General features: G+C 35.5%; 1 protein-coding gene across 5 annotated transcripts; it reads left to right on the forward strand.

Annotated features, from left to right (window-relative positions):
* Positions 1 to 5,596: 5,596 nt before the first annotated feature.
* LOC145662899 (uncharacterized) lies at positions 5,597 to 58,910 on the forward strand. 5 transcript variants are annotated; one of them, XM_081728895.1, is made up of 5 exons: positions 6,068 to 6,115; positions 15,371 to 15,545; positions 40,363 to 40,480; positions 45,974 to 46,082; positions 57,246 to 58,910. In XM_081728895.1, exons 4-5 carry the CDS (start codon positions 45,981 to 45,983, stop codon positions 58,767 to 58,769), a joined length of 1,626 nt encoding a protein of 541 aa, XP_081585021.1. In that variant the 5' UTR covers positions 6,068 to 6,115; positions 15,371 to 15,545; positions 40,363 to 40,480; positions 45,974 to 45,980; the 3' UTR covers positions 58,770 to 58,910. The 5 variants fall into 5 exon arrangements, with proteins under 5 accessions (XP_081585023.1, XP_081585024.1, XP_081585021.1 ...); XM_081728896.1 differs by having other exon boundaries at positions 6,101 to 6,381; XM_081728897.1 differs by lacking the exons at positions 6,068 to 6,115; positions 15,371 to 15,545 and adding an exon at positions 5,597 to 5,699.
* Positions 58,911 to 72,089: the final 13,179 nt, after the last annotated feature.

The raw sequence follows: 72,089 nt of genomic DNA on the forward strand, positions 1-72,089 counted from the left end.
AAGGAAAATACATATTAAAAAACAAGTTTATTTCTGTATAAGAACAAGGACGGTTGTATACAAATTTCAGTTACTTTAATATGGAGTCTGCAATTCTATTTTATAATTATCTATTTGAATAACACGTTAACACTTACATATTTTGTCTGTAGCTTCGCATGCTTGCTTTCACAGCAACATTTCAAAGAAAAATCAATTTAAAATGTACTTTAGAAACATTTATTCGTTCTCTAAATGTTTACAAAAAGAAAAGGAAGTAATGTAAACAATGTTATTAAATTTCCAAATTTTGAAGTGGATTAAGAAAGTAGTTTGTTTATTTATGCCCTGACTCGTTATATGAATTTACGTCCTTGCTCATTTTCTGAATTCTTTTGCTGTGTTTATATATATCGACAGTCGAATTATACATTACAATGGTATTGAAGGAAAAACAAGTTCTCTATATTGGAGAATGTTGAAGGTCATTAATTGGCTCTGGCTTTCTTACATCAGAAAAAAAAAGTGTTCTTATTTCTTGTCTTCTATGATAAGTAAATTTTAATTTCATTAATAGCTATCAAAACTATTGTGTAACAATTTATGAATAAATTGTCTGTCATTGACTGCAAACCTGCAGACAACCTATAGACTGTCATTGACTGTTCTGTAGGTTTTTAATTATGGCATATTTTAGCTAGCTAACAGATTTGAATAGTATCCAAATTATGGATGCAAATGTATTTCATGTGAGAAATTTAATTTGGATTACTTCAAGTTGCTGACATCGTTTATGACTTGACACATATTCTAATTTTATCCTGATATATGTAAAATATATTTTCAACGTACGAATTGTTTTGAAATCCTTTCCTATCCTATTAAAAAAAATCTAGTATTTTATAGGCTTCTTTTGTTATTTGATCAACATAGTAACCAAAATATGGTTGACAGTCAAAAACAACATCGAAATCTGGCACTGCTTCCGTTCTAAGTATAACTTTCCAATTTATGAAGGAAATATGATTTGTCTTCGATTTATCTCTGGTAAAGGTAATAAATTCACTTTTTTTTATGTTAATGTTAAGTTTATTTGCTTGACATCAGTTTGTACAGTATTTAAATCTTCCACAATAAATTGCAGTTTGTCAGTGAAGTTATCTCTCCATGTAGCTTGAGGTCACCTGCGTAAAGTAACTTGTGGGAATTAATTACATCTGGAAGATCACTGAAGAAGAGATTAAACAATAGATGTCCAAGATCATGTCATGAAATAGATATGGAAGTGGATATAGATGTGGAAGTCATGTCCACAAGTCATGAAATAGATATTTGAAATGGATTCTCGTATACAACTGACAGCTTGAGGTTATTTATATATGACTTAAATAACTTAACGATAACTGTAGAAAATTTGAATTACTTTAGTATGCGAATTAAACTATTGAGAATAACGGTGTCAAACGCTTTGATAATATCAGGATAAATAACATTCGTTTGGCTTCATTCGCTAAAAATTCAATTACTATTGAAAGATGAGTGGTAGTTGAACGGCTAGGTACAAATCTGTTGGAATTCTGATAAGACCTACTGAAAGTGATTAAATGTATGCGTATACAGGATATATTATCTGTTCACAAACTTTCAACAAAAGGTGACAGAATAGCAATGGTCTACGATTCTGGATATCATGTTTTTGTCCTTTCTTTCCGAATTGGACAAACTAAAGTTCCTTTACATTTATCAGGAAATGTACATGTAATAATGGAGTTTTTTTCTTGGTCAAACAAAGTTAATCCTTCGAAAATCTACCAAAGCGTTCTCTCGCTCTTTAAAAAGTAGAGCCAGTCTTTCATTCGATAAATTGAACAAATCCATGCCTTCCATTCTTTTTTTAGAGCACATAATCAGCGCAGAGCTTAGAAGCATCAACCTATTTCCTCTTCTTCCGCCACAAGGAGGTACAAAACGGATTTTTTTTTCAGTCACGAAGAACGATCAAACATTTAAATGAAGATACCGAATTGTTCTGTGTGATCTTACATTGAAGATGGCTGGAAAATACCATTAAGAGCAAAATGTCGAATAATAAAATTTCAAATTCAACAAGGATATACATAAAAATGAATTTAAAATGTTTTTACTAAGCTGAAGGTCAAAATACCTTAGATTTAAGTCAATTGGCAAGTCATGTAGAGCAAATTTAAGGCAGAGAACACATTAGTTTCGGTTTCCACTAAACTTTAACACATATTTTGGAGCTTTTCCGTAGATATATAGTTAGCGAACGCGTCTTCGACAAGCGTTACCAGGATTCAATTCCTGGCAGGTGTTCATATAATTTGGATTCTACGGCAAACAGTAAGTTTATTTCTTTGTAATGAAAATTTATTGGCGAATAAATTACTCATTTGGTTCAGAAATGATCGAAATCATTCTTGTTACTATTTTAGGTGTTGTTATGGTTTTATTACTGCATTAATGTTATTGCCACATTGATTTGTTAGATATTCTAGGATAAACTAGTGTTCAGATGTACCTGTTCGTAAATACATAATTAAAACAATACTTTGTTAACAGTTGTGCATGATTTTTACACAATCGATTATTGAGAAATTTAAATCGAAGAAATAGGCTGAGAATTGTTGGTAACTCCAATTGCTTACCACTAATCCGGCAATTTGACTTCTTGGATGACTTGAATACTTTGAGTTGAGTGAAATTTTAAATATAAGTTAATTATAGACACTTACTGGGAATACGATTATGCAATGACAAATTTGATGTTATTTTACTGTAATAGTTGTGTCTCAAATCAGAATTTGAAGAATGCCTTCATAGTAAGCGTAAAAAATCTCTGAAGGCATCAAAGCCGATGGGAACAGAGAGGGGGAATTCCCTTCTTAGAATTCTTAACCGCTACTGAATGTTAAAGAAAAGAGTGATATTTGGAACTGATAATTGAAATGACAAGATATAGAATTCGAGATATAAACAGTAGAAACAAACAATGAAAATATTGATGTAAACAGACAACTATGCATAGAGAAATTTACAAAGATAGCAATGAAATAGAATATCTACGATCTACATATGAACAAAGATAATTATGCTACTATATAGAAAGTCCATTAACAGAAAAAAGTGATAACATGAATAGTGATAGTGCAAGGAAAATATTGTAGTAAGAAGGAATAGAAAGGAAGGAAAATAAGTGTGTCTATATATAAGGTCGTTACAAAGGTTAATTGTATCTGGAATACAATAACCATACCGGTATAGGGAACTACTCGACATTAAGTTGTACATATATCCATAACAATTAATAATTTTCAATTCTTGCTATGAGGTCGAATATTCATTTTTGACCATTACGTACTTCAATATGTTTTGCTGTGGAATATTTTATATTTCATGGCGAACACTGTTGCTTCTCTATATTGCAGCTACGTCAAAAGAGTTCAACTTAGGTTCACATAGACAAATTACAAAGGTAATATGTAGAAATTGAAGATTTTAAAGAGTAGATCTACAATATATGAACGAATGTGCATATAAATTTATCATCGAATTTCCAAAAATTCTTAGTAGTATTTTTGGACCAAGATAAACCAAACTGAACACGGGAAATGAGAAACCGAAAAGCGGTAGTGCATTCAAGCAGCGATATGCAATAATATTTCGTATTCCACATGGTGAGCTGTGAACGAAGCAGATTCATCTTGTATGGAGAGAAGGGAAAAGCGAAGAAGGAAGAAACACGACCTGTAACTGTGAAGGAAAAACGGTTAAATTAAAGTCAACTGCCAGTTTAGACAAGAAAATACCGCTGACAAAGGACTCCGGGACATTCATCATAAAGATACTATACTCTGATTGTTATTTGTGAGGCAATCTGAAGGGTAAAGTGTACTACAAAAATCCACAAACCATTGAAGCACTGCAAAATGGCGATCATCATTTCTAGCAGTATCTCTAGAGATGGATAAATGCATGTAAGTACATATTTGTCTTTGATCTACTTGCATAATATCGTTTTGCAGTTCATATTCATCACTTGGTTTGGATTCGGTTTATTTTGCCCACCCTGTATATTAAAATGTATAAAAAGTCCCAGAAACCAGAAAAGATTACGACTTCCAAATATGCATAGCTTTGTTGTTCTCATGAGAATTGTTGTACATAAAACATTAACAGTCATTCATATCATATTCAATCATATATGACTGAACAAATATATTTTTATTCATATTTTTTGCCTGTTCATAGCTTACAATATGAGGATATTCCCCAATTAAGCTTTACAGTTATCAGATATAGTTACATTTTCTATATGTTATTAGAAAGATAAGTTTCAACAGAGTAATAACTTTTTTCTAATAATAATTGTAACAAAGTATTTCCGAATACTCTTTTTGCGTTAATGTCCTTATACTTTATCGGTAATTTGTTATACAATTTTATACAGTTCATATAGATAGTTTTACTAAAACTTGCGTAGTTCTGCTGAATGATATACATATATGGCAGCTTGCAACATGTTCGATTAGAAAATCAACAAAAAACTGTACTGCTGCGAGTTTGCAGGACACTTTTTTCACCTTTACGTGTATATTCCAGTTTCATTTTGTACATACAAAATATAAATTCTGAAATGAATATTGAAAAGTCTATATGAATACCGTTCATTCTAGCATTGGAGCTTCGTATAACTTCAATAACAATCAAATCTGATTAAAGTAAATACTGTTACTAATCTGTGTTACAGTTTCAGCAACGTATCGTCATCGAAACTGTACCCAGATTAGTAATTAATGTACTGTCCCAATTTAGATAAACATATTTACACTAATGATACATTTACCTCTTTTACCAGGAATTTCACTCTTACTATCTTACAAAGTGTTTCTTAAGTGAAGAGTTGCATTATTGGGTGCAGATTCACTTTAGAAGGGCTTACCCCTTTTGGTATAAATACAGTGAGGTAATTCAAGCCATAAAAACTAGTGCAAAACACAAACCAACTGAAGCTAGGTCACCACTAAAATACGAGAACTCCGTCCAATCGAGTCAGGGAAGAGCTCAGCAGGGGGACCCAAGCAGGAGACGTCAGTAGGGAGTAGGTGCGTGCGTTAGCGATAGTGAATAGACGTTTAAATAAGAATAATGGAGAAAAGCACTTCATAAAACACATGCCTTCCGTGTGAAATGGCTCTGCATCATCACTATGAACACTTTGTACACTGTTTTCACATAGCATTCCACTTCATCGTGGGTTCCTTATGAGGTATGACGTGTTAAAGAGCACATTTCGTATTTTTACCCTATTATACATGTGAGATATAAGATCACGATATATTTTGAGTATTTAAACATTGGTCTTTCAAAATAATATAACATATTTTGTCCGTAAATTTTGTAAATCTATGTTAACCTAAACTGGGACAGCATCATAATTAATAACAAGTGTTTGCCTTGGTCAGGTTTGATTTTTATTGAAGTGATAAAATTACTATATAACTTACGAAGAAATTTTAAAAATGCCGTTTTTAATTATTAAATTCGGATTTACACTTACTGTAGAGAAAAAGCCATTTTATCTCCTTATACAACAGCTCCCTGACAAAAATTGTTTTAAAAAAATGAGGAATAGTTTAGTTATGGTTGCTCCATTTATTAAAAGAATTTAGTGAAGTGCTGCGGTGTCTAAAGAAAATAAGGTACCATGTAATTACTGGAAACGTATTCAAGTAATATTTGTAGCTTTGAGAGAATGTTCACTTCTAAGAAATTGCCAACATTTTATTCTTTCTTTTTATGTTAGAAATTATTGATAAGTGCATTTCCGGAGATAGCTAATACGAATTACACGTAGTATGTTGATGGAGCCACACAAATCGTGCAAGAATATTGAGTCTAGTCAGTGTGTATATTCTATAGGGCACAGACTAAAATACATACAGACAAGATCAGTTTGGATCGTCTGCACAGCGAAAGAACCAATCAACGCTCTCGGTGGTTGGGATCAGTGTCGTCGTGTGTGGATGGCGCTGCCATCAGTCTTGGAACGTGACGTCATGGGTTGTCATAGGAACCGGCGGATTGTTGTTGTCTGTTTCACATCTCAATGTTAAATGTAGTGCAGAAAGATAAGCTAAGCTAATGTGCACTTTTTCTTGTACTGTCTCTGGACTGGACATTCCTTTCCAGCTCTTTTTTATATTAACAGATTTTTCTTTCTTTTAAAGAGTTTACTTTGAAAATATCTAAGTTCCGCGAAGTACGTCAACAGAAAAAGCTGTTCCCCAAATGCAACTAAAGAAGCAAAAGAGTTACTTTCGAAATTTTCAAGTGGGTGACGTCAGATCGACTGGTTAGCTCCGTCGTCGCGTGTTAGAGGCGGTACTGTCGCCAAGTTTCAAGTTTTTCGTTGAGTTTGCGGTCTATACATTCTAGTCTGCGCTATGGGGTTTATAAATGTCAATTCACTTACAAAAGGAGTTCCGCGGTGAATGTGATAGTGTCAACATCTCCTAGAGTGAGCTGCCGAAGAGCAAGTGGAAAAAGTGAACTATTTTCATCATACACTCCTCATACACATTTACGAATACTCCTGAAATCATGTACATTCATTGACAATTACCTTACACATTTACATCTCATCTATTTTTTCATTTTTTCCAAATCTTTCACCCTGACTATCTGGGTAACTGGTCCTCTTCTTTCCGTTGGAACTCCACCACGATATTGACTATTACTACACCTGATTGTGACTATACATTTCTTTACCTAATTGTGACAAATTATTTTCTTATTCCTAAACTTATACAATTAACATTTTTTTTTATTTTTCTATTTATTTCCTACTATATATGACAGGTAATGCGACTTGAAAGTCGACCAAAAAATGCAAATGACGTCATCCCCTATTTGTAAAATTCTTTACAATTTTTAACAAAATAGTTCAATTCTTGTACAAGCAATTCAATTTACACACATTTTTAGCATACTTGGCTTTAAAAGCTAATGCTCCTTTTAAAAAAACACCGTTAATGGCGATGAAGACAAGACATTTACAAAAGATTACGATAATATGTGTGTAGTATTGCCATTTCCTTCTGGTTCTGTTACCACCTTGCAATATCACACTGCATTTACATGAATAACTATATAGTCAATATCACTTTTACTTAGTTTAATTAATAATATAACGGGTGTTTTTGCCTGTTTCCCTTTGTAGTACCAATGAAAAATTCAACTTGGTCATACCATAACTATAATGCAAAGCAAATGTTGTTTGCTCTCACAAGACATCCCAGTCATTAGAAAAGAATAGTTTATGCTGTCTACATACCCTATTAGACAGCCTTGATATATACACATTCATAAAATAAAATTAGTCAAGTAACCATTCATTTTCAAAAAGTTTGAATAGGACATTAATGGTTTAAAATCAGCACATATGAAGACAGCTGTGATTTTACGATATCAAACGGTGGTGTTAACTATTCTTATAGAGGATTGTTCATAGAGTACCACGCGAAGGAAACCATTTTTTTTTCTTTACCTCCACTAACCATTACTAACAAGAGACCTGGCGAAAGATTATTTAGGGTAATTGTTGCTGAAGTAACATGAATAATCAAATCTTGTCTACAGTGAAAAGTAGGTTATACAAAATATGAAGTAGATCCTCTCTGATCGAGTAATGTCCAAATTGCATTTGTTAAAACCAATGATTTTTATACATAAGTGAAGTGAAACATTTTAAGAGGTATGACACATGTATAAAGAGTAACACCGTAGTTTCTTTGCTGAGTTGTGAGTTAGTGTGTGTAGTGACTTCTAATATTTCAATAACTCTTTGCCAATTTTAATATTTTATTTGGTGAAACGACTAAGTTGAATAAAATGTTAAAAAGAAAAAGAAAAAAGTGAACCCGAAGTTCTTTATTGCTGTCTAGCTGTTAAAGGTAATAGGATTGGTCGGCGAAATCATACATGGAATATAACAATCCTGTTAGGACTTCCAGGATATTGTAGGGTATGCCCATGGTAACTCACGTTACGTAATGACGTATATTTTGAAGGATACTAACCACAATAAACTTAAATGCTCCGTTTAAAAAAAAAAAAAAAAAAAAAAGAGGAAAGCTGTCATATTTATACAAATAATTACCAAATATCGTCATTTTATATGATACAGCAAACCTAGGAGAAAAGAAAATACTATAGTAACTCACGTTACAAATTTTTTCCCTACATTCAGAACCTGTGATTTTTCAGTACATTTTCTTTTGTTCTGGCATAGCTATGTGAATGAAATTACTATGTACTATAGGGACACACATAATTTAATTATGACAAAAATATTAAATTTTTATTTACATTTTATGACTACTTATTTTAGTGGAATATGCACAGAGTCGGATAACTCACGTTATATTTGTCAACGGTCTTTTATTATTAAGTATAAGCAACATACATTTATAATAATTTGAAATAAGCACAGTTTAATTAAGTTGAACTGTTACGGAGGCCCGTAACAATAAGAAAAAAAATAATGTGTTGGGGTGACACATGGCGTAGCTTCAATAAGACCTGGGTCAAGACTCCCGGTACATCTCGATTTCAGCCGAAAGCTTGGTTGAACTCAAGCGGTCGAATCGCACCCGAAGTGCATCGGATTCTTTACTGGGCCCGGCGTCCATCATGTACCATCGAGACCCAGAAATGGTAGAGCATTAAAGTTAATCAATAAACTTGGCACCTACGAGAGGTGGGCGATCGAAACACTGGTATTTGAGGATTGCACCTTCATGCAGCATGTCCTCCAACATAGGAAAGAATTTGACCTCCTTACTGCATATAGTTTCCTAAGGGATTTTCTGGAAATTAAATTCATTCCCTCAATTAATTAGCTTTATTTAAAGAAATTGAAAAGAAAAAAAATACAAAAATGTCTTAACCACGTACCACTCGGCTATGGCCGAGAATGACACTTTGATTTGAAAGTTCTAGACTACTACTGGCTAATTTAATATATATGAGTGGTCATGAATTTCCCTGAAATACTTGAAATAATCACAGAACCAGCTGTTTGGCTTTTCCATGGATGTCTGCTAGTCGCGCAAAATTTGAGTTTGTAAGAAAGCTGGAAAAACTTAAGTAAATCTCAAAATGAACCAAATTTGGTCGGAACAACGGGAAAATTACGCGCTCGTCGGGCGTTATCAATATTGGTGCTCATAGTTCTGCACGAGTACGGTTCAGCTCGTTCCGAGACTATCTCATTACAAAAGAGTGAAAATTTAAAAAAAAAAATGCTAAAATTATTCTTGAATTCTCAAGTTACGAGAAATCTAATTAAAACACATTAGAGCATTAATTCAGACTATTTCTGCCTAATACAGTTCGAGTCTACAGTGCTTAGACTTTTCTACGATACCCAACCCGGCTGGGATCAGTTTATGCTTGCTGACACAGCCGACCAACGCGGCCACAATAATAGGGAAAGCTTTAGATTTCATTGGTCTGCCATAGGCAAACAGAGACTAAGTTCGCTTTAAAAATCGCTTAACTGTTAATAATTCCTAACCTTGACAAAATTCACCTTAGAACTCTCGTTTTTGGGACGGAGGAGGAGGTTGCCTACTCCCGGTCTTGTTCCTGAGTTGGCGGACATGGGTGCATGTCGACTACCTTACTGTCTTTAACATTCGCGCGCTATCTTTTATTCTCCTTACATGTTTGCGAGTGTTCTACTCACCGTGTGGATTCTATCTTAGAGTAACCTTTAAAACAACGCGTATCGAGTTCAGACAGACACTGCGAAAAAGCTTCTGTAGGACCCCGCGGGGCTCCGAACTCGCGTTTTTATACTCGGGAAGTAGGGTAACCATAGCCTTGGGTCGACCCACCAAAGGAGGGATAGGATTCCTGTAACCTTGGACACGCCTCTTTAGAGTGAGATGGAAGAAGACACAACAATAGAGAGAGAAGATGTTATTTCCGTATTTGTCTGAATACCGGAAATCGCATCTGTTTATGAATTTCTGCAAAATCCAAATTTTTCATCAACACAAAGTTTTATATGAGAAAGCAAAAGTAATTTGTTAAAATGAACAGCAATTTAGCTGAATGTATTAAAGTAAATTTAATGAGGGAATATTCTCCATGTCGCGCAATTATCGTTGACAACAACATTTTTTCTCCCTACATCTGTTAAACATCACAGATCGCCGTGAATTCTGCTTACCATCACTCACATACCAATCTCTCTTTACCTAACAAGTCCTCTTTACCTATTGCGTTCATTTACACTCCTAACGCAAAAGCCAGGAATCCAGGTTCCGACCGGTTCAAAGCAAGTTTACGGCCTTGTACGGCTTCGCCAGTGACTTACTTCGAACCTAGGATAGAACTTGCACACGTTAGGTATGATCATGTATACAGTCGGCCAAGCTTCCTGTTGCGTTCAGCCAACCAAGTACAACTCAGTCTCATACTTCGTCCTCCTATTACCTAACATTTCCATGTGTACCGAGCTCGACTGGGAGTCGAACCAGGACACCTCTCATTCGTGTTCCACCCCAGCAGGAAAACGCTGTTTTCCTATCATGGTGTCACTGTGAATATGAATTCTATCCACATTATCGATTCATTATTATGTTTTAATTTTTTTTATTTATTTATTATTATTTTTTTTAATTATTCTTTTCTGTTGCTTGTAAGTGCTGTTTAAACTTAGAAAGAAGTAAATTTCTTATCTGTCTGCGCTTCCGGTGCTAAACTCGGTGACGATTTCCGGCAACAATCTCTAGTAATGTTCATCATTTGTGTCTCTCTCAACTTTACATATCTGAGGTACGTATGTTTGGTGCCCGGTTACAAATAGTATCCTGGGACAGGGCCGTATTCTGAAGTATAGGGGCTCAAAACCTGTATCGTAACATCCTCCTCCACCCATTGGAACTGAAGGTCACTCTATGACCTTCAGTACAGTGGGCGCCCTCGCCCAAGGTATAGTGGGGGGTGGTAGTGGCATAGCTTGACAAGTATGTATGAAAGAAAGAAAGAAAAAAAACAGTTTATGTTCACCCCGTTTCCTTACAACCGACTATGATCCTGATACATTACTATTTTTATTATTACTCAGGCTACTACTGTTCCTCAGTTTGAACTCATTAAGAGTACTTATCTTTTCTTACACCCAGTAGGAAGTCATCAACACTCTTATGACTTATTAGACTTTATGGGAAACTCATGACCTCTGTATGAAACTCCTACCTTTGTGAACGTTTCCATATTACTTTAGCCCACTTTGTTATACTAATTTTGTTATAGTAGTACAGCGACTTCATCAGATTATGTCTCCAATCTACCTAATGTATACCTTAATACACTTTAATATTCATGCTTCATTCATGTTACACTGTCCTTTTTGTGATTTCTTTTATAATTTCTATATTTCGTATATCATTCTTTTACTATTTCCTTTGTTACCAGGTCTTTTCGCTTTTTTTTTTTTTTTTTTTTTTAACAGTTCACACACTCACTAGTATGTCTCTTCATGATTGTAATCATACGTCCCTGCATTATAGAACAGGTATTATCACTTGACATTATTGTTTTTCCATACAGGTCTTGGAATCTGTAGTTCCGCACCAGGTTTCATGGAAGTAAGAGTTCGGCTATGATCATGTTCGCACTTACTCGTAGTTATGCATTTTTCTTGTGATTCCATGGGCAAGTAAACCACTGGATCACTGCAAAATTACTCTCAGTGTTACACTATCCTCCATTGGACATCTTGGCAACATACTTCTTGCTCGGCTTCATTGTGAGCTAGGTGTTAAATCCATGGGTGAAAGTAGTGGCATGAATCTTGTTTTTAGGTATGCCAGTTCAGACCAGGTGGATCCCATGGGTCATACTAGTACGTTTCCATGGGTTTACTTCCTTCAATGGGGGCTTTTTAAGTTACGAGAGATTTAGCCCCAGAGACAGATGGGAGGCGTGACTGTGCCTCTAGTAATTTAAAGAAGCTGGCCTATCCGGTCCGTAGACCAGGTTGGCTTAACTGGGAAGTATAGATGCTAGAGAAGGCCGTGTGTGCTTAGGGGTATGACCTTTCCTTCAGCTGGCTTGCTCCGATTTGATGGTCTGTCTTTCCCTTTGAGTTTGGATATATGACATCCCGTAAGTCAGTGTGAGGTGGCGTATACTGCCTTTAAGGTTATATGAAATTCAGCTTCACTGATAGGGGCTTTTAAAGTTATACGGGATTCAGCCCAAAAAAAACAGATGGGAGGCATAACTGTGCCTCTGGCATTATAACGAAATACTGGTCCGTAGACCATGGTAGCTTCTATTTGAAGTATAGATATTAGAAGAAGGAAACTGAGCTCTGTACGAGCGTGACGGTGTGTTTCTCTCGTAATCTGGACTCTCAGCGTGGAGATCCTGGGTTTTCTTCTGTTTCGGCTGGTACTTGTAGACGATAGAAGGCTGGTTAGTGGCTGTTGAAAGTAGGTATTGCCTCTCGGATGGGGAGGTGTTATGGTGATAACGTCTGTTTCCTTATAGAGATTCAATGGATGAAGCAGGAGAGGAGACTAGCCTCGCAATACTTCTAGGAGTCCTCTGTTTGATCCTGGACTGCCAGATCGGATCTTTCTACTCCTTCATCCAAAGGAGGTACTTCGCTCGGGAATGGGCCAGTCTACGCAGGTTGTCTGGGGTGCACATCTGGGCATCGCTTTCGTATCTGTGGGCTAACGAGAACAAATATATTAATTCAATTATACCACTTTGTGTTGTTCTGAACACATTCCACCCTTATTATTCCTTCTGCTTACACCATCCCTTGTGTACATAAACAGATCGTAGTATAATGAATACTTGTACACGGTGGTGTGTGTGATGAGGTTCTACTGTATGGGATAACATCCTCGCCAATTATCACTAGTTCATTCCGTATAGATATTGTTATCTTCCGGTGCTTGAAGATGCTTTATTTTCTGTATGTTTTCATAGTTTCAAAGGGGGTCAGCCTCTAAACTGTGTCACTATTTTATGGGCGTCAAGGTCTGTACTCTAATCGTCGTGACATTAGTTGGGTTACAGCGCCTAACATGAAGGAAACAGAGCCGGAAGTCGTTATCTCACTCCTTCGTTCATTGACTTATGAGTTCGGATGAAGCCAGAAGTGTATTATTTTGTCGGTGATGTCTTTCCCTGTGACAACAGATGACTGTGTGTCAATAATAATTCCTGCGTATGAACTTTGTGTGGTGTTTAATTTGGTGTTTATTAGTGTTTATTAGAGCAGCATATTCGTATTTGCAAGGAACAAGAGAATACTATTATTTGTTTCTTTATTTATGTGTTTGTGTCTTGTGTTCCATGTTATTGGGGTAGTGGAGTGTTAACTAATCTTAGATTCATTACAGGTACGTGCTTAAAAGTATGTCTGCTGTATAAGCGAACTAGGGTTTGTCATGTTCTGACACCAATTTGTCACTGTATTGGCACTGGGTTTAGTAATTAGAAGAATACTTTTATCCATAACGTGACCACAAGTTATTATTCACAAAGTCACTATGTATTCTTACTCCTTACGTATAACAAACGACATACTTTTCAGCACAACCCAAGGATAACTTAGTCTAATTGTAATCAGTTTTCCTACTTATATATATATGACTTTAGCTATAAAAGATTTCCAATATTACTGAATAATATATGATCAGTATGGGATCAGTATGGTTTCCGCAGGGTTGCGCTCGAAATAAGACAGATCTCTTCCTGAGTATTCATATTCGAAATGGATTATTATTATTATTATTATTCAAGACAAGATAACGTTTTTTTTTAACATCTTAATGGAACAAACAAACAAACAAACAAAATTCTTGTATTCATATCCAAGGCCTTAACTTTGGTCAGGTGTTTCCGAGTCGAAACAGTAATTCGCGACAGTGCGCGCAACCTTGCGGGCATTTTCTATGATCGGCAGAGTGAGCACAAACTACCTTGTTCCAGTATATATACATATACTTCTAAATCGCAAGAGAATCTATCAATTGAGTGAGGAGATCTAATGAAGTCAATTGGTTCTTGTTTTATAGATATGCATTTTTTTTTTTTTTTTTTTTAAGGGTTTAGAGATTACCTGTGTTTCTTTTACCGTTATCTTCAGCATTAACTTTACACTTACTGTATGTGAGTTGGGTATTTGATCAAGCTACCAGTTTGATTTTTGTTTCGAATTAGTTTCATGCAGGCGAGACGGGATAGTCCAGCCTCCAAAATGTGTCAATATTTCCTTGTTATTCTGGATTTGATTCAGAATTCCAACTTTTTTTATATATAGTTCTTGTCTTTATTATTATTATTATTATGTTACTTCTTCATTACCTGTACCACCCTAAGGGCTAGTATTTTATACTCCTCCTGCATTCTTATACTACCATGCTGACCACTTATATCGCAGAGTCATAGAGGACTAGAAGATAAGTACGCTAGGTAGAACAAAACAAAAGAATCTATACTTAGAAGTAGTCTCCTTAAAGTATGTCCATGTCGAATGTTTGGTCGCTAGCCGTTTGGTCCTGGATTGTAGGCCTAACTGATGTGGTTGTCCTACTCAGCCCCTTCCTTCTACACTTAGGCACGGTTAGGCTGTATCTGTAAGAAATACTCGACACAAACAAAAACATAGAATTATACAGGGGGTGACTGGATTTCATCATTTTTTTTTTTTTTTTTTTTTTTAAGTGTGGGGAGATTGCTAATATGTCTATTATAATTCATTCATACCAGAAAATTTTTTCGGTTCATGCCTTTGGTCTGAAGCGCGTAGTCCTATTTACTGCCAATTCTGATTTGTAGAGTTCATCTATAGTACAGTATTATTATGGTAAACTGCAGTTTTGTTTTCGTTAGTGGCTGATCCCAAGTATGGTATGCATTCTGGGCGTAGTCTCTCAACCCTTTGAGGGGGGTTAGCCCTCATTTTACCTTCCATATAACTACAATAGCGGCTCATTCAAGCGCTGTACTCCATTGGGACTAAAGACAAATTCGTAGTCAACTGTCAGGAATGACAGTTTAAGGCATTACTATCATTGTTATTTTGATGCCGAAAAACTGGAGGAGGATTTGGCCCGCGGGACTCAATTCGGGATTAGCCACTGATTGATCATGCCGTTCTCAGGTGGTTGCGTTTTTTTTTTTTTTTTTTTTTTTGTTAATGACTGTATACCCATTAACTACTGAAAGTTATAGTATGTTACGGAGTTATAATAGTAAAGTTATAATTATATATTAGGTTATAATAACTTCTATACGTGTTATAATATATATATTTTTCATTTCTACTTTCTAGGTAAGTACTAGCCTATTTGGATTTCGATGAAGTGGTTCAGTTAAGAAAGTATTAGACATACCCGAGCTCATCAATCTAAACCTCTTCGTCCCAACCATTACTCAGCTATTAAATTGGTTGGCTGGCCAACGGAAGGAATAAATTTTTTTGACAGGTGTTCACTCTTTTTTATTAGGTATGTTTTTTTTTTTTAATGGTTTTACTGCTTTCAATGACTATCATTTACAAAGTATCTCCAGCTTGATTACTGTTAATCGCAGCCGTTTACATTGCCGATTCACTGCTGCCATGAGGATTATTCCGGGCTTAGCAGTATCACATTATTAAATTTGATACGTACAAGAAGTTATTATAGGTTTTGTTCACAACTTTTCCATGATAAATCTTAAACGGCTAAAAATGCATACACAAGAGAGAATAGTTTGAAGCAAGAGCGGATGTTGACTTCCGCTGAGTGTGATAGTTACTGATAATACACACTCGGGTTTTATTCTCTTATGCAGCCTTTCGTTATATGTTCTATATTTTTTTTTCATTTATTTGAGGCGAAGAACATGGTGGGGAACGATCTTTGATGTCCATTACGCAAGGTTGTAACTAGGGGTGTGAATACAGAGCAAGATTAGTTTGTATATATATTATATATTCCGTAAGCTATTCCTCGTTTCACATTCATTTCCGGTACTAGATAGAGTGATGTCCGGTAATGTCCATCGTTTTACCTGTGATCATCATTCTCTTGGGTAGGGAAGTATTATAACAGTAGTGGTGAGCTTTTTAGCTCATTAAGCCTTGATTGTCTTAGCTACTTGATCATATGTGAGGGACCTGGAGTCCCCTCCACTTAGCCACTGCTAGGGGGGAGCATATATGTTTTCTCTGTGACGAAATGCCATAGGCTGCTTCGACGGAAGTTGTATTTAGTTTGAGTAGCTGTAAAGTTAGTATTTCTCTACCTTTCTTTACTTTCGGGCCAGGTCCGTCTCGTCTGGATCTCGTTTGATTTTTTTTTTTTTATAAGTAGCCGACTCTTGTTTGTTTAAGGTTTTATATGACTACCTATATAACTAACTAAGCTTCTGTATATACTATAATATTACTGTACTATATATAATACTATACTATATATACTTATATGTACTATAATAAGATAATGTAAGTCTGTAACAAGTTATATTAACATATATTTTCTATTATATAATGCACTTATGTATATTAGAAACGCTTGTCTTTGCTAGACCTATACAATTGCCTTGCAGGATAGCAAGTAAGCGATAGTGAACATTAGTGCATTCAGCCAGGCGTCAGGCGTATTATATGGCTATACACATAACTAAAATATAGTTTATATATTGCATACATTTATCATCTTAATTTTTGAGTATAAGTATATTTATATCTATATCTTAGAAATATTTAAATCTATTTATCTATCTATATCTATAACTATATATTCTAGTCTACGGACTGATATTCTGTGCGTGCTAGCACTAATATATATGTACTATGTGTGATTACATGTTTCTTAACTATTAATCATCATTTCGTTCGGGCATATCTATATTGATACCTATGATACATAAATTCTAGGAATTCTCTAACTCTGTAGCCCCAAACAAGTCGAATATGTCTATATTAATATAACCATTCAATATTATTCAAACTATATCAAGCTTAAGAATATTATGATACGAATAGAATATTATGATATGAATATAATACCATTAGTGTACTATATAAATTCACTTAATTATTTATAGACTATCTTTATAAGCTATATACAGGCTTAATTTACTATAGACATTAGTAATTCTGTTTTATGTGGCAAAGCGTGATATAAATGAAGCCTGTTGGAGAGGGGTACGGGAGCAAATTTGTCCTCTATGGGATATAGACGCGTTCAATGGTGTGGATTGGGGCGCGGCACACTACACATTTGTTTACTGTGTAAGCACACGTCACGCATAGTGTACTGTGGGAACAGGGGCGGCATATTATTTGTAATTCGTTCTCGTAGCAGACTTTACATAAGAATTTGGTCTCAAATTGTACCTTGTTATTCGCATTTTGCCTTTGGTCATCCATCTCTTTATTTTCCGATTCCGTCGACCTTTCTTCAGCGCCGACTTTACTAAAAGGGGAGGAGTTAAAGGAAATACAGCTGTTTACGAATTCAGTTCCCTTCATAAGTAGTAGATAGGCACAATGTTTAGAATATCTAGCGTGTTCAATAAAAGGTGAGTCGTCGGGGTTCCAATTTTTTAAACCAATACCACAGAAAAAACATTGCACATGATCTGATTTTTCCAGATAGAAGAACCCAGCTTTTGCTAACTCGGCTGGCTTTTGTCTTAAACCAATTGGCCAGTGTTTAAAGGAGGATTCCCTTTTAGCCAAACTTGAAAATGCCCTATATTTTGGTTGTTGGGGTCGGCCTTCTTTATCAAGTAATGGAGGAGTGTGGGACCTTTGTAAGTATTGTTCCCGCTCAGATCGAGAGTGTGGGAGCACTTGGGGCTCGTGCCTATAGGTGCCACATACATCATAGTTTGTTCGATAAGGAGTTTTCCTGGGAATTATTGGGACATTACCCACATCATAGCTCCGTAGAAAAGGACAAAATGGTGACCAACGACGGTGGCTTGTTTCAACTCGGTCTTCGCGGGTCCAGGAACTAACTTCTAGATGACAAAATACACATTTGACTGTATCAGGAGGGTTGAGGAAATAAAAGCCATCGCGTGCGAGCACTTGTGGTGAGATATAACTTACACTCCAGTGAGCAAAGGTTGCCAACCTCTCTCGTTCGTCCTTCAGCAAAGAAAAAGGTTCGTTTTCAAACTGACGTCCCGTAGATGTAGACGGTCTGGTTCTTGGCTCCATCCGTAGGAGAGGATAAAGGTTTTGTTTTGATTTTTTTTTTTTAACACATGTTAGGCAACTTCTAAATATTCCGGGGGTGAGTCTCTCGGTCTTCTAACGGAACGGGGAGACCTTTGACAAAAAGGACGTCTTCTCCGTTGTAGGCGATTCACGTTCCCGTTTTGTGTTTCTGTTCTTCCTGGATTCCCAGGTACATCAGAAAGAGGGACTCATCACTGTGTATCATAGATGCCAGCAAGTCATAAGCGCAGTAAAGGCTTGGATTGCCGCGGAGATTATTCTCCGTGGAGGTAGTCCTCTCCTCAAGGCTAGTTTGGAACAGGATAAAGGGTCCATTCGGTGGACTTTACGTTGTGATACGTATATCACTGATTTCTTGATCGGGCCTGGCCTCCCCGAACTTTAGTGGAGATGTTGGTAGGTACTTTACTTATGGAGCCTTGTTCAGGTTATTAACCGGTTATTATTCTCGTTATTATGTCTATTTATCCATCTTATTTCGGTACATATATTTTATATAATTTTATCCGCATAGCTATGTAGCTTATATATGTAAAATTTCAATATATATTTAAATTGTTAAAACAACGCATTTCTGCTACGAGAGTTCGGAAGTAACATTCCGCCGGAGGTGGTTAAGACTAATGTTATCTGATTTCCTGTCTACATTTAACTATCGGTCGGCGTAAAGGGATTTAGCTGAAGGCGTGTTGTTATTTAGGATTTGAAATTTCAAGGGAACATTTCAAAGGATAAATATATTTCCTTTTTTTTTTTTTTTTTTTTACTGACCAGCTCCCTGGGATCGTCTCACAGAAGTGCCTGCCACATATTGTCTATACCGCGAGTATGCTTTAAGGATCGTTGTGTAAGCACAACTGAGGAATGATTCTTGATGGGGTAAATAGGGACATTTTAATCCCTCAGTCTCAGGACACATAACCATGGATGTCTCAAGAGGATAAGTATAGGTCCTCAAATTTACAAAAAAACAGGTGGGGAATAATCGTGAAAAACGGCACGCATCCAGCTCTGAGTCGGTAAATATGACAGAACCGGCCGGAAGTCGGGACTGAAGATAATCAACTGCCTGTTGCAAGGTACATTCTCCGTAATCATAGTCTGCCCCAGAGAGCACTTCGTAGGCCGTCACAGCGACTTTATCATTTTCGGGCAAATTTGCAAAACTAATTTGGGGTGCAATGATATAGGTTTCCGGCGTTACTAAGACTGGCTCGTCTACACTTCCGCCGGGGATGGTCAGAAATACTATCTCTTTTGGTATATACAACAGGTTGGATAATTCGCAACCTGACATGGCTATGAAGCTTGCTTTTTCGAAATGCGATTGGGCTCTTACCAGGTTTTGATACAAGTTCGCCATTTTCGTTTTTTTTTTAAAGGAAACAACTTACTCCTATTCTGTAAGGTAAAAAAAAATGAAACAATAATATAACAATATTTTATCTCTAACTCCTAAAATACATAAGCTATTCTTAATCAGTCTTAGTAGTACTATGTGGGGTGTTGACCATGACAACTTGTTGGATTGCATTTATTGCGTCGTCATCTGTTGTTTCCGAATCAGAACGCGAGGAGCTAGTACTGCTATCCCAAGATAGTGTGTCCAAATCCAGGGGGTACGCACGATGGGTAAATGTTCGATACATGTGTTCCACAATAGCATGACTGCAATATGGCATCTCTATGCGGGTATGCCCTGAGATAGGGCATCTTAAATTAAGAGGCGCAATTTGACATTGTTCACGTGGTGTTAGAGGAATGCTCTCAGGTTGGAGGTCCAACGTAAAAAATTGTGGGCACCATTTTTTAATGATCCTTGAAGTGTGGCTTCCCCAAGTAAATATAACGCTACCAGCTGGAATCTCATCGGACATCTCGAATAACGCGGTACTTAGAGAATGTCGTCCTGATCCATATACCATATTTGTTTTCTTTTCAAAGTGTGATATGTACATACGATGGAGGACAGGCAAATCGCGTGGTTTAACTGGAGCAACTAGTCCGTAATGTTTGGAGGCGAATTTGGGTTGCTCCTCGGATCTTATGGGATATGTTTTCAAAAATGAAAGCTCTTGCGGTATGTACATGGCGGGTTGCACCTCTAGGCCGACGGTAGCAATGAAAAAAACCTGGGCGACTTGAAATGCATACTTGCTTTCGAGATCAACAGTCTCTCCGGTCATCTGATCGTCGTGTCTGCTTGCCATAGTGTTTCTCTTAAGTTATTCGATCTGTATGGGGAAATAAAAAAAAATGTTAATGTTTCTTCGGAATCGTAGGGTCTGTGACATCTTAACATCCGTTTGAAAGCAACTGGACTAAATAGCTTTACGGGTAAACTGATGATATAAACTATATACTTGTATCAATTTGGCGTAACTACACATATGAGGCGCTTGATTATGGGGCTTGTAGGGACAATAAAGGTTTGATATGTCCTGACAAGTCATATACTCAGGGGTTAGGTGTCGCACATAAGGTTGCAAGTCAATCGCGATCATTCGATCAAGCTCACGGCGGAGGTACATCTGTACTTCTTCTCCGTACGTTAATATCCTTGCCCCCGGTAACAACCGCTTTCGCACCCAGGTGATAGCTTCATCGGGTGTAAATCTTCCTAGTTCGTATACACCATGAGATTGTTGCTCATATTCGTATACGATTTCTTTATCCGGTCTACTTAAACTTTCGAATGGGATGGGCGGTTTGAGGAGAAAGTTTACGGGCGTTAAGGGACCTTGATTATCTTCGGGAATGAGTAGAATAGTGAGTTCTTTCCACACTTTGATCCCATTATGTAACTGTACACCCTCCATAACTAACAGGTTTGCGGGGGTAAACGAGCGGAAACCGCTTACCTCCCTTGATACGCCACATTTTTTCTCCATATTTATGACAGTTGATCCCTCTCCACTGTAAAGTGAGATTCATGATTATTTGAAAACGTAATTATAAATAGGTCCTAGATTTCTATTCTACCCTAGCGTAATAAAATCCTATCATTGCTTACTTGCTAATATGATTTAGGTGTTGTAATCTATTTACTTATTTATTTATTATTTATTATTATCCTGCAATAACGCCTGACTACCTAAGTTCGCCTGACCTGTGCACTACATGTGTCTATGAATCTTAATCCCAGCTCCCTTTAATTTCCTTGGGATTGAGATGCTGGAGTGTTTTGCACTGTATTTAATGTCCTCGGCTGACTAGGCCTGTTGTCTCGTCTTGCATTGAGTGCCCCATTACGGGGTCCATTAACGTTTCTTCTATCATCTTTTAAGGTTCCAGCCTGAGGTTTATTCCCAGGAGCTGAATCCTTCAAAACAGTCCCATTTATGTGAGTTGTGGCCCAACATTCACGTTTCATATGCGAGGGGCGTCCACATCTGAAACAGGTATACTGCTTCCTTGCTTGCTGTTGTTTCTGCTTGCTAATCTCCTTCTGCGATACGGTTACTGTTTGCAACCGTTTTGCCACTGCCCGGGAAGGAAAGGCTCTCTTTCCCTGTGTTCCCGTGGATTGGGTGTTTCGAGTACTACTGACTGATTTTAAAGGTTGTTCCTGTTCCCTTCGTAACTGTGAGTAAATACGAGCCTTTTCAAATCGCTCCAAAGCACTCTTAATCTCCTCCAACTTATCACACCCGCGCTCAATCACGTAGGCTAACGCATCAGAAGCCAAACCTCGTAAGATATGCTGAATCTTGTCATCTTCACTCATTTTTGGAGAGACCCGTTGACACAATTTGAGAATCGAGTAATAGTATTGAGAATATGTTTCGTAGGGCGCTTTCCTTTTACTCCATAATGATGCGTGAGGGTCGCTCAAAGAATCAGTCGTTCCGAATGCTTCCCGTAGACGTTTGGCCGCATCATCAAAACTGGTTAGTCCTAACAATTCCTCATAATGCAATTCGTAAAAATCTCGAGCAGGTCCATATAAGTATGCCACCAAGTATTTGATGCTATCTGCGTCAGACCAGCGATATAATTTGGCCGCCACGCGGTACGCTTGTAAGAAGTCCTCGAGGGATTCCTCGGGTTGTCCTCCATATTGATCTACTTTGATTGAAGGAACTTTCGGTTGAATAGTTAGCGTTCCATTAGAAGTAGCCATTTTGCTGTGCCAAGCAATACAAATCAAGCTTTTAGGTACTTACGTAGAAGCTGGGAGACTACTTGGCTCAGCAATTGGACAGTTGTACTACCTGCAAGGAAAAATCCTATTATCCTTGCATCTTTTACCACTCTATAAATGCATGCATGCAATGTTCGAATAATTCCCGTTGAGATGACATTTTTGTTTCATCTAGCCGGCTAGATCTCTTCTACCTCGTAGCATATTGGTTTCTCCGTTTCAGTTTCAATGAGCTCGTCGTGTTGTCACCTTCTTTCCTTGTCCTACTAAGAAGTATACTTTCAGTTACACACACAAACACATGAGTGCTAGTGGGAAATATTGAATTTGTACGAAGAGTAGGGGAAATATTACTCTTCCATACTGCTGCCAACAAAGGGGGGAATTCCCCAACCAACACTGGGCTGTTACTCACCCATTCACCCCTTACAAGCATCAAGTAGGACATTTCCATTTTACTCCTGAATCCATTCAATTTCATTCACTTGAGTTGTCTCCTGCTTTTCTCGTGAGTGGTACTTCTTTAGTCGTTCGATGTTAACGACCTTTATCTTCCTAGGGTTCGCAACTAGTTCAAGGCGACATGCATTACTTGGAAATATTTTTCGCAAATAGTAGGGCCCGACATAACGCGGCATCATCTTTGTGCTAACATCCTTCTTCTGGGGATACCATCGGCACAGCACCAAATCTCCTGTCAATTTAATCGACTGTCGACTTACATCTACTCGCTGTTTGGTCTTCCCTTGATTCCTTATAATGGCTTCCTGTACCAATTTTCGTATGAGACGCAGCTGTTGCTGATGTTGCTGAACCGACGGGTACTCGTATCGAACCCTCGTTTCGTTAGGAAAACGTGCCTTCTGTCCAAAAAGGACCTCATACGGTGAGTACTTCCGCACTTCCGAGCGTGATACATTATAGGCGTAGGCGCATAATTTCACATACTGCGCCCAGAGTTTAGGTTGTTTCGTAGTATATTTAGTTAAGAAAGCTGCTATTACCGCATTCACTCTTTCAGTCCTTCCATTAGTACTCGGTTTAAAGGACGCTGTCCTTTTGTGCTTAATTTCGAACAAGTGGTTAAATTCTTCCATTAACCGGGACATAAAATTCCCTCCTTGATCCGTTAGTACGAATCTGGGAAGTCCGAACACCGTGATTAGATTCTCTAGAATTGCTCTCGCGACTGTCGATGTCTTGATGTTTCTCAGAGGCACACAAATAAGCCAGTGACTTAAGTGTTCCACCATTACCAAGATGTATGCGTACCCTTGACTTCTGTGCAAAGGACCGTATATGTCTAGTCCCCATACGTTAAATAACGAATTTTCTACCGGAATAGGATTCAACAATCCTTGCTTTTTCTCCCGGGGAATATTTACTCGCTGACAGAGATCGCAGCTCTGTACGTATTCCTTAATGATTTTTCCCATACAAGGGAAATAATATCGTTCGTTGACCTTCGCGTACGTCCTAGAATATCCACTATGAGCGCCGTGAAGTGGTTCGTCGTGCGCCTCTTCCAAAACCTTTGGTATCATCTTCTCAGGAACCACAAGCTTGAAATCCTTTCCCATGACGCGGTACAAAATTCCATCTTGCAAACAATAGGGTCGAACTTCGGTACCAGTCGGATCTTGCTCCTTAAGTTGAATCAGTCTGGCTACTGTGGCGTCTTCATGCTGTAGGTCCTTCACGTCGCATTTGGTTCCTACGCAACTGGGATCCATTACTAGATTAGCCCAGGCCACTTGTTCTTCTTTTATTTCCTTTCTTTCTGTAATGTCTTTTTCTTGCTGGGACGGATAACGCGACAATAAGTCAGCTAGAACATTGTTACTTCCCTTCACATGCGTGATTGTAAATTGATAAGGTTGAAGCCGGAGGGCCCACCGCATCAAGCGTGAGTTAAGCGACTTATTTTTCTGGACTTGACAGGCTCCTGAACAATCACTAAATACGCGAAATGGTTTATCCGCTAGGTAGTAATGGAAATGGAGGATAGTCTTCACTATAGCCAGTGCTTCCCTTTCGGGCGACGAGAACCTTGTCTCGGCATCATTAAGGACTTTCGAGAAATATGCCAATGGTCGTTCCCCCTTATCGTCTTGAACCTGCGCGATATAACCCCCTACGGAATTTAGACAAGCATCCGTGTACACCAACACCTCCCTAGCGGGATCATAATGGGCAAGCACGGGTGACGTGGCCAACTTTTCCTTTAATGTATCCCAGGCACGTTTCTCTATCTCGCCTACTACAAATTTCCGGTTCTTCTTAGTAAGATCAGTCAGCGGTTTCGCTATTTCTGAAAATCCTTTCACATACATTCGGTAATACGAGCAAGAGCCGAGAAATGATCTCACCTCTTTCACCGTTGTTGGGTAGGGTATCTCCCGTATGGCGCTAACTTTCTCTGGATCTACTCGCACTCCATTTTTCCCTACGGTGTGACCTAAAACCGACGCCTCTTCGTAAGCAAAGAAACACTTCCCAGGGTGCAACTTTAAATTGTGTTCTCGCAACCGATCAAATATTCGCACTAACTCATCTAACATCCCCTGGAAGGTCGAGTGAGACACCATAATATCATCCAAGTATATTAGTAGGGTCCGCCATTTCATATCGCTGAACACCGCGTCCATGGTTCTTTGGAAAAGTGAGGGTGCAATGTTCAGTCCAAACGGCAAACGTTTAAAATTGAACTTACCAGCGCTACAGACGAACGCTGTCTTGTCTATATCGTCCGGATGTAAGGGCAACTGCCAATAACCGCTCCTAAGATCCAGGGTTGATATTAATTTTGTCCCATTAAAGTGTGCTAGGATGTCATCGATGCGGGGAATCGGATAAGGCAGGGGTCTGATAAGTAAATTTAACTTACGAAAATCCGCACAGAAGCGAGTAGAACCGTCCTTCTTCCCGACTAGAACGATCGGGCTGGCGTACGGGCTGGTCGAGGGCTCTATAATTTGTAAATCTAACATTTTCTGCACCTCCTGAGCCACCAACTCGCGTTGTTTCGGAGTTTCACGATATGGTGGGTACGCCACTGGTATGTCTGTTGTTAGTTCTATCCTGGGAACGTACACATTTCTAGCCGCTGTAAGGCAGGTTTTGTCCCAGGCAAAAACGTCTCTGTACTCCATGATTAACCCTAATAACCGCTTTCTCTCTTCTGGGGAAAGGTTCGGACCGATATTCAACGCTTCACTTAAGTCCTTTATGGTTGACGGCATCTCTCGGGTAGGGGCCGCCAAGATGTCGTATTCAAAATCGTCGGTCTTTTTGGATATTTGTATGACCTGATGTACATATGCCTCTTCACCTCCAGAGAACTCCTTTTTGGTCTCTGGTTATGGCTTCAGTGTGCCGAGGCAAAATCCTTTAAGCACGGTTTTTGTTCTCTCTCCAGAGTTAGTTACAGATATTCTTAGGGTACCATCAATGTTGTAAACCGGTCCCTGATGCATAAGGCGTTGATATCCCTCCCTAGCACCTTGAGATGGGGTAAATTCCGAGACACTTACATCGGCTTTAGGAGCCCTTATTTCCACGTCCCGTTCAGAATGGGGAGGAATGCACAATGTTTTTGGTAAGATGACTTCATACGGACCCGTAGTTTCTCCTGTTATTTCTTCATTCTCGCGTTCGTCTGGAGGGGTTACTATTATCTCGGGAGTAACCCCAACGATCGTTTGTAGTTCATTCTCCCTCGAACCTCTTCGGACCCGGCTCTTCCTAACCTGGAGGTTTTCGGTCGGATTCGCTCCACATCCCACATTATGTCTTCTCTTCGCCACACCTTGAAGTCTTCTCACAGTCGAAAATTTGCTAGTTCCCCTCTGATTACGCTGGGGTTTCGGGCTAATTCGCTCCCGTGGTGGGGTACTTATCTCCATGGGCTGGGTCATGATGGTGGGTCGCACTTTCCACAATCGTCCAATAGATCTTTTCGTCGGAGGCTTAAAGGGCCAAGTTCGCCTTTGATCGCAGTCCTGCCTGTCGTCACCCAGCGATGTCGTCACCTCCCCAGGTAATATCCTGTAGCTCGGTGGGGTCGGTTTCCATTGCTTCCTCCGATTATACCAAATAATATCTGAGAGATCTACTCGGTGCACGGCGTGAACATTATATTTACGAGGGGTTTCGAAATATACCTTACTCGTATGGTTCCCCTCTCGATCAATCATTTGCAAGTGATTTGGTTGCACCGAGTGCACGAATTTATTCAGGAAATCAGCTCCCAGAATCACGTCAAAAGGAGATTTCGTGTCTAGTAAAGCCATATTAACGTACCGTCGTACCGGGGGACCCGGACGATCCTTTAAGAAACACAACACCCGTATAACCGGTAGATAGTCTGACAGTTGTAAACCCACTCCTCTCACACGAACATGCCCCTGTAGACGGTCGGGGATTAGGAAGCGTTGGGGTAAGAATCTTGGGTTCAGAATACAAATCTGAGATCCTGTGTCCACCAGAGCAGTTCCCGAGCGATTTCCAATCCGGATCTGAACGGTAGGTAACAGCCCATAACCGAAACCCAGACCATGCTCGTTTTTCTCCTGGTTTAAATACATCCTTTTTCTACTCGTGAGGGCATGGGCCTGTACTGCATCTTCCGGGAAAATGTCATTCTCTGGCAATGCGTCCACAATAGAGGGGTTCACCACACGGTCCCATTTAGTTTTTAAGGAGTTAAGATGTCCATGACCAAGTCTACGACTAATTGCCTCTGCTCCTTCAAACCTCCTCAAAAGCGGTATCCAGTCTCTCCAACTAGCTGTCGTTTCGTCCACACTTTGTAACAGCCTCCAGAGCAAATACGGACGTAGACCGGCTAAAATTCGGTAATTTACTTCGAGGTCTGTAGGTGTTCGCCCAAGTCTGCGAAGATCCCTAATTAACCGGTAGATAAACGCTTGACTACATTCCCCCTTTGTTTGTTTTCTTGTTTTTACACTCTGCTCTAACCGCGCCTTGTACTCAAAAGATGGAAACGCGTTCTGTAATAATATTCGAAACTCATCATAAGTGATGGATCCTAACGGTTCTATTTCTAAAGTCCACCAGTCAAGCACAGGACCGGTCAGATATGCGGTTACGTAGCACATTTTACATTCGTCATCCCAGCCATATATACGGGCTACAATAGAATATTCTTCTAGGAACCGATCCGCGCTCTCCAAAGGTGAACCACTAAATTTTGCTAGCTTCAGTTCGGGGCAAACACGCGGAAAATCTCCGTCAGATTCAGTTTCCGAAAAGATAGGGGAATCTGGATGCGGTGGAGGACTCGGGATGGGTGGCCTCTCTTTTCTTGCTGTTCGTCGAGATTCATCCTGCGTAACTGGCGGGTTAGAGAAGGTCTTCTCTTTATGTGCAATTGGTGGTTGATTATTAGTTTCTATTTTTGGATTAGAAGTTTCGTTATTCGCTGGTAATTCAATAATATTGGGTCTGATTGCCTGATTTGCAAGGATGGTCCCTACGACCATCGTATTTTCATTCAGGTGAGGTATAACTTGAGATTCTGCGGGGCCGCTTGACAAAGGACCGATGTCGGAAGCCCGTGGTGGCTTAATATTTACATCAGGATACAAAGACGCGCCGGCGATTGATGCTCCTCCGGGCCATTGGTTATCCACTTTACCCTGCATCAATTGTATATGGTCTGCAGGTAGTTTCACATCTGCTGAATGTGCAAATGTCCAGGTGGAGTATTCCGGGCTCTCCGAGTGTAAAAAAGTAGCATTCGGAGCCGCATTTACCGTACCATTGCCTGTATGTGATTCCTCCGTAACATCACTATCCAAATATCGTTTTAAAACCCATACCGGAATCGTCTGCGCACTTACCGATACACACTGTGGTAATTGTTCCTCTGTACCCGCTTGGACTGCCGGCGGCCGCACCAGTGGTTCAGATTTTTCATCATTAGTGTCCAAGCCTCGTAACGCTAACTCAAGATCTTCTCTATCAACGCCCCTATGATCGTCGACTATCGGGGAACTGCCTGCTACATAGTCGGTTTGTATTGACCGTGTAACATATGTTTTTGGTTCCATTCCCTTTGCCTTCTCTTCAATTCGTTCTAGAATTGTGGTTAAATTAGTTAAGTCTTGCGTCGCAATTCTGGATGGAGAAGTAATTTTCTCTGTCACTTCTCGAGAAATTGCTTCATTCAGTAGTGACTCCGTATCCGTTGAAGGCTTTGGGTCATGTATACCAGTGGACATTGAAGGCTGAAAGTCATACTTGGGGTCCCATTCCATACTAGGGAGTCGGGAAGTAGTACTAAACATGTGGACGGGAGAGTCGGCCGTCATGGCCGGGCTGGCTGAAACTGCTGTCTCGGCATCCTTCGCGCTTCTACTCGGTTCCACCGTTTCCCAATTTCCTACAATCATTTCCGCATTTTCGAACCGAGGTGTGTTACTTTGATCATCTTCCGTCAGTGCAGGTGATGACTGGTTTGTTTCTTCCGCCCTTTCAACCTGAAAGCCTGCATAGTCCGCAGGTTGCACAGGATAAGACTCGGTATCGAACTCCCCGGCAAGCTGCTGGTTCGCGACCCCCTCTTTAAACCATGATTCTAATTCTTCGTCTCCACTGAGACTTTCAGCGTCCTCATCGTCTGTAAACACGAGAAACTTTCGAGGAGCAGGGACAGGCTTTTCTTTCTTTACTGCCGTAGCAGAAGTCGAAGGCTGGGCATCGTCGACCGGACTCGAGGCGGCGATCGGAGTAGGTTCGGAGCCTTCTCCCTCTATCTCAGCCACGGCGTGGGGTGCTGGAGATTGTGCCTCGATGGGGGAGCCGCTTTCTGCCCAAGTATCAATAAATCTTTTATTTTTCTTATCATATTTCCATCTTCCCCATTGAGGTTCGCGAGTTCCTCGCTTCCAAATCTGATTACAAGTGGTTTTTGTGCAGTAAACATTACCAAACTCGTCGATACAAAACGGGTGTTCGTGATTAATTTCGTACCATATGTTCGGAATAAATTTCCTTTTTATTTTCCGTAATGTCTCTCGGAAATTCATGGTTATTCCCTACCGGTGGGTACCCGAGGCTGACAACAAATTGTTATAATACTAGAGCCGCGACTAACGACACACTACCATCCGTACGCACTAAGTACCCCCAAAACAATTCAAAATGATATAGTACTTACATGAAAAATGAGCAATATTTCCTACAGCAATATCCTTAGTTAACACTTTAGCATTTTCGTACTCTATGCATCTCACTTATAAAAATTGCATTTATCACATTACATAGACACACTACCTTTCCACATATATCAAACACAGGACGACTACGTCCTCTTATCCACATTAGACCACAAAATCACACAAATATCACTTGATAATGAGAAATCATACGTTGACAGCGAGCGATGGTACAAGTACAGTAAGGCAGCCGGCGCAGGGCAACTCAAATACCCGGCGCCTCCACCAATTATGTTACGGAGGCCCGTAACAATAAGAAAAAAAATAATGTGTTGGGGTGACACATGGCGTAGCTTCAATAAGACCTGGGTCAAGACTCCCGGTACATCTCGATTTCAGCCGAAAGCTTGGTTGAACTCAAGCGGTCGAATCGCACCCGAAGTGCATCGGATTCTTTACTGGGCCCGGCGTCCATCATGTACCATCGAGACCCAGAATTGGTAGAGCATTAAAGTTAATCAATAAACTTGGCACCTACGAGAGGTGGGCGATCGAAACACTGGTATTTGAGGATTGCACTTTCATGCAGCATGTCCTCCAACATAGGAAAAAATTTGACCTCCTTACTGCATATAGTTTCCTAAGGGATTTTCTGGAAATTAAATTCATTCCCTCAATTAATTAGCTTTATTTAAAGAAATTGAAAAGAAAAAAAATACAAAAATGTCTTAACCACGTACCACTCGGCTATGGCCGAGAATGACACTTTGATTTGAAAGTTCTAGACTACTACTGGCTAATTTAATATATATGAGTGGTCATGAATTTCCCTGAAATACTTGAAATAATCACAGAACCAGCTGTTTGGCTTTTCCATGGATGTCTGCTAGTCGCGCAAAATTTGAGTTTGTAAGAGAGCTGGAAAAACTTAAGTAAATCTCAAAATGAACCAAATTTGGTCGGAACAACGGGAAAATTACGCGCTCGTCGGGCGTTATCAATATTGGTGCTCATAGTTCTGCACGAGTACGGTTCAGCTCGTTCCGAGACTATCTCATTACAAAAGAGTGAAAATTTTAAAAAAAAATGCTAAAATTATTCTTGAATTCTCAAGTTACGAGAAATCTAATTAAAACACATTAGAGCATTAATTCAGACTATTTCTGCCTAATACAGTTCGAGTCTACAGTGCTTAGACTTTTCTACGATACCCAACCCGGCTGGGATCAGTTTATGCTTGCTGACACAGCCGACCAACGCGGCCACAATAATAGGGAAAGCTTTAGATTTCATTGGTCTGCCATAGGCAAACAGAGACTAAGTTCGCTTTAAAAATCGCTTAACTGTTAATAATTCCTAACCTTGACAAAATTCACCTTAGAACTCTCGTTTTTGGGACGGAGGAGGAGGTTGCCTACTCCCGGTCTTGTTCCTGAGTTGGCGGACATGGGTGCATGTCGACTACCTTACTGTCTTTAACATTCGCGCGCTATCTTTTATTCTCCTTACATGTTTGCGAGTGTTCTACTCACCGTGTGGATTCTATCTTAGAGTAACCTTTAAAACAACGCGTATCGAGTTCAGACAGACACTGCGAAAAAGCTTCTGTAGGACCCCGCGGGGCTCCGAACTCGCGTTTTTATACTCGGGAAGTAGGGTAACCATAGCCTTGGGTCGACCCACCAAAGGAGGGATAGGATTCCTGTAACCTTGGACACGCCTCTTTAGAGTGAGATGGAAGAAGACACAACAATAGAGAGAGAAGATGTTATTTCCGTATTTGTCTGAATACCGGAAATCGCATCTGTTTATGAATTTCTGCAAAATCCAAATTTTTCATCAACACAAAGTTTTATATGAGAAAGCAAAAGTAATTTGTTAAAATGAACAGCAATTTAGCTGAATGTATTAAAGTAAATTTAATGAGGGAATATTCTCCATGTCGCGCAATTATCGTTGACAACAACATTTTTTCTCCCTACATCTGTTAAACATCACAGATCGCCGTGAATTCTGCTTACCATCACTCACATACCAATCTCTCTTTACCTAACAAGTCCTCTTTACCTATTGCGTTCATTTACACTCCTAACGCAAAAGCCAGGAATCCAGGTTCCGACCGGTTCAAAGCAAGTTTACGGCCTTGTACGGCTTCGCCAGTGACTTACTTCGAACCTAGGATAGAACTTGCACACGTTAGGTATGATCATGTATACAGTCGGCCAAGCTTCCTGTTGCGTTCAGCCAACCAAGTACAACTCAGTCTCATACTTCGTCCTCCTATTACCTAACATTTCCATGTGTACCGAGCTCGACTGGGAGTCGAACCAGGACACCTCTCATTCGTGTTCCACCCCAGCAGGAAAACGCTGTTTTCCTATCATGGTGTCACTGTGAATATGAATTCTATCCACATTATCGATTCATTATTATGTTTTAATTTTTTTTATTTATTTATTATTATTTTTTTTAATTATTCTTTTCTGTTGCTTGTAAGTGCTGTTTAAACTTAGAAAGAAGTAAATTTCTTATCTGTCTGCGCTTCCGGTGCTAAACTCGGTGACGATTTCCGGCAACAATCTCTAGTAATGTTCATCATTTGTGTCTCTCTCAACTTTACATATCTGAGGTACGTATGTTTGGTGCCCGGTTACAAATAGTATCCTGGGACAGGGCCGTATTCTGAAGTATAGGGGCTCAAAACCTGTATCGTAACAGAACATTGAACTTTACTTTAAGAAAAGGTTTCATCAGTTATATGAAATTTTACTTGGGATACCGACAAAAAAAAGTAAGACCTATGTAATAATAAATATGGCTTGTATAATATAATCAACATTAACACTTAGTAGATGAAAGATAACCTACGGGAAAAATAAGAAAATAGTAATTCTCTGAAAAAAATTAATGATGCCAGCTACATACAACTATATTTTTTTATCAAAAGAACAACTTGACTAAAAATTATAACTATATTTCTTTCATGAATTTTTGTCCCTATTTCCATGGACATACCCTGTAGATGAAAGTTAGTTAATCTTAAAATCATATAGAGTTTCAAGTTTATTATTACATTTTTACAAAATTATGGATCTAAAACTCAGTATTACACCCTGGCTTCAGTTGTAGCTTTGTTATAATGACACAGTAGTTTGAAATTGTAAAATCAAAAATTTTGTCATATATAATGCTTTTATGTTTGACTTTCCATCCAAGTTTCTTGAAAACTTACGGCTACAGGGATATTTATTTATTCATTTATTTTTCTGCTTTAGGAACTATCAGTTCATGGTTTCGTCAGAAAATGCAAATTAAAAAAAAAAAAAAAAAGATAATATAAAGCGAAAAAACTAACATACCTGCAATTATACTATAATAAGAGTTTGAATACTTTTTAAACATTAATTACCGTTTATAATCATCTTATTCGATACAAATTAACTTTAAATTTTCGTCTCGCACAAAAATGTCTGTCTGAAGGTTATCATTTGTTATGAAACAAGTGATTATGTAACAATACTTTTATTTTCTTTTAAATTGGAGATTTGAAATTTGCTTAACAGAATTTCGAAGTTTTTTATATAATTTTATTCCTATGTTATGTATCGAGTTTTGGGTTTTTGTTAACGTCATATATGTATATGATTGATGGTTCTCGTTGGATATGATTCATGGGTTAATCTTCTATGTATTGTGTGTGCGTAGGTCAGTGGATATCCAGAAGTTTAGGCAGCTTAATCTGAATTTTTTTCGTCGATACTAATTTTCCGTGTCAGTATTGGCAGATTTTCTCTTTATCAAACTAAATAGGGACTGTCTTGTTATAATATATCCTTATACCGAAGCCACAGACACCGAAGGATACATACCAACTTGTTCTTTTCGTTGTTGCACGCAACGCGTGTACAATAATAGGTAGCAATATACGAAAAAGCACGTACATTGAGAAAATTTTTATTGGCACTTGAACCTCATTATTACCGTATTCTGTGGTGCACAGAAAAATATGCTCACGTTATGACTGTAAAAATGCAATACTATTGTTAAAAATATTGTTATAAATGGTCCACGACATTACTATTGATTATAATTAATTAACTAACTAACTAACTCTATGGCCTATGAAACCTGGAGGTTCAATGCCGCGTTCACAAAAGCTCTCCACTGACTTCTATCCTTAGCAAATTGGATCCAGTTTTTACTTTGTATTCCTATTTCTGAGAGATCCATTTTAATGTTGTCCTCCTATCTGTAGCTAGGTCTTCCTAATGGTCGTTTTCAGGTTGGCCTTCCAGTTAAGATTTTGAAGGCGTTCCTGCTTTCTTCCATCCTGGCTACATGACCTGCCCACCTGAGCCTCCTTAGACTTGATGACCCTAACAATGTTGGGTAAACCGTATAAATTATGTAGTTCCTCGTTATGAAGTTTCCGCCATTCCCCATTTCCGTTCCTATTGGGTCCGAATATTCGTCTCAGGATCTTGTTCTCAAATACTTTCAATCTATGTTCTTCGTTCCGAGTAAGAGACCATTTTCGCAACCATACAGAACAACAGGCATGATTATCGTTTTATATATTTTAAGCTTCAAATTCCTCGACAGAATTCGCAACGACAAGAGATTTTGAACTGAATAATAACACGAATTCCCTGCTTTTAGTCGATATTTAATTTCTTCGTGAATATGGTTTTCGTCTGTTAATATTGATCCTCCATATTTGAAAGTATCCACTTTATCAAACGATATTTTAACGCATCCATAAACTGATGTATTACGATCCCGACGAACTTCCATGTATTTAGTTTTCTCTGCATTTCCCTGCAAGCGTTACTTCTAAGCCCATGTTCCTGCAAGCGTTTAATAAGACCTCTGCATGTCTTTTTATTGTTCTCCTATCATCCCCTATTAAATTTACATCATCAGCATACGCCATAACTTGGTGAATCCCATTCAACTCTAGGCCCTGGTTACTATCTTTGATTTTCCTTATAGCGTATTCCAGAACAAAGTTGAACAATAATGGCGACAACGCATCTTCCTGTTTCAGGCCATTCTCGACGTGAAAGCTCGTGGATAAAAATTTTCCTACCCGGACTTTATTTTGGAATTCATTTAAACACATCTTAATTAATCTAATTAACTTTTCGGTATTCCAAATTCTGTAAGAATGTTATACAATGCTTCTCTCCTAACCGAGTCGTAAGCCTTTCTAAAATCAATAAATAGTTGATGTACCGGGGTATTGTATTCCCACTTCTTTTCGAGAATTTGCAGAATGGTAATATTGGTCGATAGTTGATCGATTTCGTCTAAATCTGCACTGATAATCTCCAATAATTTCATCTGCGTATGGGGTCAATCTTGCTAATAGAATGTTTGAGAGGATTTTATAGGACGTTGGTAGAAGAGAAATGCCTCGATAATTATTACAGTCAGTTTTGTCGCCTTTCTTGTGAATTGGAACAATGATTGATTCTTTCCATTCTTGTGGCAATTCTTCCTTGTTTCAGATAAGGAGAATGAGTTTGTATATCTTGTTCCACAATTTTTCGCCTCCAGCTAAAATTAATTACAATTAGAAAAATATATTTTTTATTTCTTTATTAAATAAAACTTTTGAATATATTGATCATTATTAATTTTTACTTATACAGTCGGTGAATGAAAGGAAAAAAGAAATAACATTTTGCAATGAACAAATAGAAGTTTTCATTTCGCACTTAGGGCCCCATTTCGAAATGGTTGCGTCAAGACAACGCAAAATCTGTGATTTAATTTTCCATAATAGGCATATCATTTATAATTATTTTTTGCAAGTTTTACGTTGCGAAACACTTCGCAATTTTTGTGAGAGCTGTACAGAATAAGACTCATATTCAATAAATACTATGGAGTGGCCAGGTAATTTATTCTTTTGGGGTTTATACTTTTGCATGATGATTTAATTTACTTCTAGGGAATTTTCTAAAACATTAATAATAAACTTGTCAAAACCGCTTCCAGCGAAACTAGATTATTGTAAAGTTCGTTTCTACAAAAACTGCCATAAAAGCAGCGCCAATCAGCATCAATTTCAAGGCAAGTGATAGATTGCTAAGGTCTAGGAAATATTATGAAACTTACCTCAAGGTCCTTTGTTTGTCGTATTTCACCTAATTGTCAGATTTTAATTAAATCCATCGACTAAGTGATTTTAAGGATAAGGGGAAAGGTTTAGGTTATAAGATTAAATATGAATTAAATATGAACAAGGAAACTTATCCAGACATAGATTAAATATTGATTTGTATCTACTTAATTATCTGTATGCGTATTTAATCAAATACCAAACCTAGTATTATTCTCAGAACCAATAATAATTTACGGACTGTCCATAACTAGATGATACAGAACAAGCTAAAGGAATTGATTAGTTTCGTAATGAAGGGATATGGTTGTCTTATAGAGTCGTTATTTCATTTATAAGTGTGTATTTATATGTACTAGAAATGTCTCTTTTGTTCTTGTAAAATATTCGATAGTAGCTAAAGTGAGATCTAACAATGACTAAGTAAGAGACCAATACTACATAAGCAAACAATACTTGATAGTTTTGCGCTTATATTATTATTATTATTATTATTATTATTATTATTATTATTATTATTATTATTATTATTATTATTATTATTATTATTATTATTATTATTATTATTATTTGAAGAGCATTAATTTTACTCAAAACTACACATAGTAATAACTTAAAGATATTTTTCATTTCACCAACATCATTTAATATAAATATCTTATTTCACGTAAAGTTTAATTATCACCAAACATGCAAACGGTCATAAACTCCTCCAAACTCACAAACATTTTATTTACAAATTATTCTTTTAATAGTTTTGAACATTTTACTAAATTATTCTTGAAATATAACAGTTTGTACTAAGTGTTTCTGTACCTTTTGAACATTATGTTGTTAATTTCATATTTAGCGTTTTTGACTAATCTCTATACTTACAGGTATATTTCAGTGAATACTATTGAAAAGTTGCTCGTAAAACTAAACCTGGTGACGTTATAACCCATTATTGTTGTTGATTTTCCACAAGGTCTAATAGAGATCTTCTGTTTAACGCTTGAAATTAGTAAGCCTAATATCATATAGAAAAGATGTATAAAATATGCAAAAACAACTTATCTAAACACAGTATAGAAAATATTTCAAATATCGTGTTCAATATCCACAGAAACATCGTACAAGGTAAAAACGTTACTATAGTTTTCCATCCTATTCTCGGCAAATCAGAGACTAGGTAGGTGCAATAGGCATTTTCCACACTTTTTTCGTAGTTCAAATAGGGCAACAACACATAATTTAGACATTTGTAGCCTAAGGTATTCTGATTCAAAATAACTGCCAGATTTTGATCGAGAAAACCAGAAGGGCCAATGAACCAAAAGCGTATAATCTGCTTATAATAAATAAATTTATCTGAAATTACATTGGACTTGTTCGATACAGATGCATTGTGTTATAAGAACATAGTTTTGACTCAAATAAACCATAATATTCCTTAGTTACTATTTGGTGTCTATATACCAAATATATGAAATATGGAATGATACATATACTCTAAAATATGGGATGAAAATATATTTTAGTAAAAAAAAAAAAAAAAAGTGTACTCCTGAGAAAATAGCATTGATAGATATTTCGAATAGATTTTAATAGATATGGTGAACAAAGAACTTAATAATTATTTGATTCAAAAGTGTTTGTATTCTTTAATAAATTAACAACAACTATAAATGAGATAAACAGTAAATATAATACAATCTAAGTATATGATGATTTCAACATGCACACAAAAGAACCAAATAAAATCTGCAATATATTACTCAACGTGCTATAAAATTTCAATTTATGGGAAATAATCTCTGAACCAACTCATTTCAGGAAATCTTGCAGCTCAATTAATATCATATTTACAAATCATTAATTACGTTATTGCACGTCTCAAAATTTAAACATAGTATTAATAATCTCGTAGAGATATAGTTCTTCAAAGGTAATGAAATACAGGGGTATTAAGAAAAATGCACTATAACGAATAAAACAGCAAATATTCACTCTCCGCTTGCAAACGAAGATTTGGTTAGTGATACAAACGTATGTTTTAAAATGTAAATGAAGTGTATAAATGTATAATTCATAAATTTAAACTACTATTCGAAAGCATTTTCCTCTCGCCTAAGAGAAAGATAAACAAAACACACAAATTACATCAAATTTAAAGCACAAGATTTTAAAAGTCAGATATTCTGGATCACTATAAAATATACTAATCCCCTATCCAAAAAGCTATTAATAAAATCTGATTAAAATAAGCAATGCATAGTGTAAAGAATCATAGAAAGTAATGAGCTATGAAACAGTGAAGACAATTGAAGAAACAATACTCAAAATATTATTGGTTTTGTGGAGTGCTGGGGTAAAGAAGATATTTTGATACGCAAAGTATATGTAAATTCCTCTTCTACAACTCTTGCTTATAGAAATGTTGAATTTCATAAATCATTTTTAATTAAAAAATGTTTATATGCTAAAATAAAAATAATGAATTTTCAATTTTAAGTCAGTAGAGTAAAAATATATAAAAACAATTATTTCTTTTTACATTCCTGTATGTATGAGCTCCTTATTTATAGTCTGGTTACCCTTTCAAACTTTCTTTGATACGTGGACTTATGCATATCTTCCACCTCAATATCAAAGATATTGTGTGATTACCACTAGACTGCACCTAAAAATCACAGCAAACTTAAAACATAAAGATTCTGGTCAGTGGGGGAAGACTGCTTAAAGAGGATTGATAACTCCATTTAGATTAGCTTGAAATACATTTATTCTCCAAACTACACTTTAGTACATGGCACAAAATAACACTTCACGATTAATCTCTCCTCTCTCTCTCTTTATCTATCTATCTATATATATATATGTGTGTGTGTGTGTGTGTAGGGCGTAAATTTTCCGGTCGCCAGACCGCCATTGGCGACTAGAAATTTAGAGTTAGCGACCAGTGTTCAGTAGGAGTGGTTTCTGCCTAAACTCACAGGGATGCACAGTTTCTGTTTCGCGCATAAAATTTCCATCAATTTCCATTACTGTGTACTTAAGGACTTTGATCCGAAAACTGCAATCGAAAACTGGTACTTTAGTGCACAGAGAGAGCGATACACAAACGCGAAGTCTTAAGATAAGATATTTTTTAACATGAATATGAATTTTCCAATTCAAAATTGATTATCCTAAATCTAATTGTCTATTTTATGTCCTAATGCAATCTCTTTCTTTGTCAAACCAAAGGCCATGTGGGAGAGGGGAAAGACTTCTCATAATTTGTAGGTACGTGAGAGATACTGGCGACCATCATTTTTCGATTGGCGAGTGCTTCTGACTTTGAAATTTTGCGCCCTGGATACACACCACACACACACACACACACATATATATATATATATATATATATATATATATATATATATATATATATATATATATATAATCTTTTTCATATGTTTGCTTACATCACAGATAGTTTAATAATAAATTAGTCTGATTGTAGATAAATATAGATATCACTTTCTCTGTAGTTACTCTATATATCCATTGCTCACTTCAACGTTTGTCCGATGTTCCACTTCTTCATTCGGTGAACACTGTATGTATTTTCTGCTCTGGATGTATCAGTTTAAATAGGAATGTTCTTCAGGATGCTTCTATTCTGAAGGTTTAGCATGAAGGCATTTAGCTAGTCCTTCTTGCCTTGTTGGTTGTTTTGATGATACTACTCTAAAATAAGATACAATTTTATAGCACAGTAATATCTTCATGGTATATAATTTCCACTAATATGTTTGACGAATTTTCAATATTTACATATATACAAAATGCTGTAGAAACAGTTGTTTCTATGTAAAAACACAGTTAGTTCCTGCACATTTATTTCACTAAGTCTTAATAACTTTAATATGGTTAACCTTAACCGTAATAACTTTAAGTTTCTTTATCCCTCTGAGACTTCATCACACTCGGATAATAAATACTCCGACTTAAAATCCACACTCGTTGACTGTTGCAAATTATATTGAACTATTAGTTCAAAAACTGCTCCACGTTGTTTTCACCGACTTGTAAAATGTTCACGATGGATAAAAAATATCTAATTAAAAGTTCGAGCACAATTGCCACATTCTACATAAGTAATAATTCGTATTAAATTGTAACGCTGATGAATACTTAGCACTGCATTCCAATTACTACAAAATATCGATGGAGCACAGAATACGTAATACTGTATAAATTAAGCGCTTAAGGCTCTAGTAAAGCAAAAAAAAAAAAAAAAAAAAAAAAAAAAATCGCGACGGCTCCAAACTACCAACTGTTTCTTTGATACTCCCTTCTTGGGGTTTTGTCAACTTCTGAAATCTCTGAGAGTGATAGACTCGCGCTATAGGTGTCTTCTTTTCAAAGGGTCTCAAACCTCTTTTCTTTTCTTAACATTAACGGTTCATCTGGGGAGATGTATCACTATCTCCAACTACCTTGGCTTTGTTTGTTAATGTCTCAATAACTATTAAATGTCATCTCTTTCCGATTACTGTACAATAAATTAAAATCTTATATACTTCTTTTGACATCATATATATAGTAGTACATTGCTGATTTAATATATAAATCATGATATTAATATATGCTATTTGCTTATTTCCAGCGCCATGTGACAATAATCTGGTTCGCACTTGTCTAGGGAAGCTTCTACTCTAGCGGAGAAAATGTGAAATAATCTTGGATACAATGACATGTGGTTCCAGCTATTAAACTTCTTCTAGGTTCCAACATTTTTTACTAATTACAACATAATAAACTAGATTACGCTTGCACACTGTTTAAATACAAATAGTTACATATATTTTATTACACATATCATTTATAGACTGAGTTGACATCCTCCAGAAACATTAAAAAACAGTGAATTTCCTAGTGTGCTGGTGAGAATTCTTCTGCTTACCGAGCAGGCTTACTAAGCCTCGCCCACCAATTATCAGAAGCTACTTTTAGTTTCTTTATCCATTTAAGCGACTAAGAGATAAGGCTTTTAAAACCAAGGAGAGTAACGGAAATAGACAAAATACACTCTTCGTGGTACTTTCCAAATACCTGAGTACTCTTATATATTATAATTAATCATGTCAATTACTACATACTTCATATGATATTCCTGTTAAAAAAAAAAAAAAAAAAAAAAAAACTAGATAGGTTCACTGCGCAAGAGATTTTTTTTTAAAAGTACACTTAGGTTTGAAAATGTGTGAATATTCTGGTTGAAGAAAGTATTTCACACGTATTATTCAATATTGCCTTCGTATAGAAATGTGAAATTTAAACAATAGGCTAACTTCAGCCTGTCTGTCTCAGTTCATTCTTGTTCCTATCTTTCTGAAAATATTACTTAATCCTTTTTAAGCTTTGTAGATGTACGTTGTACATTTAAAATAATGACATTTTTAATTTCTAGTAGAAGCACGGAGCTGGCAATTCCATACTCAGTTTAGATCATTGACCTCCAAGTTTCATAGTTTGTCAATTTCTTTGTTTTTGGCTGAAAGTTTCTTAAATTTTCAATGATGATTTCTTTATGGTAAATGGAATATCCATCGATTATTAAATATTATGATTAAAATTTTAGTATTAATCCTTATAGATTGCAACGATAATGTTTGTACAATGTTCGTGTATATCTGTCCTTAGGGCGAAAATGATTTTAAATATCGCATAAGGCAGGAAGAAGAAGAAGCAGAAAAAGAAAAATGTAGCTAGATTATTGTAATTAATGTGGGTTTATCTGTTGTTTATTCCAAGATTTTAGGTGAATTGCTGTTATTTGCTTGTTGTTATGACAACGTATGTATTGAATCTAATCACTATGGAGATGGGAGTGTAACGAAGTGCTTGTTTAATCTAGATACGAAAGATATAACGAATTAGAATACCGTAAGATAAAGACGTATGCAACCTTAACTGCTCTGTATATGAAAAATACTTATAGTATATACTAAGTTAGAAATAGTAAGTGTACGTCTAATTATGTGCCTAATAGTGCGTAATATCTAAGTATCCGTAGCTATAGAACTAAAATAACGAAATGCGTGGTATTAAGATACATTTGCTCAATAAAATAGAAAATATCTGGTAATTATACTGAGATTAAATATTTAAATTCAATATTCGAATGAAAAATGTACGTACATGGCAATTTACATATTTGTACGTAAAAATAAAATTATGCAAAGAGAATTTACATATTGATGTACTAAAATATAAATGTACAAAACTGCGTGTTACAGTTTTCAAATATATGTATTGCTATAAGAGATAATAGAAGTAGTAAATGAATATAACAAAAATGTTATACAGGAAGTGCTAACTTGAATATTTCCTCTCAAAGAGTGTATGCATATTGTAATGTCCCACGTGCTTGTGTTTATAAACACCTAACATGTGCTCCTACTTATAAACAACAACCACGTGCACCTTGCTATGGAGTACTAGAGCTGCAGACGACAGAGACAACAGCGACACCACCAGTCACATGACGGCGAGGGAACAGCAGCGCCATCGCTTCACCTAGAGCTAATATATAACTGAAAAGATTTCAACGACAGTCCCGATTGGTTACCCCTTCTTTAGCTTGCTCTGGAGCTTCAGGAGATACCTAATCCAAAGCCTCTAGATTCCTTCGGAATTCTAGGCTCTTCTTACCGCTTAGCTTGCTTCGGAGCTCTGTGACTATTCTGTCCCTTTGCTTGCTTCGAAGCATTGGGGATTCCTAATCCACTCCACCTAGTCCTTGCTTCGGAGCTTCTGTGGAGATCCTACCCTACGCTATACTTTGGGCCACCTTTCTCTACCTTATATTAGAGAAGTTACATTATTATAGTATTTCTGTAAAATACTGCTTGTAGAGGATTTTAAAATAAAAACCGGTAGTGGGAGACGATTCCGGACTGTAATTTGCTCTACCTTCTCCTGCACAAGCAGAAATTTACAATAAGCATTTGTATCACCAGGCATTATTGACGAGTAATTTGTTCAAAACAACTCTCTCGAAGCATTAAAACTGTTAACTGTTAAACTTTATTTATTTATTTATTTATTACTTTTGCATAGAGTCCATGTTTCTTTTAAGCTGAATACACAAAAATATTCAATGGATCTTGTTTTTCTTAATTGTTTATTCAAAATAAAAACACAATAAATAAATAGCAGGGAATTTTGTTTTCGAAAGATAAACATTTGCAACTTTCCAGAAACAGATTACTAAATATTCATATCATAATTCTTCACTAGATAACTGAAAAAAAAAAAGTTTATCGTTAAAATAACAACCTTATGAAATCAAACAATAAATACGTATAATGAATTCCCAATTTCAATTTTTCTAATGTGCAGTAACGGCACAAAAGTTTAATAGGAAAGTCACATCGGTAAAGGCGATGAAACAGACTAATCCTCTATCTACCCGCTGGCTTTGGGGCGTCAAGTGATTTTTTACTTTGAAGGCATTTTTTAAATACTAATGTGAGGTATAAATATTACAGGAAAAACACAACAACAAATTTACCATTGTATAATCATATATTCACTATATGTCTCACATTCAGAATTACTAAATTTTATTTTAAATGCTTTACTCAGCTGAAAGCTCTCAGGTTATTCAAGGAGCGGAAATCAACACTACTCAACTTATTTTTCATTTGACTTTCTTGATCGATTCTTCAAAAATCATTCGATTGTACATGTACATCCATTAACACACAAACTGATTGAAAAAACTAAATAATGGTGAAAATTTAACCATTCTCGTATAACTATAACATTTATTAACTTCTAAAATAGGAACACAATAATATCTATTTTTATTATGCATTTAAATTTAAGTATGGGCTCAATTTCGATCATTTCTAAGACAAATGAGTAACTCATTCGACCATTCATTTTCAGCACCAAGACATTGATTTATCGTTTACCCTAGAAGCTGAATCACATATGCTCCTACTTAGGAATCGAACCCTGTGATAACATATCTAAGGTGCGTTTGCTAATCATATATCCACGAGAAAGCTCCAAAATATGCGTGAAGTTCCGCAAGTCTAGCGATAACTGAGTTTACTAAAGCCCTCAGTGAGTGTTCTTCGCCCCAAACCTGCCTATCCTATATGGCTTGACAATTGACTAGTTAATATTTATTGGTATTTCATCATTATTTATTTGAATTATAACACTAATATAAGGCATGTCCACTAAAATCTCCACTGTGTTTGACGTAACACAGATAGGCGAGGAACTTAGTATAGGAAAACAAAAGCATGTCAGGTGGCACCGTTCCAAGTCGTGTACTCGCATTAAAGATGAAAGTGGTCGGTAAAGTTAGAAGTCAAAATAAAATTGAAAGAAGTACAATTAAGAAATATAGTGTATAAATTTTATGAAGAGAACATTAACCCGTGGCAAATTACTTACTATGCAACATTTATGGACTGAAAAGTTTCTAAAAGAATTATCTACATTATTTGAATTTTTTGAGAATAATGTGTCAGCAGAACGAAGAGTGGTTTGAGGTAGAAAGTCAAATTAAACCAACAGCATTTGAGTGCGTTAAAAGCACAATTTTGAAACAATGTTTCAATTTCCATACATCTGCTGACCGCCAAGAAGTCTAGTGCATTCAAAACTTCATTCACAAGACGATTCATGGGAAGAGAAGCATCAAATTTTGGAAGAAAAAAGTACAAAACGTACAAAATAGCATATGGTGGCTGCAAAAATTAAATGTGGTCGTCTTTCAGGAAATTTTCCAAGTATGTGTTTATACTGGATGACGAATCTTTGCTCGAAAACATAGCATAACTTCGTTCTTATTCTAGTAGCTCTAGCACAACTCTAAGCAATAATAAATTTCAAACTAAAGCGAAGTTTGAAACAAATGTATTGGTTTAAGATGCTATTAGTACAAAAGAGATATCCAGTGCTTTGATTCGGAAATTGCACTGGAAACTATATTCAGGCTATAGGAGGTTATTTATTCTTTAAATGAAAAAGCACCATATGAATGGTAATTACGTATTTTGGCCCGATTTTCGTACTTCATATAATTCAAAGATCATTATTGAACGTTTGGGACATCAAAAGATCTGCTTCATGGAGAAATAAGACAGCTCTGTCAAGGCCAATGTCACTAAAGCTAGGCCGATTGAATATTTTTGGGCTTTAATAAAATAAACAATCTACACTAACAACAAGAAAGCATATAGCACAGACCAACTTATCACACATATGCTTCAAGAAAGTTCAACCTAATGATGTATAACGCTTAGCAGCAAGAAATATACGTGGACTAGATCGTATTCGCCGCTAAGGGGTTATTGAGTCTTCACAATATGTTGTAAGTTTCTTTACGTATTAGATACTTTGTTCTTTTCTTTTCTTTCTTTCTTTTTTCTTTTTACATTTGATAAACTCATTTTTTGTCGAATCTATAATGTAGTGCAAGATTTTAGTAAACACGTCTGATTTGTCTGTGGCTTCACATGCTTGTCCTTACTATAACATTTTAGAGATAATTCAGCTTAAAATGTAATTCAAGAATACACATTCGTTTCATAAATGCATAAAGAAAAACAGTAAACATATATCAAGTGCAATTAAAATCCGAAATTATAAAGGCATTAAGAAACGTTTCTTCTTTCTTCATAATTACTTGTATATGAGTGTGTAAAGGATGCAAATCTCTTTCAGAGTTCCTTTTGTTTTCGAAACAGTATGTGCCAGTGTTTTTTTTTTTTTTCTGCGAGAAACAAAAAAATCCTCCCACTTCATCGTGTGGATCACGCGTCAGCACAAAGCTGAGGCTCCGCCCTATTTCCTTCACTCTCGTCTTCTGCAAGGAGGGAATTTTCATTTACGGAAAAAGTGTGATTACATTATACGTAAGAACAGGCGTTTAAATGTCTGCTTTGTAAGATGGACGAACTCTAGAAAGAGCCAAACCAGAACACGTAACCAGGAAGTCCGTAACTTACATATGCTTTTATGTTCTCTCTCTAAAGGATGTCAATCACGCTTGCAGAATAAATATTAAAATAACTATTTTTTTTTGTTTGTTTGCTTGTTTCATCGTTCCACATTATATAGAGAAATAAATGTTCATAACTGTTTCTTTTTAATATTTTTCTTCGTATTAATTAGAGAAGCACGTGACCTTTTAATTACATTCCAGAGCCGTCCCTGCTAATAAGTTTTCAAATCTGATTTTCTTTTTTTAGGACCAGCATGTACAGGGTTGCTTCACCTAAGTCTCCAAGATCCTGTAAGGGAGTACTTGAAGATTATAAATTTAGTTCTAATAGTCAAACTTCTTCAGTATCCTTTGAGGTAAGAGAATTGTGGTTTCATATTGTTCAACCATACATAAATAAATCTACCCGTATTATATGCTACTTGTAGGTATTATATGCTGATATTGATGCTATAATAAAGTTGTTAACAAAACAGAGTAAGAACAAACTAAAAATGCAATTAACATGACTTTATTATTACAATAGTAACAGGAAAATTAGCGAATCCGTAGCCTATAAAATGATTTATAAATACCTGTGCCTTTTAAAACAAGACGCGAAGAGTATGTATTAGCTCTGTCAGCCAAGGGAGCCTATCAGGGAGGGGGGGCAAGGTGGGACGCTTGCTCCCCCTTAAGGAAATTGTACTTCAGAATATCGAAAATCCAATAGAATTTTTACATTAGTTACAGCAAAATTTGAAACTTTTTGAAACGTCACTTATACTTGCCACCCCCCCCCCCTTGGAAACCACAACATGGGCGCCCTTGCTGTCAGCCTAGCTAATACTTGCGGAAGCCAGTACAAAATGCAGTAATAATGCAAAACTAACCTCAACAGTAAGAATATAAGTAAAACTATTAGTACATTTGCCCTAAAGGTTCAAACATACTCATTCGGAGTAATAAAATGGACAGAGAACGAACTAAGGAAAATTAGAACCACATTGACAGGGAAAAGAATGCTGAACTCACAAGCTGCTAAATAAACAGTCTCTTTATCAAGAAACGAAAGAAGGCAAGGACTAATCAATATCTGAAATTTACATTACGGGCAAATCCAAATTTTAAGAAACTACTACTACGAAAAGCAAGAAAACTCAAAATTACTAAAAGCAATAGTGGCAGTAGATCTAAATGCACACCACTGCACCTAAGCCAGACAGACGAATTGAAAGTAATATAAGCATTACAAACAATGTAGAATATAAATAAACAATGGAGAAAGAAGCCATTTAATTAGCAATTCCCTGAACAATTCAATCAAGAACATGTAGAATGAGATACGACTTGTATTTGTTCATTGTAGCTTCGGAAATTTTCGACAATACTGATAAAACAAAACTGACCAAAATACTAAGTATGTTTTACAAGCTTTGAGTAACAGTTGCGGCAATGTAATTTCACTTTCATCGAAAATGTTTTAAAAGACGTCTCTTCCTTTCACTTTCTGTTTATGTTTTAGTTGTTATTCTCAGATTGATGTCTCATAATGTGTCTGATGAAGGCGATATTACATTGCCAAAAATGTTACACAAGGATTATTAGGATATATATTTTGTGCTTTAGTCAATTTTGTTTAACTAAGAGATGCGACATTTCAGTGGATGAAAATAGCAGACTTATAGAAGGTCGGAGGCTTCATACTAGTAAACAAGACCAGGTATTAGATACAAAGCAGTATTTAAAAAAATCATAATACAAGACGACAAATGCAGAAAATGTCAGGCATATCAAGAAACAATACAACATATCTCAAGTAGTTGTTCAATGGAAACACAAACAGAAAACAAGGAGAGATAGGACAAAGTGACCAAAAAAAAATCATATATCACGAAATAGCGAGAAATAGAAAATACCAGAAAAAGTACCATATTACAAATATAAACCGGAGGTGATGATGGAGGCAGAGAAACAGAAACTTTACTGGAGCAAAACAATACTAACAATAAAGCAGGATGGACATCACAGCAACGAGCAAAGAGAAAGAAGTGCATCTAATAGACATGACAATAATAAACACAATCTTTCTCTCTCTCTCAACACACACACAAAACAGCAGAAAGCAAATAGAAAAATACGAACAACTAACCCAAAACATAAAAGAACAATAGAAGAGCAAAAAGTGAAAATATTACCAATACTAATATCGGGTACCGGAGTGGTCCACGAAATGTTGAAAATGGCTCTTAAAATAATTGGAATTGAAGAAAAAGTCATAAAGAATATACAGAAAAATGTAATATTGGACACATATAGAATTGTAAGAAACTTCCTGTAAATCCCAGAATAAAGGAAAAAAAAGAGAGAAACACTAATATATATAGTGTTTGGTCCATATATTATGGACCATATAGCCTGCTCAGATGAGAAGCGGAGAAAACACGAAATAATAATAATAAATCTTTGTCTTGAAATCCAAGTTACTGGCTTTGGCTCTCCTAAGATTATTTTTAAATGACATCTTGGCAAAAACAATTTTTGTCACCCATTTATCACCAAACATCTTCCGAGTTTCCTTTATCACTGTCAAGTTTTGAAACCCTTGGAGAAAGTTCTTATGTTTTTTTTTTTTTTTTTTTTTACCACTTTATGTGTTCACTATTAAAAAAAAAATAAAAACTCTATTTTTGCTAGATCTTGAGTATAATGTTGCAAAAATGCATAGGTTTTCAGTCACAAACGTTAGTTACACACAGTAGGAAACAGATATGTAACGCTTGTAGGCAGTACAATTACTTTAGTGACATAAAACGTTTCTCTGTAAAGATTAATGAATAACAAACTTGATTTTTGTTGTTGTTGTTGAAGTAAAAGCGTCCCTTACGGCACCGATACGATATGAGACGTGGACCTATAGTTTAAGGTGAAATCAAAACCACTGTAATCTATTGAATGCTTTCTTACCGAAGATCGGGTTCTGAACCATGCACTACCTACTGGACTAGCGGGAAGGGGTTTTGATATATATTCGTCTATTGAATGAAGCGAAGATGAAATATTTGGGAAATGACAATGAATGGAGAAGTATAAATGATAAAAGGAATCATATCGGAGACTATACTGTAGTGTGTTCAATACAGTGGTTGGTCGTTTAACCAATCGGTTCTATCAAAATAGTAAGCTGGATTTTTAATACTTTTGGATTTTGATTCATTTATAAAATACTTCGAATTCTTCTTCATAATTTTACTTCGAGTAATTAGTAAAATCATATGGATATTACTCCAGTTGAATGACTCTTTAAGCCAAGTTATGGGTCTATTCGGTATCAGAATTTCAGAAAACTTGTATCAGTCCTTTATAACTACAAGGTTCAGGATTAAGTCTATATATGCTCTTGCTCTATTTTACTTTGTGTTTTAATTTGAGCATTCTTTCTACTAGCATCTTTAAATAATGCAAAGAATAAGCACAAGTGAGAATCACCAGGTTGCTATTAGTTCTATTGAGAAGATCTTCTCAAAGAGCTTCGATAAGAGCCAAAGTTGCATGAAGAGATAAGAGACATATTTGCAGTAAGAAATCGATGCAATAGAGCTCACTTATAAGCTTTAGAACCAGTGATAGTACCACATACACCCAAGTACAACATCTGCCAATTTAAACAAACAGCCTTCAAATGATATAACTACTAATCCTAAATGTGAGTTTGAAAATTGAGTATTCCCTCCCATGGTAATAACTAACTCCAAGTCCCAGTGACGGAAAACCTATCTAGAATCATGGACCTGAAGCGAATGATTTAGATCCATGTAAATTATCTAACTATTTGTATATTTAGTTGGTTATTAATTAGTGTTTTGAATAGTAAATTTTCATTAAAAAAAAAAGAACTTACTATATTTTGTAACATAATATAGTACGCATGAATTGGGCTAAAATTTTAGAAAATGTCACCCTCTGCTACTGTTTAAAACTTAAAAGAGCCGTAAATAGAATTAGTACCAGGCACATAAATTATTAGTAGAATATGAAGTTAGAATAGAAAAAAAAAAAATAAATAAAAATAATAATTTTAGGGAAGCAGTGATCAAAGTAGAGATTCGATTTAATTTGAAAATTTAGAGGGAATATGCATGAGTGTTTCCACTAGAGGTGCAAAAAAAGTCAGCTTTTTTCGGATGGAGATTTTTCCCATAAAAATCTATTTTATAAAAAAAAGACAGAAATACGTTTTTTGACTTTTTTAAAAATGATTTTCTTATTCAAGTGTCATTTTTTCCCCCTGTATTGAATTTAACATTTAAAGAGTGCCTTTACAACATTTCCTATTTGTGAGTCCTTTCTTCAATCTGAAACTGACCATCTTTATTGGTTTTAGAACTTGCATTTTATTGCTGGCCAGCAGCTGTGCATTATGCAACCCAACATATCACAAAGATCATATTGTTTCCCTAACCACTGCATGAAGTTCCTAAAAGTTATACATCTTGTCATATATATTGTATGGGTTGCTTAAATTCAGATTGGCAGATAAGAAAAAAGTATCATCGTCTCGTTCTTCGTTCGTGAAACATTTTATTATGAGCTTCTAATATTATATTAGCTCTTAATATAAAAGTACGGGGCACAGATAAACGACCAGTATCGTCATTAGTCTTAATAGCAATTTTGGTCGTTTATTTTTGTCTCGTACTTTAAGTTAAGTTTACAAAAATAAAGCTATAAATGGTCATTTTACTATGATGTAAGTTTGTTAATTATCATTATATCCTGAATTTCTTTTCTTTATATCGTGTCAATATATTTGAAATATGAAACTTTAGTATACCGTTTTATTCTTCTCCTACTCGAATTTTAACAGGAATAAATGCTACAGGCCTTACATCTCTACTGCCATCATATAACGAATTAGCAAATATTAATAAGAACTAGGAAAATGATTGATACATCTTTTGTGGTAAAAGCTATTCTTCTCCGGCGCAGGTCCCTCGACTTTTTATTGATTTTTTAAAAATTGTTGAACTCAATTCTCTCTTTTACAAGTACAGGAGGCCAGGTATAGATAGCGTTTGTACTTGTCAACACTATCCAATGTGAGTATAATGATAAAATTACCTAACAACCAACCGTTTTAACTGCAAAAGAATCCTAGAAATACATACATCATACGCTACTTAATTCTGGGATTACTTTTGCTTTCTTCCCTTTTTTTCCCTTCCTGACCGCCATACTCTCCAATGCCGCACGTATGACACTTGAGCAAATTAAGGAAAAAGAACCACCAAATTTAGTCTATCGTACTCAAGCAATATATTTTTATTACAATATAATTACGCTTTTATTTTGTTGTAAATGCAATAAGATACAATAGTTAACTTAAGTAATATACAGAGTATTCCGGGAGGAAATAGACAAACTTTCTACACATGTTCCTCACGTCAAAACAAGAAAAAAGTTTATTTTGCATTTTGTTGACAAGTGCTTAGTTTCGGAGATACAAGTTGGCTTTGTTTGTTTATTCATGGTCACAGTATAGCCAATCTGTCATCACTATCACCAAATTGCGTAAAAGCGCTTGTATTTCAGAAACTAGTCACTTCTCAGCAAAGTGTAAACGTTTCTTTTGTTTCACTGTGAGGAACATGTTGACTGAGTTTATATATTGATGGTCGCAGTGTCTGTCGCGAATCTGTCGCCAATCTGTCGCCATTATCAAAAAATTGCCTAAAAGTACCTGTATCTCAGAAACTAAACATTCTCAACAAAGTGCAAAATAAACTTTTCTCTTGTTTCGATTTGAGGAACGTGTATGCGAAGTTTGTCGATTTACTTCTTGAATACCTTGAATAATATATGAGTACATAATTATTACATAATCATAATACATAATTAATTATTACTTTTTATACATTTTTAAATTTTTATTTATTAAATTTTAGACAACATATATAGGCTTGTAACTATATTGTATTGTATTTATTTTTATCCTTTATCATACACATCATTCACAAAGTGAACATTAACATTGTATGTATACAGTATTATACATTTAAATCTTACGCATACAACATTTGGTACAACATTTGGCTTCAATAGAAACTTAGTTTTCCATTATTAACTTAGAAACAAAAGTATAAGATACATCTTGTAAATATTAACTGACATATCATTACAAATAACTTTTAATCTTTTCAACTGCAGACATTTTTATGACTTACTGTTACTGTTGATTATGTAATTAGAAAAATATTCTTCTACCGAATAGAAAGAGTGCTCAAGTAGATAACACTTAACTGCTCTATGGAAATTTGATGTTTTATTAAAAAATGGAGAGAAAGAGAGAGAGAGAGGCAGAAAATTACATATAAACATTTACTAAAATAAGAAATGTAATAATCTTATAAATTTGTAAACGTGAGGCTTCTACACGCTTGTCTTGTATTATAAATGAGCATCTGAATTCAACCCGAAGTTGCTTGAACCTATCTTTATGTCTTGGAGTTTAGTAGTGCAGTACAACCCTAGATAATAATACCATAGTTCAATTTCGAGTGAAAAAAAATTCAAAATACGTTGTACGTGCAGAACATGTTAACTGACACTATTCCTCGAAAGCTTAGTATGTAACAGATTTGAGCCACCTTATTACTTTTTTTTTTTTTTTTTTTTTTTTTTTTTACGTGAGTTTTCCAGTGTAATGTAGCTAATATTCTAAAACGAAGAAAGTGGATAACCGAAACATAATTCAGCGTTTTGCTATTAATTTTTACATTAGGGTGTTCTCTAATTTTATTTTGTACTACATAGAAACAAATGCAACAAGATTTCGTTGTGTCTAGTATTAGTTTATTTCTATGCAACCAATCACTAATGGCAGACATGCTTAAATCTTAGACATTATGATGTAGGATTTGGAGATTGATTTCTCTCGACTCTTACACCTACCACTTTCTGATTAGGAACATTAATTTGACAAATTACATTATCATTTATATGATTTAAGTTCGGAGTACTACAAGATATTCCAGAATAAATATAACTTACTTTTAATTTTATACAAATTATCAGAACATTCTTCAAATTCACATAGAACAAATGAAGATAACAAGGAAGATCCATTTTTTTCTACAGAACTGGTAACCTAAAAACAAAAAGCATTTGATGTTTTAATGATCCAGTTACAGATCTTACTTTTACCATACACATTTTGGCAAGCCATGGCTAGTGTAGTCTTGTCTACGTAATGAAACTAAACCAAAAAACTAGCATGACTGTACTTTTCAGAAATTAGATTCTTCATCTGTATATTGCATTCAAAAATTTATCTGCTTACCATACCGTTTGGCTTATGCAGAAAATCATTTCTATAAAATGTTAACAATACTATTGTTTTAATGTTGTTTTTGTCAATGTTCTTTTTGTCTGTACTTTCAAGTACTTTTTCCACAGAAACTAGCATATTACAAACTTCCGGTGGATTAGTTCCAGCAACTACTATGACAATTGTTTGCGTTGTAGTTAGTAGAAAGTTTGTCAATGTTCCCGACGATTGATTCATACCTGTTTTACAATGCTACTGACACTAATTTCACTATTTATCTTGGAAAATAAACGCACAGTTCCTGAAATGACTATCCCTCAACATTAAAAAAAAAAAAAAAAAAAAAAAAAAAAAACGCCTATTATCTTGTTTGGATCGAGAAGAAATTTTAGTTGTCTTTTTGAAATGTGTAGCATGTTGACGTTGAGCTTAAAGTTGAGCTGTGTTGAATGATTCTTGCATCGATTACAAACTCGTTCCGATTTTCATGTTCCTTGCTATACCCTTTACCCATTGCAGAGTTTAATATCTTTATATGTTTTAATGGTGCTGTACGTACCATTACATTACATATTGGCCTCCAAAACTACCATACTTATCATTAAAACTTCATACCTACTTGGTGTTTCGAATCAGTGGGAATTTAGACCAAACATACGATTTAGATTTTTTTGCACAACTTGTGATTAAGATGATTGAACAGTTTGCATATCATCATTTGAAAATGATTAATTCTTATCTGTATCTAACTCTTCACTCTTATTGATGTCCTTTAGTAGCATATTTATAATTTCTTCTTAAATGTCTGAAATATATAAAACATTTCATTATTGAATTGACATAATTAGATAAATCGACAATAGTATAGTTTCTTCGAAGAAAGATGGATTATTAATATTACTTTTGGTTTTCCTAAACATTACTATGTAATTTCAGCAAAGATTCTACTTTAACTTTCAAAATTATATATTTTAATATTTTATTTTCTCGTCTAAATAATTTCAAGACTCCTGATAGCACCCCTGAATTTGTACATACTACTTCAACTCGAACCCCTGAAAGTAGACACATTGATACTAAAACAGGGATTTAGGCAGCCAGAGTGAATCAAGCCGTTCGACAACGAGGCCAAATAATTCCTTCAGAATGCTTTTCTGTGTGTTTTCCTTAGTGTCGTTAAACACTTGCCAATTAAACGTTATCCTGTCGTAACGCATGCTGACAGACGATGTTCAGATGGTCAGCCTAAACTAACACTAGCTTGCAAATGTTGTAAAGAAAATGTATTAACTTTTATCAAATATGCATATTTCTCCTTTAAACACAACAACTCAATTTTACCTCTATAAAGGTAACCAAGAAAATTCTGTCGCTTTTTCACCCACCACCTTCGAACATCGATATGTCACCTAAGACGTAACTGGAAGATAAAAAATAGTCGCCATCAGCATCGACGACCTTCTGCCAACGTTCTGGAAAGCAATGGATTCTATCTCGGTAGACCTTGATGGACTGTGAAGCGAAGAAGGTATCAAGTGCATTTTGCACCTCTACTAGGGATTTGAACTGGCGTCCTCTAAAGTGATTGTCCAAGGAATGGAACAGATTATATAATCGGATGGTGCAATGTCCGGGGAGTATGGCGGATGCAATACTGTTTCCCATCCAAGGCGTAGAATAGTGTCCCGTGTCATCCTAGCCAATTGGGGTTTAGCGTTATCCTCTAACAGAAGGACACCTTTGTGGTTCAGAAGTACTGGCTCCAGAGTTTTGAGTTTTTCTTGAACACGGCTCAACTGCTGACAGTACACAGTTGCATTACTGCTCTGACAAGCTGGTAGCAGTTCCGATGCACGATGCCGCGAGCAGTCCACTGAACACACAAGAGGACCTTCTTCTGGTGCAGTGCTGGTATCGACTGTTTTGGAACCTGTTCATGGGATGCTAACCAATGATTGACGGCGCCGTGTAGCTTCGTACAGGACCCACTTCTCATCACATGTCAACACCCTGTTCAGAAATGGCTCCTTTCTAAGACGAGACAGCAAAGAAACACAGGTGTCAGCTCGCGTTGTCTTCTGGCCCGGAGTCAAAACATGTGGGACCCATCGACCCAACTTTTAGTGCTTCCCAAGTTGATGGAGTGCTGCCGAATGGTTTCTCCACTTACAGTGAATTGTAGTCCCAGCTCTTCATATGTCTGGCCACTGTTCGCCTCAATTGCTACCTGAAGATCTTCATTTTGTACATGTGTTGGACTTGGGGCACGTGGTGCGTTTTCAAGTGTAACCATCCTTAAACTTGGTTAAACCACCGCTTCACTGTCCTCGTAGTCACGACACCCTCACCAAAGGCCTGGCATATCGTTCGTTCCGCTGCAGCAGCGTTTGACTCCAGTTTGAACTCGTACAGTGTACACGCCCTTATGACGCTCTGTAGAGGTTCCATGTTCACTGTCCTTACGCAAGTTCACGGTGTAACTGAACTGCCACAACCAGGTAGTTTGTTGGGTATACCCACACTAACAGCTGACCTTCGCATTATCTCCATTCGCATTTAACTCAAGGTGTGGGAGTCAATTGAACGTAGACTTCTACAAAAAGCGACAAAACTTCCTTGGTTAGTACTTGCTTTTGATTCTATCATTTTCTCTTATACATCACGAAAAAATGCATGAAGTTTAGCCAAAGAAAGATCTTTGTTGCCATAGCTTCATTTTCTTCTATCAGTTGTCCCAAGAAATGTCTTGTATGTATATATATATATATATTACTATAAAAAAAGGAATCTTAAGGCAAGTATAGAAAATGTATTACTTACCAGAAGATAATGATAGCATTATCACAATACTGAAGAAGTACAATATGAGTACTTTCGCTAGTGTTCTTCATCATATAAGAAGGGAAGAGGTAAGTAAAGGGATAAGAAAAATAAAGATAAGAGAGAAAGCTGACAACGTCTAGATGGGCGCCATGTTGGAATATAGGATACTTTTTCGGATTCGGATTAAACATAAAACCCCACTTTAAGCTTAGAGCTCACAAAAATCTAAAACTCAATTGCCTAACCATAGTTTTTATACTATTCTAGAGCCACCTTCAGAAAAAAAAAAAAAGTTTTGATACGAACATAGTACGAACATTATTATTAGTTTTGAACATTATCTCTTGTTTTGATCTTCGTCAAAGTGGTAATTTCTTTTAATTTGACATCCAACAGTTGTGGACAGTGGATTAAAATATCTTTTAAAAAAAACTATTTGGAGACACTTAGCTTTAGAATTTCATAGATAATCTTCTCGCAAAAGCTTAAAAGCCTTAGTGCTTGGTATAGAAAATTGACTTATTAGCCTTCTCGTTCCACTACGTAGTACACAAATTCGAACTTTTTATAGTTCTCGGCCAGAATGGGTGGTGAAAAAAAAGTTGATTTTCTATGTCACTTGAGAAAGGAATGCAATGTCTTAAATGTTTCGGCGAAGAATAAAGTAGCCTGGAAACTCGAATGGTTTGTGTTGTTTTGTTATTTGACACTTCGAGCAGAAAATCTTTCTTCTTCTGTTGAGAAGAAATGAACCATATGCAGGCAGTTGGTCAGTGTGTTCATTTTCGGAGCATCTACCTTTCGTTGGCAAAAAAAAAAAAAAAAAAAAATAAATAAATAAATAAATAAATAAAAAATAAAAAAAAAAGAAGCAAAATGGCCTTCCAAACCCACATGTATATGTCATCCATTACAGTTAAAAGGGGGCCAAAACTATGGCAACATCTTTGGACACACGTTAAGTTACAATGTCACTAGTAAGAGGATACAACTGTTCGGACAGTTCAGAGTACCACCCACTGATGGCCATCTTGTTGTTGCGAGAATTATACTGTGTGTAGGCGTTATCAGACAATATTGTTTGTCTTTGCAGAATTATAAATGTTCTATTAATAACATTACATTATCAGAAGATAAATGTGTTACTCCTCAAAATACATTTTCTATCCACCATAAAATTAAAATTACGAAAGTTTAGATAACTAATTTAATCTTCACTAGTGGCTGCTTTTTTCTTTGTTATTGAAATTTTCACTATAATTAAAAGCGCAAATGTGAGGACTTTAAACTTAAAAAAAGAAGGATGAACTAAAGTTTAGCATGCAAGAATTTTAGTTTTGTAATAGTGTTGGTTCATTTATTTGTTTTGTTTTTATTTATTTATTTTTAGATAATGCAAAAACTGTTTTTCACTGATGGAGAATTGGACGACAACAAAATTGTGTGCTTGTATCATGTGGTAAACAAATTCTCCAATTTTTCGGAAGGAAAACCTTATAGACCAACATTTTACAGTCGCAATAATCAGTCAAAAGTTTCGGAGAATGACAAACAATGCTGTCCAAATCGGAAAAAGGGGAAAGTATCCAAAAGGGGAAAGACTGTATTATCTACGAACTCCACATCTTCCACTTCAAGTGCTGATGATGAAGCTAAAAAGGAAACCGATGTTCAGACTTTGATAAGAAAATTAAACATCAAGGAAACTCCAGGCGAGCAGTTGTTAACGAAAGCTGCTAAAACAATGCCATACAAGTCAGGCGTTCAACTGAAACTTTTGCTGGATACGCTGATGAATATTTTATCGGACATTCACTTCGAAAAGCTTCAAGAGATTCAGAAAATGACTTCCGACCCTTTTATTTTAAGAAATATTTTAAGACAAAATGATATGATTGAATTTTTGCATTCTTTGACTGGAAAATATTCATATGGGAATGTAGTATCTCCACCGAACGTAGAGGAGGAACAAGATGATACAGAAGGCGAACCTTACATATATACAGAGCGAGTAAGAGTCCCGGGAAATATAGACATGAAGTTACATGTTGTGAATCTGAATTCAGGTGCACCTAATATCCAAAATATTGCGGATATCCATAGAAACATATATAAAGAACTTCATGATAAGTCGCGCAAAACTAGTTTGTCGACCCCTAAAGATACTTTGAAAATTAAAGATTACTTGGAGCATAAAAGTTATACTAGTTTGATCTCCAAATTGTCTAAGAAAACTACCAAGAAGTCAAACCGTATTCTAGAGAATAAAAAAGACACGGAAACGCTTAATACTGAAGGTAAAGAAAATAAAGAAAACCCTGTGGTTGAGAGACTCTCCAAACCTCATGGTACGAGAATTAGTTGCGATGCGTGTATGGAGAAATGGCGAAGGTCTACTGAAGCTGAGCTAAACAATTTTTTCTCACAAGAAGTTCCGAGTGCAAAAAGTGCATATTTGGTTTATCCTCACATCACAAGAAGTATCAGCAGTGAAAAGAGCTCCCCCAGTGTTAGTCCAGCTGTGTCACGCTTTAGTACTCCAAATCCAAGCAAAATAAGAAATTCATTTTTGAGATCCTCTATGCGACCTGACACAGTAATTTCACCAAAATCATCTTCACCTCGTCCTATTGTCAATTTGAATAACATCAGCCGTCATATCATTACTGCCAATTGCCTTCTCAGAGAAAGAAAACGCTCACGTCCTGCAACAACATCACAGATTTCCCACAAAAAGCGTCCTGGTAATCTCAACTCAAATAAACTTGACTTACAAAAGGGAATATTCAAGTGCATGGAAAATATGACTATAGCTAACATCGATGTTGCGAGATTAAAGCAAACCATTTCTGAGAAGAAAACACAGAATAACGTAAAGAAGTTTTTGGCACAATTTAAACCTCCTAAACCCTAAAATTTTGTGACGTTTAGCTTAGCAATGTAAACACAAAGCATTTCACAAAATGTAAGTCTTCTTACTGCTGCGTAAGACGAGCAAAAACAGTTTATTGTAACATTTTTTTTTAAATTCTAAAATACACATATGTTTCCTCAAGTATTGGTTTTCTTTGAACCGTATGTTTATTTTGTATGGTATATAATAGGCGCATATGTTATTTAGTTTTAAGATAAACAGACGAAAAATAGTAAACATTAAGTGTGTTTTGTTTTTTTAAATACAAGATCTAAGGCCTCATCTAGTCCTATGCACGTAGGAAATAATATTGAATGATATTAATTCAATTAAATAAAGTTACGAAAAGGATGATATAACAAATTTCTCTTTTGAATTGTATTTGTCATTAATTTTTTTTTCTCTAAGAAAGAAATTCCAGTAAATATTTTTAGCATTATTTATTTTTGTAATAGCATTCCCAGATTTTTTAAATAATAGTAATATAGTCATCTAAAAGCAAGAGAATATTATTTTCCATTTGATATTAGTGGTAACAACAGGGGAATATATTCAATTAAGTTGCTCTCTTTAAATACTTATTTTAAAATCATTTTAGAGACAAGAAAAGCAGAATCTTGTAAATCACAGTATGAATGTCTTACAGCACCTCGGAAATTATGTTTACCCTTGGATTATCTTTCAGTTACTTTTATGTAAAGATTTAAGAAATTTCTAGCAATTTTTGTTTCATAATTGAAAACTAATTTATGACTAATTGCGTGTGTTTCCTCTAAAAGTTAAAAAAAAAAAAAAAAAAGAGAGAGAGAGAGAGAGAGAGAGAGAGATATGAAGGGGGATGGTTGTTCGGAGCTCCAAATGTGTAAAAGTTGAAAATTATTTGAGTGGGGTTTTGGGTTCGTGTTCCGGATGTCACTATTGCTATCCGTTCTTTGAATTAAAATGGTTTATGACTCGATGAAGACTGATTTCACGGTAATGGAAATCCTATCTCTCCGCGGTATCCCAGGGCTTTAGGGAAATAAGATCCCCTAAACCGAGAGCGAACGAAAATTTATTTTATTCACATCTGTATCCGTGTATTCACGTGCTGCAATGCTGAAAATGAATTTTGCTTTAAGTTCTGGTTTGTAGGGACGAACTAGACTGATTTTCACTTTCAATGAAAATTGGATAATAATAATAATAATAATAATAATAATAATAATAATAATAATAATAATAATAATAATAATAATAATAATAATAATAATAATAATAATAATAATGTTGTAAGAAGTAAACAGATACCTTGAATTTTAAATTTTGTCTGAAAATCATGAAAATCAGTTCAATTCAGTCCACGGTAGATAGAATTAGAAAATTGCCTATATTGCCTTATTAGTTTACCCTAACACACACTAAAAAAATGTTATTCTTGAGGTTAGGGATACAATTTGTTTATGAAAGAAAAAGTTCACGAATTTAGGTTAACAAAATAATAAAAGCTTTAATGAGTAAAAACAAACAAAAATGTTTTTTTTTTTTTAATATTTAAAAAATTGAGTATGATGAAAATTCACCCTGAATTTGAAATTTTGTGATAACAGATATGAAGAATAAGGCAGAAGGCCTTAGCAGCAAAATTAATTTAAGTGAATTACATCTCTGTTTTCCTTTCTTGACCTCCAGTTTGAATGAATTATTGTAACTTGACATACATAAACAAACTAGTGAAACCGATATCCGTAACCAGACCTATCTGAAATTTACGATTGATTTTCCTTACATAATGAGCTCTTATAATTATGCACAATACAAGCTGGTTAATTTACAACCTTACATTTGAAAATACTTGTTTGTGTAACATTGGATAATAAACCTATGATTAGCATTGATCAGTTGATACTTTATGACTAATAATATTCCTAAAATTATGAATTTTAAGATTTGTATAGTTTGATGGTGTCTGAATTTAATTACCTACGATTTAAGTTAAGCAATATATATATATATATATATATATATATATATATAGTGGAATAATCCAGAATAAGTTTTAATACGTTGAAGTAAGTCGAAATAAGTTGAAATAAGTCATGACTTTGATTTAGGATTTAGTGAGAAATTTGAAAGAAAAGTAGAATGAGCTAAAGAAGCTAAGTAAGCCTATGCCTGACTTCTAATCATTTCTAATCATAGCTGAGAATTGGAGATAATTACACCTGATATAAAATTTGATATTAACATAAACAACAAGAATACATCATACATAATATCAATGCGAGTAATATTGTGATTTAACCATGCATAACATATATACACACATATTGGCGAATATAGAAAAATATCAAGACACAAATATACATAGATAAATCATAAATATAGGCACGCGTACATACACAGAATACAATTAATACTCAAATATTCATAATAAATACAGACACGTCTTTTAAAAGAATTTTTAAACAAACGTATCTGTTTTCCATGGTTTTTCTTATGTTGCAACAGTAACGTACGCATATAGCCGTAGGTTGTCGTCATTAGTGTGATCTATGCGCATAGATTTCTGATCGCTCTATTAGTTGGAGGATCAGAACAATTCATTAAATGCGGCTTTGCTTAGCCTACTTTGCCAATACGCACTTTTCATGACAGAATATAATAGCTGTTCCGTTTTATGGACGGATTCCGTATCTCTAACACAAAAATGACTGATCGTGGGATTATTCGCGTTTTTCTAATTACTAATTAACCTTTAAGCTCTCTACGTCGAATACTTTCATTGAGACATGACTGCAAACTATTTATTAAGCTCCTATTACCATATTGATTGAAATAAATTCAATCAGTTACCAACTCCTATGTAAATGACTTTACAAACATAGTGATTTCATACAATTTAAACAATATACTGATTTCACTTCTAAAAAATCAAGCTTTGTTTTTAATTATCTTACATCAAAAGAGTGCCTGTCAATAGCTTAGATGACGCACTTTCACTTCATACGAATTTAACTATTCTAATTTGAATACTTAGATTGTCATTTTTTATCAAAAATTGCACAATTCGAGCCACTAAAAGTCTACCTGTTATTTTGTTTACATTTAGTTTATCTCTCTTTATTCGCAATTATGCTTCATAAATGACAAAGAGAAAAAAAATAGGAACTAATATCTCTTTAATGAGAACGATGCGGTAACTAATATCACATAGTATTTCAATAAAACTGCCAAAGTGTCTCTATAGTTTAATGTAGGCTGACTTTAAGGTAAAAATTCTAATCTTTGATAGGTAAAGTTTGAATTATAGTATCTATTCGCAATACAATGAAATTATGCTTGGAAGTCTCAACTATTTCCGGCTTTAATTTTTGTACAGAGAACGTCTTGCATTTTTATTTAATGCTGAGAATTTCCCTTTTAACACTAATAAATAGTTTAGATGGGTTCTACCTTTCGTTGTCACCACTGGCTTGATCACACTCGTTTATGCCACGGCGCTGACCACACATACACAGAGGTCCTTACGTATCCTCGTTTCGTGCCTGCGCGACGAATATCTTGGGTCCTGAGTTCTTTCCTCGGACTTCTCCTGGGCCTTCCTCCTAAACTGCCACGGGCGGCGTTCTTTGGTCTGTCCATTTCCATCGAAGCAAGCTCTGTTCCGTCGATCCATCTCTTCAACAACGCACTTTTCTGCACTAACCATTTCAATTATTACACAGCACCAACATCACTCTTTGTGTGTCGTGAGTGTAGTGTCGCACGGATTAATTATATTAAATGTTTTTATGAAGTGTTCATGGTAATTCAAACTGATTGTTTATTGTTAGGGCTAGTCTAAGTGTTGTCTGAAATTGTGTAAGCAACGTTCAAGTTTCTTTTCACGACTCGTTAGTAATCTTAGCGAAATCAGTTCGTTAACGCTCACTGTGCGGAATTTTTCGTAAATATATATAAGCACGTGAAAATGTATCACTCACACAAAATCTCTGTAAACGTTTTACGGTATTTCGGAATTTCAAAGTTTTTCTTAGTTGAAGAAAATCTACGTATAAATGCCTATATTTTAGTGCTGCTGAAAAATCGTTCACTGGGCTACTTTTTATCCTAGCCTCGCATACTGTTTCTTAATTAACGTGTGATACTTAGTGTAGTGTGTGTGTGTGTGTGTGTTTTCCGAGTATGTTTTAATGTTTTGGACGCATTGGTTCCCGGTTTTTCGACTTGACTACGACTGACCTGGAATTTTGAATTCTCAACTCGCCGATCTTTTAGGACACACCTCTAACTGCGTTTTTGCTCTCCCTAATTTTCTCTCATTCGTCAAATTATTTTGGTGTCCTCAATTCTATTTTATTCGTATCCGCCCATTTACGGTGCTCTAGCGTCCTCTCTTCAAAGTACTTGATTTCTTTAAATTTCACAAGTTATATCGAAAAAAAATTATGGGAGTTCATTTGAAGACTTTCTGTCTCGTTCGTGCTCTTGGACCAACTTACAGACCTGTGTCAAAACTTTATCTAGGTTCTACGTGCAGACATTCTGACGAGGGTGTGAGTTTAACAAATTCACAGAGATTATTTCCCACTTCGATTCTATTCAGTTTGTGCATACTTTACTATTTTTCTCCTTTTTCACAAAAAGATGCTAAAAGCTCTTCTGTTTCTTTCCTTGGGTTCACAAAGGGTCCTCTGTATGTGTGGTCTTTGTGTGGCTTCAGACGTTCAGCGGAATATTAAGAGACAAAAGAAGTGTGGTTTAAATGTCCTTGCCGCAATGACAGGTATACAGAATAAAAAGAAAACATCTTACTCTTGGATAGGGGAAAGAAAATAAAGAATGCTATTTCAGTTCCCTTTGCTTCTTTACGCACAAAATTTAAAATGATATTCACTAACGTTGTTTTAATTATATGCATAGTTGAATTAAAAGAATTTATTTAAAATTAAATAAAAATGAACATGAGGCAACTGTCACATCCCTTCTTTATTAGGTGTCCAAGTCTAAAAATATAAAAAAATACAAAAAACCTACTAAAACATAAAAAGTAAAAAAAAATAACAATAAAGACACTAAAAAATATGCACAATTTCTTCTTTTATGGGCTGGTAGAGTCTTTTTGTTTTTGTTATTGTTGTTCTTGTTGTTCGACAGGTTGTTTCTTTCAGTTTCAATTTATGTTTTTCCGGGGCCATGGTTTGCTGTCGACGGGAATGGTCTTCTTCCATTTTAAAAAGTGGCGATTCTGACTTGACGTCAAATAAAATTCACCACTTCAATTCGTTAATAACTTTACGTGGGTGACAGTACTAACCTTGTGTTTGCAGCACTGACGATTAACATCACTTTTGTGTACTGTGGACAATTAAAAAAGTGTCGATCTGGCTTAGCATCAAGTGAATATCGCCACTTTTATTCGTTAATGTCTTTAGGTGGGTGAGAGTACAAACATAGTGTTTGTAGCACTAACCTGCACTAACGATTAACACCACTTTTGTATCTTTTGGACGGTGTTAAAAAGTGCCGATTCTGGCTTGACGTCAAGTGAATATTGCCACTTTAATTCGTTACCAGCACTAACGATTGACATTATTTTGTATAGTTTGAACAAGATTTAAAAAGTGACGATTCTGACTTGACGTTATAACCGCCACCAGGTTATAGAAGTATTTTTTGTAGACGCTTTGTAAATTTCGTAAAGACAGTGATTGTTTTTTCGATTTATACTTTATTCTGCGACGAAAATAAGTTCTTTCTTCAGTGTCAATTGCTTCCTTCCCACGCAACTGGACAAAGAAGTCTTTCATTGTTTTTTCCTATATATATTTAAAACATTGCTTTGTGGTGAGAACGTTTCAGTGAGCGACGAACCTTTTCAGTGTTTCTCCCTGACTTATTAATATGCACCGTATATATTCTGCAGTTATTTGGAACTGGATTAAGTGCTTTCTTTAATCGTTTATGGAAATATTGCAGTTGATTAGAGCAGACCAGAGTAGAACAGGTGTCCAAGTGTCTGATCGTCGCCAATCACACCGCTTTTCCAGTTCGTTATCTGTACTTTCACACGCCCGAGTTATCGCAATGTCTCGTGAGTCGCGGCCGAGTGGACTAAGATTAACATCAATTCTTTTCCATATTCTGTTTGCATGTATCTATAGTAGGTGATTTAACCTGAGTGTTCTTGAGAATGAACTGCCAACATTGACAAATTCACCAAGGCAGTTCGTATCTCGAACCTTTTGGTTCGGGGAGTGTGACTCCAGGTTTTGAAACAGTAACTACGCACGTTGCGTCGAGCTTTAAGGATAATATAGTGCTAATGGGCATAAGCAATTAGCCGGTGAAGGACGTTTTCTTACGGCTAGCCCCAATCAATAAGACCCAGACCTAGTGCGCCAAAAAGTTATAAAGGCGCCCTCCAACATTAGTATTTCAATTTGGATACTGTTATTTTATGGAAGACTCGTGTCGACTCTTCAGGACTGTTCGGAGTAGCAACTAGATTACTACGTGGGATACGCTAATCCCCCAAGTGCGTCAATGGTGTGAGATATATATATATATATATAGTGCAAAAGGGCCATAGTATAGTGAGAAGTAAAGTGTGACATTAATAAAGCAAATAATTATACATAATTAGTGTTAAGTGCTGTGATCGTTTCACTTCATTATTTTTCTTTTAAATGGTATTCTAATAAATAAGTATAGTGTCATTTAACCCAATGTGTTTTCGTTATATGTGTGAGGGATGTTTGTGTGCGTTATGGTCTGGATGATCATCTGATCGTCCGTGAGGTTCTTGAGACGAAACATCCGAATCTCTCGGCGGCTAATGCTCATCTCATCATTGAGACCAACGAGCAATTTGGAAACAATTTTGTAATCCCATCTTGGAGAGGTCCTTCAACGTCCTACCCAGGTAAGTCCAGGTCTCAGGAGAATACTTATTGGCAGGACCACGGAGGACTACGGAGGACAGACTACGATCAGGCGATTACAAATAAATGGTACCCGAATAGTGATCCGATACACTTGACGGTTACAAATAAATGGCGCCCGAACTACCGACCCGAATCGAGACCGTTGGTGCTCGAATACTTATAATAGCAATATTTTAATGAACGTGATCAAATGTTTAGTATAAAATTTAATGATATAGTATGGTGTTATGGTACAGTAATACCAAAATTAGATGGACATGCAAAGATACGTTTTGTGGAGGGGATACCCGACATGGATAATTTTGAAATTAAAGAAACTTCATTATTAATACTTGATGATTTAATGTCAGAAACCAATGGTGATGTTGCTAATTTATTTACAATGTATGCACGTCATAAAAAATTAACTGTAATATTTATTATTCAAAATTTATTTCCAAAAGGAAAACATGCACGTGATATTAGTTTAAATGCACATTATATTATAGTATTTAAAAACCCACGTGATAAATCACGAATACAATATTTAGCAAGGCAAATAATGCCTCGATATAGCAAGCAAATCGTGGATGTGTTTTAGGAAGCAACACGTGAGCCTCACACTTACGTATTATTTGACTTAACACAGAAAACAAACAATGCACTGCGAATACGTACAAATATTTTTCCTAATGAAATCTTGCATGTGTACGCTAACTTAAAAGACATTCATAGAGAAATTTTGGTTAGTCTGAGTCAAGATGTTGAAGGTGAAACAACACTGAAACACACTCCGTGCTCTGTGCAAATGCAAGAGGACAAAGCGAAAACAAATTTTACAAAATCCTTCAGGAGATTTAATAAAAACAATTTCTCAAATAGCTAAAAAACACAATAAATGGAAACATCCATTTAAATTCTCGTCAGAAGCAACGTTTACGTACACATAAAGAGATCTTACGTGCATTATCTCATCAACGTACAGAATTAAAGAAGAAGAAGTTGGTAGTACAAAAAGGTGGTGCGCTTATACCATTAATCTTGGAACCACTTCTTGCAACAGTAGGCAGTAATATTTTAAATCAATAACAATGTCAGGATTACGTAAAATGATTTTAGTTCCTGAAAATGCTGTACATTAAATTCGATCCAATCTTAAATCCATAGATTCACATCAGTCATGTTTAGATGGAGGAATAAATAATATTTTAAAACGTCATGATCTTAGTGTACAACAAAAGTGGAAATTATATCAACAAGCTTTGCATCGTTATTTACAGTATACTTCATCTTCAAGTGAACCTATTATATTACCTGTTATTCAGGAGGAAGAAGAAGAAAAAGGAAAATCATCATCATCATCAACTTTCCAACATAACAATACTTCTATCTTACCATTTGTATCAGACATTTTACAATCAGTACCGAAAACACTACGTAGGAAAACAGATCTATTATTAAAACAGTTGATAAGTTCTGATAAAATTCATTGGGATAAGTCTGGTATAGTACGTATCCAAGGAAAAATATACCCGGTTCAAATATTATAGATTTAGCAAATGACGTTCGTACAAGAAAATATTGAAGAAATCCTATAGGTATTCATCAATTTAAAAATTTATTTGATCTTAATGTTCCTAAAGAATTTATTGGTACACTTATTAGCACACCAGTATCAAAACTGAATATTAGTAGTAGTAGTAATAGACAACGTAGTCGTAAAGTAAGAAAATCATCCAGTCCTGCAGCAGTAGCTAATTTATTTAAACATTGGAAAGAATATATTATGTAAAAATGACAAAATTATCAAAAATATACTATGATTATTCAAATCCTGATTCTTTATCAAGTATACAAACATTGCATCGTAAAACAAAGTTGTCTAAAAAGAAAATTAATAAATGGTTAGCTTCTAAAGATGCTTATACATTACATGCACCAGCTCGTGAAGTTTTTGAACGTAAAAAGTAATGTTAATGTACCAAATGAAACATTACAAATGGATTTAGCAGATATGCAAAATATTGCAAAGTATAATAATATATATTATGTTGTATTGATATTTTTCATGCTATGCATATTGTGTTCCTTTAAAACAAAGAAAGGTCCTGAAATGTCAAAAGGAAAAAGATGTTTTTAAATTTCAAGTTGCCCCTGTTTAATGTACAAACAGATTTAAGGGGTGAATTTTATAATCGTCATGCGAAACAATTGTTTAAAGAATATGAAAATAATCATTATAGTGTTCATTCCGAAATTATATGTGCTTTAGCAGAATGATTTATAAGAACATTTAAAAATGTATCGTCACTTTACTGCAAAGAATACTTATCGATATTTTAATGTCTTGGATCAAATTGTAAATAATTATAATCAATCATATCATTCAAGTATTAAAATAGCACCTGTACAAGTAAATGATTCCAATGTGAATCAAGTGTGGGAAACATTATACGGAAGTAGGTGAATAAAAAGAATATAAGTTGTAAATGTAGTCCGGGTGATTATGTCCGTGTCAGTAAGTATAAACATATATTAGAAAAAAGATATTTACCTAAATGGTCACAAGAAATATTTATTGTTGATAAATGTGTTAAATCAGATCCTATCACTTATAAATTAAAATATTGGAATGGTGAAGAAATTAAAGGAATATTTTATGCACAAGAATTACAAAAATTAATTATAAATTCAAAGAAAACTTATCTAATTGAAAAGGTATTAAAACGTAAAAACGGCTGGATGTATGTAAAATAGTTGGGATATTCGTCAAGTATCAATTCGTGGATTACATCAGATTCTATTGAGTCTGCAAGATGAATTCAAACTTTACACACGACTTACGTTATTTCCTTCAAATGCAAGTAGTAAACTTTTTGATAATAATACTACAGCTTCATTTCGAGTTAAATTAGCACAACCCATTGATTTAAGTAATGGGGAATGGGGTCTTGCATTAACACAAATTAACATTCCGTGGAGTTTTTATAATGTTGGTGAAATGAAAAAATTATAGTTACTACTGTTATTGATGATAAAGTTGAACGTCATCATGTTCCAATAACACCAGGATATTGTTCTTCTATTGAATCTATTCTTCAGTTGATTCCTGAAAATGTTAGAATATTACAATATTTACAAAATAAAAAGCAAATTGTTATTAAACATTCTTTAAAACTAGAAGACCAATGTACCCAGATTACAATATATTTTTGGATTTATTAAAGGAAATACATTTGATATTAAAATGTTGTACACAAAAGTTAGAAATGTTGATTTGATATTTACACGTAGAAAATTTCCATGTAATATAGATTGTAATATTCTCCATACAATTAATGTATGCGTTGATATTGTAAAACAACAACAAAATATAGGACCGATAGTTCGAAAACTTACTGTTTATAATGCACAACACGATCATGTAAATTTTTTTGTTTCACACACCGCATTATGTTAAAGTTGAAAAGAAATATTTTAATACGATAGAAGTAAACTTAAAAGATGAACACGGATTAAAATTACCATTTTGTTTTGGGACTTCAAACTTGACACTTCAGTTTAAACGAAAATGATTTCTGAAAGTATTGATGATAGTTTTTACATTACAGTAGTTTCAAACGCTAGTACAGATGTATATCATACAAATAGTCCAACACATTTTATTAGTCAATTAAAAATAATATACGATTATCAGAATCCGATTGGTACGTGAGGTTAAGTGAAGTACATATTCCATTAACATGTTATAATGTTAGCGAAGGTGAAAATATTATATGGTACAAATTTAAAAGTGCAGAGCGTATGAAAAGTAAAGTTGTAGTTGGATATTATCAACTATTCATCATTTAATTGATGAATTAAACGCAGTATAAAGATTTATAAGATTTAGTTTTTCAAATATTGTACATGTCGAATGTGATGAGCCTGTAGAATCTGTCACATTGCCACCTACATTAGCATTACAATTAGGTTATTCTGAATCGGGGATTCAAACAACCATACGTAGATATTGGATATCCACATCAAATTTTTATTTATACAGATATTATACAATATCAATTTTAGGTGATACAAAACACCATTATTACGTATAGCAACTATCTCTGATATTAAATACGGAAAAGTTCAAACAATTACCTTTGAAGATATTCATTATATACCACCTGCAAAATTTTGTTTTAACACAATCAGAATACTATTAAAAGATCAGGCACGGCGAAATTTGCCATTTCGAACTGGGACACTGACTCGTAACACAACATTTTAAACTCTCTCCTGAATCTGCTAAATAATAATAATAATAATAATAATAATAATAATAATAATAATAATAATAATAATAATAATAATAATAATAATAATAATTGTAATAATAATAATAATTATTATTATTATTATAAAGATGAGATCAAGAGATGTTTCTTATCACCCTGAACGTGGAATACCATATTCTTCAGGACCTGTATATCAAAGGGAACATGGTATAGCTAGTCTCTTTAAAGGGTTATTTCGTTTGACTTTACCATTTCTTAAACAATGTGCAAAAACTGTAGGGCGTCAGGCATTACAAACGGGTATACAAGTTGCAGGTGATGTGTTAGAAAATCGTCCATTTAAAGAATCCGTTCGTACTACGTGTAAAAGAAACTGGTGATATTTTAAAGTTGGACAGTTGCTAACTGGTAGCGGTAAGAGGCGGTCACGCAAAAGGAAGGCTCTTGCAATTGTAAAGTTTATACCACCAACAAAACGTAAACATATAAACGATATCTTTTCATAATGGCACTCCTAAATTCAGATAGTTCTGAATGTAGTACCAATGAATTTGATTTCTTTTCTATACCTATGACACAAACAGCTATTGGAGCAGCTACAAATGCGGAACATAGTCCTATTTCTACATTAACTTCAGAAGGACCTATTGAATTATTGTTGGAGAAACAAGAGAATTTATTCACCTTGCATATCTATATCTTTATGTACGTTCTAAAATTACAAAAGCTGATGGTACAAATTTAAGTGAAGATTAATTTCCTACATTCATTATTTAGTCAAATTGATATTTCGTTAAACGATAAATTAATTAGTTCGTCATCAGGATCTTACCCTTATCGAGCATACACTGAAACTTTATTAAATTATTCTTATGATGCTTCTGAAACACATTTAGCATGTGCCATGTGGCATAAAGATACTGCAAAGCAATTTAATAAATTACATAATACAAATGCTGGTTTTGAAAAATATGCTAATAAGGTGAAAAATAGTAAACCTTTTGAAATGTACGGACGTCTTCATACTGATATTGTAAGTTTATATCGTATGCTCCCCAATAAAGTAAGTTTACGTGCAAAATTACACCGCAGTAAAGCTTACTTAATGTCTCCTGAAAATACAAGTTATAAAGTCTTTTGTTTCAATGCTCGCAGCCACCCTTTTGAACCTCCCAATCTCACTGAGCCCAATATTGTAGCGCCTAGAGTATCAGCTGACAAGTTTACGAAGGCACTTAAATCATTTCCTTCCGGGTCATCAGGAGGTATGGACAGTCTCCGTCCTTCAATAATAAAGGACATCGTACTCTCCCAAGACTGCAAAACTAAAGACCACCTAACTAACGCCATCTGCGATTTCCTACACCTGATTATTTCCGGTGATGTGCCCACGGAAATTAGACCCATTTTCTTTGGAGCATCACTAATAGCTTTGAGGAAGAAAAGTGGCGGCATTCGTCCTATCGCACTAGGCAATTCGTGGAGGAGATTATCAGCTAAAATCATTTGTCATAGAATTAGAAAACCTCTAACACATTTTCTATCCCCACATCAACTGGGAGTTTGCGTCCCACATGGAACAGAAACAGCAGTCCACGCTGCTCGTATGTACTACTCTTTTCCACGCCAGCAGAAGAAAGTGTTTCTGAAAATAAGACTTCAGAAACGCATTTAACGAGTTGAGTCGTGACTCGATGCTTATACAGGTAAAACAGTTTTCCATCAAATTATCGATACGTCCATCAGTGCTACTCGCAAGCGAGCAATTTATACTTCGGAGATGAAATAATCCTCTCTCAGCGTGGCGTACAAGGCGACCCTCTTGGCTCTCGTTTGTTCGCACTAACTTTATAATCCATTGTTAACAGTATCAATACAGAACTGAACATACGGTATTTGCATGACGGGATTGTGGCTGGAGACAAGAATACAGTACTAGAGACATTAGAAATGATCCGTAGATGGGCTAAGGAGATCGGATTGCCAATGAATTTCTCCAAATGTGAGCTCAGCTTTCTCGCAGTCTCCAATGAGCAGTCTAATAACCTCTTCAAGCTATTTGAAGAAGCCGAGCCTGGGATTCAAAGAATTTCGACAGATGACGCCAGTTTATTAGGAGCAGCATTATCTAATGA

Source organism: Thermobia domestica, chromosome 10, assembly GCF_964235325.1.
Source record: "Thermobia domestica chromosome 10, izTheDome1.hap1.1, whole genome shotgun sequence".
NCBI classification, from domain to species: domain Eukaryota; kingdom Metazoa; phylum Arthropoda; class Insecta; order Zygentoma; family Lepismatidae; genus Thermobia; species Thermobia domestica.

Coding starts and splice junctions, on each gene's coding strand:
- LOC145662899 (XM_081728897.1), top strand. CDS start 45,981: ATGTACAGGGTTGCTTCACCTAAGTCTCCAAGATCCTGTAAGGGAGTA. Junction 46,083..57,245: donor CTTCTTCAGTATCCTTTGAG/GTAAGAGAATTG, acceptor ATTTATTTTTAG/ATAATGCAAAAACTGTTTTT.